This window comes from Peromyscus maniculatus, chromosome 1 (assembly GCF_049852395.1).
Source record: "Peromyscus maniculatus bairdii isolate BWxNUB_F1_BW_parent chromosome 1, HU_Pman_BW_mat_3.1, whole genome shotgun sequence".
NCBI lineage: Eukaryota > Metazoa > Chordata > Mammalia > Rodentia > Cricetidae > Peromyscus > Peromyscus maniculatus.
This window is the reverse complement of record NC_134852.1, coordinates 35476821-35532351: the sequence shown is the minus strand read 5'-3', so window position 1 is coordinate 35532351 and position 55531 is coordinate 35476821. Positions and strand designations below refer to the sequence as shown.

The window sequence follows — 55531 nt, the reverse complement described above, 5'->3', positions numbered from 1 at the left end:
CCATGGAGCACGTGGTTAGCCAGGCTCAGAGCCACAGCTGCTGCATGACCTGGGTCCCGTCGGGCAGCCTCAGCCTCCAACAGGGTCAGCTCCAGGAAGTAAGTGGCCAAGAGAATCACCTAAGGGGAGGTGTGGGAGACACTATACAAGCTCTACACGCTCACCACGCCCACTGGCTGGGCCACGCCCCTACCCTTGAGCACCTGGAGCAACAGCAGCCTAAGGCAGAGCAGCGGGTCCACTTGGCACAAGCCGTGCTCCGCACTACCCGAGAGCAGGAGCCGACTCAGCAGACAGCGAGGTGGACTGTGGATTGAAGAGAATGGGGTTGGGGAAGCCTTGGACACCCTGCTCTGAAGTGTTTGAGATGGATGAGTGTGGTCCAATTTCCAGACTTGAGTTTACTGGTCTGTAAAATGGGACCTATTGACTTAAGTCGTGGGTAAAACCTGCTTCAGCGTTCAAATGACCTGGTTTAGCACGACTGATTACTGTGTGTATGGCTATCATTTAAATGCTTTGCCTATTTTTCCTGCCCCTCTTCTTCCTCCACCTCTTCTTTTCTCTTCCTCATCTCTTGCCATTATGTAGGCAAGGATGGCCTTGAACTCCCAATCTTCTTGCCTGAGATTACAGGTGTGCCCCCACCATGCCCCCAGGGGTATGGGCACTGGGTCAGCCATTAAGAGTGCTTTCTGCTCTTCCAGCGGACCTGAGCTAGCTTCCCAGCACCTGATACTCCAGGGCTAGGGGACCTGCCTCTCTCTTCAGGCTTCTGAAGACAGCCCTCACCTCATACACATACATTTTTAAAAAAGAATCTTTTTTTAAAAACAGACACGGACTCCCTTATCTCCATGGAAACCACCATCCTACCCCAATTCTCTGCACTTATTCTCTCCTAAGCACTTTTTAAAAAGGCAGTGGCTCAGCAGGCATGGTGGCGCACACCTTTGATCCCAGCACCTGGGAGGCACAAGCTTGATCTACAAAGTGAGTTCCAGGACAGCCAGGGCTGTGTAGAGAGGCCCTGTCTCAGATAGATAGATAGATAGATAGATAGATAGATAGATAGATAGATAGATAGATAGATAGATAGATAGATAGATAGATAGATAGATAGATAGATAGATAGATAGATAGATAGATGATAGATAGACAGACAGACAGGCAGACAACAGAGCTAGCTAGCTTAATCTACAAAGTAAGTTCCAGGACATCCAGGACTGTGTAGGGAAGTCCTGTCTCCAATCAATCAATAATAATAAATAATAACAATCAATAAATAAAAGATGGGTGGTGAGCACACCTTTAACCCCAACACTCAGCAGGCAGAGGCAAAGCATATCCCTATGAGTTCAAGGCCAACCTGGGCACAAAGTAAATTCCAAGCCAGGCAGAGCTATACAGTGAGATCCTGTCTCAAAATAAAACATAACAAAAACAAGCAAAAAAAAATGGTAAAGGTAATAAAGAACTCAATTTTTATTGTTGTTTTTCCAGGCAGAATTTTTCTGTGTTGCCCAAGGCTGTCCTGGAACTTGCTCTGTAGACCAGGCTAGCCTCAAACTCCCTCCTGGGTGCTGGGATTAAAGGTGTGCACCACCACTGCCTGGCTTTAAAAGGTTTTTATGAGCACCAATGAGTGCAGGTATTTACTGTGCACCATGTGTGGACCTGGTGCCTGTGGAGGTCAGAAGGCAGCACCCAATCTCCTGGAACTGGAATATAGACAGTCGTGAGCTTCTGTGTGAGTGCTGAGAATAAAACCCAGGTACTCTGGAGGAGCAGGCATCTCAACTGCTGAGCTATCACTCCAGCCCCAGAATATTTTTTGAAAATTTGTATGTGTGCCTGCATGTGTTTGTGTGTATACCAGTATGTATTTATGTGCCTATGTGCGTTAATGTGAATATCACATGTGAAGGTACCAGCAAAGGGCAGATGCAGGAATTGGATCCCCTAGAACCGTGACAGGCAGTTGTGAGCCGCCCGGTGTGGTTACAGGAAACCAAACCTGGGCCCTTTGTAAGAGCGGTAAATACTCAGCCAAGCCCTCCCCAGTCCCTAGAGTACTTTGGTTTGGTTTGTTTTGAGACAGGGTTTCTCTGTGTAGCCCTGGCTGTCCTGGAACTCGCTCTGTAGACCAGGCTGGATTCGAATTCAGAGACCTGCCTGCCTCTGTCTCCTGAGTGCTGGAATTAAAGACGTCCACCACCACTGCCCAGCTCCTAGAAGACTTTCTAAAGGCATGATAAAGATTTGATAAACGTCTGTGGAAAAGAACAATGTGTCAACAGTAGCTTTCCTACCTTGGTGGTAGGACCTCAAGTAAGAGAATCTTCTTGTCTCTGGACAAATGCTGAAACATGGAGAACTGAACTGGCCAAGCAAGCGCTGAACACGGTAGGACAGGGTGCAGTTTGTCTCGTTCTACAATGCTGGGAACTGAACCCAGAGCCTTGCCCATCCTGGACAAGTCCTCTACCCCAGAGCCACACCCCACCTACATGGAGTTTTTACTTCAGGATTTAGGGAAAGCTGCATGCTATCCAATCCCCATCTTCCCGTGATGAACAGCTGGAGTGGCACACATATCCCAACAAGCACAGGTCTGTTATGAGCTAAACTGGCTGACTACATCTGGAATAAACTAGTGGCCAGATACTCCCGTAGGGATTTCTTTTCTTTTTTCTTTCTTCTTTCTTTCTTCTTTTTCTTTCTTCTTTCTTTCTTCTTTCTTTCTTCTTTCTTTCTTTCTTTCTTTCTTTCTTTCTTTCTTTCTTTCTTTCTTTCTTTCTTTCTTTCTTTCTTTCTTTCTTTCTTTCTTTCTTTCTTTCTTTCTTTCTTTCTGTGTGTTTGGTAAAACAGGATTTTTTTGTGTAGTCCTGGCTGTCCTGGAACTCTCTGTAGACCAGGCTAGCCTGGAACTCACAGAGATCCACCTGCCTCTGCCTCTCAAGTGCTAGGACTAAAGGCATGTGCCCCCCCCCACACACATACACACTTTATTTTTGGACAGGAATCTCAATGAACCTGGAACTTGCTAGGTTAGCTGGAACGTCTGGCCGGCAAGCCCCAAAGATCCCGTCTCCATCTCCCTGGCACAGCGATTACATGCACAGACCACTACTGCACCTCCATTTTAAAAGACTTTTATTTACGTGTGTGTCCCTGTATAGTGTCCATGAAGGCCAGTTGGGAGCTGCACAGCTTCGTTCTGGAAACCCAATCCCTGTTTTCTGCAAGCGCCCTTAGGCACTGAGCCCCACTGGGGCTGACTTCATCTTCACGCTTGCATGGCAAGTGCTTTACTATCTGGGCCCCTGTGCTGTAGGTTATTTCAATCAGGTCCATGAGAGGCTCTCTTCTAATCTCATTTTTCCCACCCGTCCTGGAATCATGTTACCTTCACTCCAACCCCATTTCTGAGATCTGAGAAGTTTCATTACGTAGCCCAGGCTGGCCTTAACCGTCATCCCTCCTGCTTTAGCCCGCCACGCCCCTGTGCCCCTGTACTGGGATTACAGGCATGACCCACCACTCCTGGCCAGTACCACTTCTGACAGTTTCCCTTCAGATCTGAAACCATTTAAACATTAAAAATTTAAACAAATGGATCATCACTATACTTTCTGGAATGCTAACTAGCACATCCTAAAATCATAGGATGTAGACCATAAATACCAAAGTACAAACACATCAAGACAGATCCTTATTTTTATTTTTTTTATTATAGCACTGATGATAGCAGGAAGAAAAAAAAAAAAAAAGGAACCAGAAACCCAAGTTCTTGGCAATGGAGGCCCACACCCATGCACACCCATGCAGCCTTGGGAAGCAGCTAGAGTACAGGCTGTCGTGTCTCCGACCTCTGAGAACGCATCAATGTGGTTCCAAGTCTCAATTCCCCGAGGACCCAGAGGCTGAGGACATCTGCACTATTCTGAAGGTATGGAGGTGAAGGGACACACCCCAGGCATGGCCTCAGCTGGAGGAATGGGAGATTTGCAAAAGGTAGGGCAAACATTCATGTCCAAGTCCACAGTGATATTCCTGGGGACCCTGGGCTTGTGGGGGCTCACTTCTTTCTGATGCTTTCATAAACACACAAAATGGGCAGAAAACAAAACCTTGTGAAATGATTCAAGTGGGCACTGTAAAGGATGATTCAACCACTCCCATTTCTTAAACCCCTTTCCTTCAAATTGAGCAGCACAGGCACATGTCCGGATGTATGCTCACTACAGGGGACAGCTGTCGGGGCCCTCACATGGAGCTGCTGAAAGCCTGAGGTAGACAGGAATGTATCCCACTGGGAGATGAGTCACACAATGTGACAGAAAAAACTGTTCCATCTGGAACTGAGGGTATGGGGCAGGGAATAAAAGGCATTTTTTTTTCCTGTGCTAGAGAGGGAACCTAGAGTCTACACTGAGCTGTAACACCCCAGCCAAGGCTTCACCTACCCATACTTAAGATGGTCCCACAGCCACTACATGTCTGCTCTGACGTTGGGACAATGTGTTAACTGGCCTCGGCTTTCCCACAGCCCTTTCAAGCCCAGATTTCCATGCCTGCCATGCCCCTGCTTCTAGTAAAATCTGGGTAAATTCATCTACACCAGACCCTCTGTGCAGCCTGCTCCCTGCACATGGGAAAGTGAGAAGCACCCCACTGAGCCCCAGACGGGGATCTTCATAAACGGGTGCTCAGTGGGGGGAGCCTGTGCAGCTGTTATCAAATGCTCGGGTCCCCGCTGGAGATGACCACAGTGTTGTTAAGACATAGATTTTATGATGGCATTTGGGGATGTTAAGGCTTCCTGGTTTCACACAGAAAAGTGTTGTTCTAGGGCTCAGAGGCCCCTTCTACACTACACACAGGCTTCCTGTTTGGAGCCACCTAGACACCAGCTGCCCCAAATCCGGCAGCTCCTAAGGGCCTGAACCCATCCCTTCCCGACCCAAACCACCCAGCCCCCTTTCCCCTCTCAATAGAGCCTCTCCCCTGCAGCCTGGACCCACCCCCCACTTCCCTACCTCCATCTCCACAGCTCCATGGGCCTCAGAACCGGGCAGGGCAGATGACGGGTGGTACCAGGTACACTGGTACTCCAGTACCGGAGTAGGGGGTGGCGGTTGCCTAAGAACTGTGGACCGGGCCCTGGTTTGAAATGAGTGTCTTTATTGCTTGTACCGTACAAATACGAGGAGTAAGGAAAGGCCAGTAGGGATGGGAGAGAACTGTCAGATACACACACACACATAAAAAGGAAACAACAGACGACCCCCATACCATCCCTGCTACCCCCACCCTACTGCCTTTTTGTGATCTGTCTAGTCTGAGGGGTGGGGTGGGAGAGTAAAACCAGGAAAACTCAATTCCAGACACCCAGAGATACTGAGGATGGGGAAACGTGGCCAGAACAGCAGGTGGATCCCCTCCACCTGCTGCAGCCCATGGGATCAAACGCTCAGGCTGGGGTTGAGGCCTGAGCACACTCACACGTGCTGAGACGCTCACTGCTAGAGCAGGGTGCACACCGGCACCCACAGCATCGACAGACTCACTCACACATTCACCTTAAGGCTCCACAACAGGGGCCTGGAGATGAGGTGGCCCCCACCCCAATGTGTACCAGAGACACCTGTCCCCATCTCTGTCCCCTCCCAGGCCCCAGTCAAGTCCAAGGGGCCCAATACTGTCTCGGTGTGAGATGTGTAACCGCCAAGGTTGGCTTCCCTCTGCCCCAGGCAGAAAATGGAGCCACCCAAAGGGACCGGGGCCCAGCAGGAGGCAAGGCTGGCTGCAAGGGAACCCTGGTAAGGCACGGGGCTGTGGACAGGAGGGCTGGCCCCCAATGTTCCTCCTGCTCTATCCAGAGTCAAGAGAACAGCCTGGGAGGAAGAGGCAGGTTTAGGAGGTAGCTCCTGGTCCTGGTTCCCCCACCAAGATCCCTCAGCTTCCAAAGGCCTCTGCCTGTCCCTGGACATTATTGCTTTCCTGCCCCAGGTGAGGTGGCAGCAGATAAGACTGACTGCCCAGATGATAGCACAGAAGGCATCTGGGGTGCTGGGGGGGGGGTCATCAAGACGTGGCCTCTGCTGGCTTGTGCCCAAGCCCAGGCGACCCCACGGCTCCCCACTTCACCCTCTTGGAGGCTGGTGGTGATTTATAACCTCTCTCCATCCTCCCAACAGCCCATCCTTGGGCAGGTTCCCAGCACTCATCTGGGAACAGCGGGGAGGCCAGGAGAGGGTTGCCAGGACCGCTAAGTCTGGATAAGAACTGAAGAAGAAACTGGACATTGGGGGGGGGGGGGCAGGGAACACAAACCAGAAGGCAAAATCAATTTTTTTAAAAAGCCACCCAGGCAGTGGATGGCGGCGGCCACGCTTGTGTCCTGCGGTGGCAGAGGTCTGCTCACTCTCGGATGCTGGCCGAGTAGGAGAACTGGGGGAAGTGCGTCTGCTGGTCCAGCTCCAGCGAGCCCAGGCTGTCATCTGTGGGGTTGGGTGGAGATGCCGTGGAGATGAGGGAACAGCAGTCTTGCCCACCTCCACCCCACTGGGAAAGGGCCACAGACAGGAGTGCGCTGGGCCTACAGAAGAGCCTGGGCCAGCAGTGGTGGCCCACAGCACTAGCATCGAAGGAAGCAACTTGCTTTTGGAGAGAGGACTAGCCATGACCTCCTCCCCAGGCTGGGTCTTCTGGATATTTTTCTCCCTCCCCTGGCCTGTTCCCACCCATACTTACCTGTGGTCAAGGGACTGTCGGTAGCCCTGGCACAATTCTGTCCCAGCACAGAACCCTTACACGGGTTCCCACGCCAAAGGTCTCCACTTTCCCAGGTGACCCCGAATCTCCTACTTTAACCCCATGTCCTCACCTCTTTCAGGCCCCGTCCGCCCACAGCCTGTCCCTTCACTCCAAGGTTCTCCCATGGTTGGTACCCACAGGCCACTTCTGCTAGGGATGCATCTTGGCCACCACACTGCCAGGCCAAGTATCTCCTCCGCCTTCTAGCCCTGGGACCCTAGGAAAGCTCTGAGGGCTCTGGGCTGTCCCAGGACTAGGAGCTCCCTGAGTGCTCAGCCTTGGGGTGGCTTCAGATCAAGAAGACAGTCAACAGAGTGCTCTAGCCCCAAGACTAGAGCAGGCAGTCCCTGAACCCTGGAACACACTATAGTTCCTGAGGACTCTTACAGCAACAGCAGGCCCTGTAAGCAGATCCCTAGGCAAAGTGGCCAGACCCAATAATGCCAGCCAACCAGGGTCCTCCTGGCAAGTGGGACCCAGGGCAGACCCCACCTCTCAGCCATCTAGCCAGGCCCAGGGGCAGTGGGGTCCCAGACACTCACAGCGGTCCGGGGGTGTGATTGTGATGGACTGGGCAGTGAACTCATCGTCGAAGTACCTTGTGTCCACTTCAGAAGTGACCTGAGGTTTGAAGGGTGGCAGGAGCTGTGGAGAGGAGGCTGGGGTCAGCACTGCCAGGTCACCTGTGTGCAGGGGGACCCCTGGGGCAGGCAAGGCTCACCTTTCTCTGTACCACATCCTGCCAGTTGATGCTGAGGAAGAACCTGTGCTCCATGACCTCCTTCGCATCACTGGGACCCCCGCCGAGCCTGGGCAGAGACAAACATCACCTACCACCCAGCACCCAGCCCCACAATGGCAGGTTCTGGGAGCCACATACTGGCCTCATCTCAACCCGCAAAGAGGTGACAGGGTAGCAGGACAGGCTTAGAGGGCAGATGGCCACACACCGGCTCAGCCATATACAGTCCTGTGACCTCAGGCCGGTCAAAGGAATGCTGTACTCCTGTGTCCCCACACAAGGGCAGGGAAGGGCAAGGCAGGCTGGTGTGTGGAAATGCCTACTGTGGGCCACTGGGGCTGTTCAGGGGACCACACACTGCCAGGCCACACCTCTGCTTAGGGTCCTTCTTCAGCAGTCCAGCCAGCAGGGACTTGGCCTCTGGCCCAAGTGTTCGTGGGAAGCGGATCTCCTCCATGAGGATGAGCTCGAAGAGGCGCTCATGATCCTGGTTGTAGAAGGGCAGGCGGCCGCACATCATCTCGTACATGACCACACCCAGCCCCCACCAGTCCACTGCACGTCCGTAGTCATTGTCCTCCAGCACCTGGAGGACAGAAGAGGCCAGGCAAGAGGAGCTAGAGTGGCTCCACCCTCAGGCTCCCTCCGCCCTTGGCCTGCACGCTCCCACGCCCCAGCCCCAGCCACCTCAGGTGCCAAGTACTCCGGGGTACCACAGAAGGTTTTCATGGTGGCCCCATCACTGATGCCCTCTTTGCACAAGCCAAAGTCAGTGATCTTGATATGGCCATCTTTGTCCAGCATGAGGTTTTCCAGCTGTTTAAAAAAAAAAAAAAAAAAAAGCCAATATATGAGGGTCAAATCCTCCCAGGGTTTTCCTCTAGGTCAGCGGTTCTCAACCTGTGGGGGTCGAATGACCTTTGCACAAGGGTCACCTAAGACCATCGGAAAACACAGATATTTACATTACAATTCATAACCATAGCAAAATTACAGTTATGAAATTGCAACGAAAATAATTTTATGGTCGGGGTCACTACAACATGAGGAACTGTATTAAAGGGTCGCAGCATCAGGAAGGGTGAGAACCATGACTGTAGAAGCAGTGGTTTGGGGTGGTAAACTATCACACTAGGGATTCCTAGGGGACAAGACAGCCATATAGCACATGCACTGTGGGTTTCAGTTTCTTTTCTTTTTGAAACAAGGTCTCCTGTGTAGCCCTGGCTGGCCTGGAACCCAAAGAGATCTAGCTGTCTCCACTAGAATTAAAGGCATGTGCCACCATGCCCGGCCTGGACTTTAGTTTCTTTCTTTTTTTTGGAGCTGAGGATCGAACCCAGGGCCTTGTACTTGCTAGGCAAGTGCTCTACCAATGAGCTAAATCCCCAACCCCATGGACTTTAGTTTCTTAAGGCTCAATGTGAAGGTTACTATGTTCTCAGAATTTGGTAAATTTTTGGAGACAGGATCCCTCTGTAGCTCAAGTTAGCTTTAACATAAAGCAATCCTCCTGCCTCAGCCTGTATTAAAATTACAGGCATAAGCCCAGATTTTTTTTTAAGTTATAAAACACATACCGGAAGAGAGTATGCATAGCATACATGACGCGTCAGTAAGGCCCTGCCATCCGCAGGTCCGGCTCCAGCAGAAGCCGGGAGCCCAGTAATGGACCACTCTTGTTACTTGCTCTTCTCAGGACGGCCTACTGTGCTGGTGTGTGCACTCCACACCCAGCAGACACTCTAGCACCAAGCTTCACCCCAAGTCCACTGCGAAAGGTCTGTCCATCTGCTCCGGCCCCTCCCCTCAGTGCTGGCCCATGGGATGCAGCCACAGCCACTGTGGAGCTTGCTCTCTACCTAGTTTACCTGGAAAAGGCCACAGCACATGGTGTCCATTTTCTGGCAGCAGGTGCTGTAGGCCGCATGAACAGTGTGCTCTGAGTGTGTGCACACCTTCCCAGGTAAAGACATTCCCTCTTTCTGGTGTGCAGAAGGCAAGGACAGATGGCTGGCAAGTAGTTTTGGTCTCACTACCAAGTCATGCTCAGGATGCTGCCAACCCACAACCCCATCAGCAGCCTGGAGTCTCACAGGTCTTCACTGTGGAAATGTCTGGAGTGTGTGCCATGGGCCAGCCTGGACCTTCTGTGCACTTCCACTCCCACCCCACCCGACACTTGTCCCTAGGCCATCTACTCACCTTGATGTCACGGTACACCACATCCCTTGAGTGCAAATACTCAAGAGCTGATACGATCTCTGCACCGTAAAATCGGGCCCGATCCTCCGTGAAAACTCGCTCCCGAGAGAGGTGGAAGAACAGCTGTGGAAGGAGGCGAGCGAGGCCTTAGCCCTGCCGCCCCACCCCCGGCATGTCCCAGAGGCGAGGCCTTAGCCCTGCCCCCCCCCCCCCCAGCATGCCCCAGAACACATGGGCTCCAGCAAGAAGGACCAAGTAAGAAAAGAACAAGAAAGAAAAGGATGAAGGATGTAAACCAGCACCGTGGGGCTCGCCCATAGCCTCAGCACTAGGAGGCTAAGCAGCAGAGTAGGAATTCAAGGCCATCCTTGGCCACAGGGTTTGTTTGAGACTAGCCTGGATTACACAAGACTCTAGATAGATAGATAGATAGATAGATAGATAGATAGATAGATAGATAGATAGATAGATAGATAGATAGATAGGCAGATATAGAGAGACAGAGAGATATAGATGATAGATAGATAGATAGATAGATAGATAGATAGATAGATAGATAGATAGATAGACAGATAGTTAGATAGATAGATGAGAGAGAGAGAGAGATGATAGATAGATAGATAGATAGATAGATAGATAGATAGATAGATAGATAGATAGATAGATAGATAGGATAGACAGACAGACAGACAGACAGACAGACAGACGGAGGGAGGGAGGTAGAAAGAGGAGCATCAAGAATTCAACATCAGGCTTAGCGACACAATGAGAATGAGTTTGAGACCAGCCTGAGCTGTCTGAATGAGATTTTGCCAGTAAATAAGCAAACAGGTCCATTAATTAATTCATTGGTGATTGCTAAGCAAGCGGGCAAGGGCTGAGGAGTGAGGAGTGACCAGTGAGTGACGACACCAGGGAAGGTGGAGACAGCACGAGGGACAAGTGGCGGAGAGTGTCAAAGGTGAGAAGCCACCACCCACAGTGAGTGACCTGCTGAGCGGGACAGCTGGGCAGTCCCCTGACATGGCACAGCCTCAGGTGGCTTTCCTGGCACTGGCAGTCTCCACCCACAGGCCTGCCCCTGGCTTTGAACACTGCCCAGCAACACAGCAGCGATGTCCCCTGGGTGAGCCTCTCACTGCACCTCCCAGCCTGCCCCATCTTCAAATGGCTCTCCTACCTCCTGCTGCACAGGGGAAGGGGAGAGCTTGCCTCTCTCCACAAGACGCATGCGCGCGCCCCCATCTCACCCACGTCTTCCTGCTTCCCTCACTACCACCGCACAGTGACCAGGCGGCACGGCTCACCTCGCCCCCGTTGGCGTACTCCATCACAAAGCACAGGCGGTCATGGGTCTGGAAGGCGTACTTCAGGGCCTGTGAAGGGAACCAGAACGCTGGCACAGAAGGAACCTGGACTGGCACACTCTGCCTGCCTGGGTCATAGGAGTTCAAATCCCAGACATGTCCAGAGGAGAAAACTACGCCCTGACCATGAGCTATCTCTCCTCAGCTCTCTCCTTGTCACACATGGGAGCTGTGTCTCTACCACAGGGACTCTTGTTCACTGTGGCTCAGAGTGACAATGGACCGGGCACCAACTCCAAAGGCAAGACAGACAAGCAAGCTGTCAGTACACAATGGCTCTCAGACTGTACTCTTAACGAGCCCTACCAAGGGTTCCTCACCAATCCCTGCCAGTCCCTCTGCTCACACAAACCATAAACTCCAAGGTTCTGTCATCAAATCTCGTGTGAACAAGTACCGTCCTTCACAGGGCAGCAGCCTCAACCCAGTCTACTGAACTGACAGGAACTTCACGGGAACCACGGCCTTAAAGCTGCTTTCCACATCTACTCAGCCAGGGTCAACAGGCACACGACGATAGCACGTTTGTGTTTACGGTATCTTCTTCCCACTTGGGCCAGCTGGGCTGGGCACCCCTCACTCCCAAACATGGCTGTCATGCAGCCACCACCCAGTGTCCTGATGCTCCAACAGTCTGGGAGCCCAGGGACGCTTTGCCTGGCCAACTGGCCCTACGCCTAAGCTGTGCTTATAGTAGCAAGGCTTTAGCTCTTTCCAAGGGTTGGCAGGGAGGGAACTCACAGTAAGGAAGGGATGCCTGGTGTTCTGCAGGACCCGGCTCTCGGTGACGGTGTGGGCGACCTCATCCTGCGGACAGACAGTGCAGATGAGCGGCAGGGGCAGAACAGGGCTCCTCAGGCCCTGACCAAAGGGCAGCCTAGACACCGGTGATCTCCAAGCAGCAACAAGATGAGCAGTTGATAAACAGACTTCACAATGTAAACACTGGGCGAGCAGCACCTGAACTCAGGCCACCGTTAACATCCACTGTAGCTTGACCCTTCAGTGACCCCAAAGGCCCGTGTGTGCTGGAGGCTTGGTTCCCACCTACTGTACTCTTGGGAAGTGCGAGACCATGGAGACATGGAGCCTAATGGGAGGAAACTAGGTCTGTGGACATGCCCTGGAAAGAGATATGGGAACCTAGACCTCTTCCTCTCTTACTTCCCAGCCCCTCTGCCATGGCTCCTATAATGATGTACAATGTCTCCGCAGGCCTAAAGCTACAGAATACTGCAGCCATAAACTGAAAGGTGTGAAGAGCCAGACCCTTCCGTCCTCACAGTCTACCTCAGCCTGTCGCAGTGATGCAGAACTGAAATGCACCCCAAACTGTCTACCTCAGCCTGCTGCAGGGACGCAGCACTGGAATGTACCCCAAACTGTCTACCTCAGCCTGCTGCAGGGACTCAGCACTGGAATGCACCCCAAACTGTCCACCTCAGCCTGCTGCAGGGACGCAGCACTGGAATGTACCCCAAACTGTCTACCTCAGCCTGCTGCAGGGACTCAGCACTGGAATGCACCCCAAACTGTCTACCTTAGCCTGCTGCAGTGACGCAGCACTAACATGTAGCCCAAAAGGGAGATGAAGCACACAGTACGTGATCTTGCTCCCACCCCCCAGGTACCACACCAGTGTGGGAAACCAGCTTTAGAGAAGGAACTGGTGAAGGCTCTAGATCTAAGAAGTACTCCTCAGGGTGAGGTCTGGCACCAGCAGCATCAACCTCCCAGGATACTGCATCACAAGCTTAAGTTTGGTGTGTGCCCAAGGGCAGGACTACAGGAAAGCTCCCAGATGCCTCCTTTTGCTACTTCAACAACCTGGGCAAGGGCATACACTCAGGAGATGCTGGAAATCTCAGATCATTTCTGATCATCACAAGTGGAGGTTGCTAGTAGCCTCTGCATGCACAGCTGGGGATATGCCGCTAAACCTCCTGCACAGTGCAGCCCCACTCTTCGGGATGACGTGGGCCACAACACTGCTGAAGCTGACAAGCCTGCCCTGGGTCAACGTTACTGAGAATCTGTAAGAGGTTTTGTTTCTTCTTGCAGAGGACCCAAGTTCAATTCCCAGCACCCATGTTAATCCACTCATAATAGCCTGCAACTCCAACTCCAGGGGACCTGCCACACTCTTCAGGCCTCCACAGTCAACTGCACTCATGTGCACACACTCTCCCCATGAACACATACAAGTAATCTTAAAAAAAAAAAAAAAAAAAAACTTAAAATATACACAGGTGAAATGGTGTGGCTAGAATATATCTGAAAATACTCTAGACTCAAAAAAGAAAAGATGATGATGATGATGATGATGATGATGATGATGATGGGCTGCAAAGATGGCTCAGTGGTTAAAAATGCTTGCTGCTCTTCCAGAGGACCCAAGTTCAATTCCCAGCACCCACATGGCTGCTCACAACTTAACTCTAGTTCCAGGAGATCCAATGCCCCTTTTAGCCTCCTTGGGTACTGCATATATAGTGCACAAACATACATGCAGGCAAAAACACCAATACAAATTTAAAAAACAAAAGGGAAGGAAACAAAAAGAAGTCTATAGAGGCACAAGGTCCATGCTACACCTATCTTACAGATAGCAACAGAGAAACCAGAGCTGTTAAGCACACAGGCTTGTCTCAATGGGAGGGATGTGAACACTTGTTTTCCATCCAGAAGGCTAGGAATGGATGTGTTAATAACCTGGTGAGCTTTGCTAATCTGTAAAGGCAGGCCTCCCCCAAACCCCTTATCCTGAGCATTGTTTCTCAGTCAATAGAACCAATCCATCCTTATGAAAGAGGCCCCATGTACTTTGCGAAAGTGTCTTGCTATTAAGTTTATCATGAACCCTTTCTCCCACTGGATGTGGTAGCTCACTCAGGAGGCTTGGACAGATAGATCCCTAACTTCAAGGTCAGCCTGGTCTACAGAGTAAGTTCCAGGACAGCCAGGGCTACACAGAGATGCTATATGAAACAAAACAAAACAAAAAAATCTCTCCTCCCTTAGACCCTTATCCTGAGCATTGTTTCTCAGCCAATAGAACACATTCTTTTGGAAAAGGTCAAAGGTATTTTGCAAAAGACATGTACTTTGCAAAGGAGTTTTGATATAGTCAGGCCTTAAGCTTTGTTGTGTTAACGGTCATGAGGAAACCTTTTCCAAAGTTGTACTGTGTTTAAGTATGTCAAAAACAAACCACCCGGAAGTTTGAACCAGCCAGGCTAAGTTGTGCTGAATCAGGTCTCCTTCTTGCCTCTCGTGGTTCGTTTCCCTGCTGGTCGTACCATGTGCAGGGATTGCAGCACATAAAATGAGGGCACAGCCAATGAAACAAGGCTCAGCACTGGTCACTGCTCAACAATCATAACCACAAAGATGCTCTATTTTTCTTCTTGAAAAGTTTCAGCCAAGCATGGTGGCTCATGCCTTTAACTCCAGCACACGGAAGGCAAAGGCGGATCTCTGAGTTCAAGGCCAGCCTGGTCTACAGAGTGAGTTCAGGACAGCCTGGGCTACCCAGAGAAACCCTGTCTCAGATGAAAAGCAACAGAGAACTGCCATGGCTGTGGTCAAACCCAGGCACCGCACTGGTCCAGCGAGCTCCCACCCCTGAGCTCCACCTCCCTACCACCCTTCCTGACGCAGCTTCTAAACAGCACCTGCTGAGGGCGGCCCAGGCCTCCAGGGGCTCAGGCCTTTCTCCTCAGCCATCCGGCCATCCTATGAGGTTGGGACAGGATGCAGGAGGAAAGTAAGTACACAGCATCGGATGGCAAGCTCCCAAGGACACTGGGGTATGGTTCAGGGCACAGAGCTTACAGGGCTCCATCCTCAGCATTCCTCCCCTCTCTTAAGGTGCAGACCCGGAATGGGGCCTTGCACATGTCCGTCAAGAGCCCTACTACTGAGCCCTTCCCATCACTACAGGCCACTGTGATGACCTGAGCACTAGGCCCCAGCAGAAGCAGCTTGATGGGCCAAGAAATTGGTTTTCCTGAGAACAGAAGGCTGCATGACAATAAACCTAATGTTACCCAATCGGCTCTCCCTCTGTGTTGGGCTTCCTTGCTGCTGTTGCCTTCTGAACGCTACTGCTCTGTCCCGGCCTGGTGGGAGCACTCTATTGAGAGCCTGGTGGGAGCACTCTGTTTAGAGCCTGGTAGGAGCACTCTGTCCTGGCCTGGTGGGAGCACTCTGTTTACATAACTAAGGCTGCCCCACCTCACAAACCACAACTAAAGCCAATCAGGTCTAACCTAAAGTTACTGCAATGTTATCTTTGGACACTCCCGATGAAGTCTCCCTGCCCCAGCCCTCAGTGGCCCACCTTGGCAATGATGACCTCCTTCCTCAGGATCTTCATGGCATAATAGCGGCCAGTGGCCTTCTCCCGCACTAAGATGACTTTGCCGAAGGTGCCCTTACCAAGGAGTTTGAGATAATCGAAGTCATTCATGGTCTGTGGGTAGAGAGAACACACAGCCTTTGGTGTTTGGCACTCAGCCCATGGGATGAAATTTTAATAAGGAAGAGGAAACCCAAAGGGCTTCGTGCGGGGCTGGGGCATGAGGGGTAGGTGGTAACTGCATGCTGGAGCTGCAGACAAGCAGGCCTATGCTCTCCCAGCATGAGCCTTCCAACTTCCCCAATAGATTCAGATCAGTTTGCCCTGGCACCGCCTCTCAGCCCATGGCACAGGGCAGCCCCCAACAGCATCCATAACCAGAAACGACCCCACAGTGGGAAGCCCTGAAGCCCTTGCTGGAGCCCTGCATACTGTGTGTGTGGAAACCCAGGCAGGCAGGGCTGCTGCAGCCCCAGCCCCTGGCCACCTGCCACCAGCACTTACCACTTTGGCCCGGGCCTTGTTGACAGCCACCTCCATCATCTCAGGTGTGGAAGAGTCACTGGGGGAGCCACACTTGTAGTCCATGGCATCCTCCCCTGGGCCCCGCTGCTTCAGGCTGTTGGCCACCATCTGGATAGCCCGCATCCACTCTTCCCTGTAGGAAACACATACAAGTCCTGAGAACCCCTCCCCGCCCGGCCACAGCACACTGCCCACAAAGGGTAAGCAGATGACCACACCCCTTTCAGCACTTGGTGAGATCCAAGGCGGGCAGAACTGATGCGTCTTGACTAAAGCTGCACAGGCTCAGGCTGCAGAGAGGGCATCAGTGGCATCAAGACAGATCTGCCACCTTCTGAGGTGTGCTGGCCTGGAGGAACCTTGAAGTCAGGTAGCACTGAGATGATCAAAGGAGGGAGAACACTTTGTCTGAGGCCCTTGGGACTAACAAAGTCATCCTGAGCCTTCGGGAGGGACAACCAGCACTACCTTCAAGTGCTTCAGAGCACGTGAAAAGCTCAGGCTTACAGGCTACTGATGCTCTGTGAAGAGGAAGCAGAAGGAAAAGGAAGCCAAAGGAAGCTAAAGGAGCCAAAGATCTTATGAGGCAAGAGCTGGCCAGTGGGACCCCAGGTGCCCAGCCCTCCAGGCACATTCAGGAGAAGCTGGTGGAAAAGAAGTCAGTCCCTCAGATGGGGGCTGGCTAGAGGACAGTAAGCTGGTGCTGGAATGCCTAAGTTAGGAGCTGCTGTCCTGATCTTTGCAACCATTCTTTTTGTGAGGTAGTACAAATGACCAGAGATTACATGCAGACACATCGCTGCATAATACTCAGTTGTCCACATCCTTCATTTCTGACCTAGCAACACAGCAATTTTAGGTGGCCTGAACCTCTGTGTACTTTGCTCATGTCTAGAAAAGGGCCTGTGAACAGTGGGATACCAAGCTCACTAAAACACGAGTGTTCACTGAGGGCAGGCAGCTCTGCCACAGCCAAGAATCCGGAAGAGGCTGAGAGCTTCATGACATCCTCCACAGCTATCCTGTAGAAGCCCTGTCACTCTGCTGTTCCATGGGTGCCAGGGAGAGCCACAGCTGTTCCCATGAGTCCCAGAGTGCACACTGATCCATGCTTGGACACAGGTCTTACAGCAAGCAACTTGTCTTGATCCAACTGGGCACTGTCATTTCTTGGTGTGATCTATAACAATAGCATATCTTCCAGAAGGTGGCATCTTAGCAACAAGAGCAAGTCAACAAGCAGGACTTCATACAGGGCATGAGCGTGTATGTGGTGAGACACTCTGCAGCTCAAAGACCGACCGACACAGGTCTGCACAGACTTGGGATGACCTAAACACCCTACAAGAAGAAAAACAGTAGCACACAGAAGCGTGGAGTTCTGTGCTCAGAGTTAGATACTGCTCTCCTCACACGAGGCTCAGAAGGCACAAACACTCCTGCAACAGATGGGGGAGGGGCGTGCCTCTGGAGCCCTGGCTGTCCCCAGGAAGGGGAACTGGGAAGCAGGGGACCAGGAGACAGTCTCTAATAAATGTAGAATACCTGCTTCCCTCCCCACATCACAGAAGAGAACACAGACTCAGGGAGTGTGGTTGAGAGGCAGAGTACTTGTCCAGCATGGCCAAGGCCTGGGCTCCTTCCTAGCACAGACAACAGGACCAGCACAAGAAAAACCCAGCAAGTTTGCTCTGAGCCTGGCCATTGCCCTGTGGCCTGCCTTCCCAGGGCTGCTGGACAAGGAAGTCCTGCTCAGCTCCAGTCTGCTGAAGCAAGCAGACACAGAGATTAGAGGTCCTGTCAGCGTCTGGAGGGATCTGCCTTCTCAAACTGGCCTGTTACCTGTGAGAGAGATGTGTGGACTGCACACCATGCTCTGTGAGACAGGTGCACGAACAAGAGTTGGCACATGGCTGCTCCCCACCCAAGAGACTGGAGGCCCCCGAACCCCACAAGGCAGAATCTGACACCTGCTCTTTTTTTTTGAGATGGAGTCTTGCGATGAAGCCTAGAACTCTTGTTTGTTTGTTTTCTGTTCGTTTTTTGAGACAGGGTTTCTCTGTGTAACAGTCCAGGCAGGCTGTCCTGGAACTCACTCTGTAGACCAGGCTGGCCTCGAACTCACAGAGATTCACCTGCCTCTGCCTCTGGAGTGTTGGGATTAAAGATGTGTGTTACCAACTGGCTGAGCCTAGAACTTCTGATCATCTGGCCTGAGCCCTTCAATACTGAGATAGACATGGACCACAATACACACCTTCTCCCACTTTCATGGGGCATGAGGCTGGTGTACACCCAGGCAGGGCAGCACTAGCCTCTTCCCTCTGAGTTGATGCCTCCAGTCAGCATTTCTCATTGGTTTTAACCTGTACCCGCCTTGGATAAGTCAGAGCCTAAAACCCAACCCCTATATTAATATTCTTGTTTTCCAAAACACAGAAGGGCGGGGGGGACACAGGACAATGACACATGCTGTGATCTGCTTTATATGACCATAGTTGTTTACTTATGTTTTAAAGTGCTGACTTTAAAACTAGCAAGATGGCTCAGTGGTAAAGGCTCCTGCTACCAGGCTGACTTCAAAGCAGGACTCACACAGTGGATGGAGAGAGCAGACTCCCATAAGCTGTCCTCTGATAGCCACACATGTATTACGGTGTGTGTTTGTAAATGGAATTTCTAAGAAGTAGGTCTATGTCAGGTGGTGGTGGCCCATGCCTTTAGTTCCAGCACTCAGGAGACAGAGGCACTCAGCTCTCTGTGAGTTCAAGACCTGGTCTACAGAGCAAGTTCCAGGACAGCCTGGGCTGTTACACAGAGAAACCCTGTCTCAAAAAAAATAAAATAAAATAAAATAAAAATAAAAATTCAGGTTTATTTTGTTTTGTTTTTGTTTGTTTGTGTTTTTTAGTTTTGGGGTTTTTTTTTTGTTGTTGTTGTTGGTGGTGGTGGTGGTGGTGGTGGTGGTGGTTTGTTTTTTGAGACAGGGTTTCTTTGTGTAGCTTTGGAGCCTGTTCTGGAACTTACTCTGTAGACCAGGCTGGCCTCGAACTCACAGAGATCCACCTGCCTCTGCCTCCTGAGTGCTGGGATTAAAGGTATGTGCCACCACTGCCCAGCCTTATTTTTTTATTTTTTCAAGACAGGGGTTTCTCCGTGTAGTTTTGGTGCCTTTCCTGGATATCACTCTGCAGACCAGGCTGGCCTTGAACTCACAGAGATCTGCCTGCCTCTATCTTCCGAGTGCTGGGATTAAAGGTGTGCACCACCATGCCTGGCTAAAATATTTTAAAACACTATTTAGTATTATGATAGTGGACTGAAAATCACAGATCTAAGAGGTATGAATATAAAAAAGTCTTCATACACAGAGACCTGAGACTCACATGGCAAACACAGGCTGCAGATTAGATACACAGTGAGATTCCTGCCCTCGTTGACAGGAAGAGAGCACCACTCAAAGGGCCGTCCCGTGTGAGACTGTGAGGACAGAGCAGAGCTACACCGGCAGGGTCAGCAGCTCTGCCGTCCATGTTCACTCCAGCCTCTTACTCCCCACCTACGGACAGAGCTGCTGAGCTGGCGGCTCCAGCCCAGAAGACACTAGCCTGCTTGAAGGTAATGAAGACACGGGGGAGGGGGCCTGAGCCAGACCATCCACCCGGCTAGAGCACCGGAGCATGTACCAGGAGGCAGCTGTGGTAACAGGCTCTCCCACCTCCTGACCAGCCACCAGTTGGCTTCCAACTGGACCAAAGTTGCAAGGTTGCAGCACTCAAGATTCTAGAGAAAAAGTGAGGGCCTTGGTCCAGGACACTCCTCAAGGTTTGCAACATGGTGTCTGGGGCAGAGGGAGCTTCCACCCAAAGCTGGCACTTTTCAGAGCCTTCCCTTTCCCAAAGAAGCCCCGGGGAGACCAAGGCCTTCCAGTCAAAGACAGCACTAGAAAAACAGCCGCCATCGATAGCTGTTCCAGTCACAAGCCACACCTGGCGGTGAGTGTCACACGGACACTCCTCCCTGTGCCAGGGACCCGAGTGTCGACCCAGACAGAGGCAATGACGGCCCAGGAGGATGAAAGAAGGATTATACTCCCTTAAGAATGTTCACAGACCAAGGGACATCGTTCTTGGAGTCCTGGGGTAAAGCAAAAGACACTTCCCCTGGGAAGCTGTGAATGAAGCAACTTTCCAGAAGACCTGCCCACTAAATACCACTACTGCCACCTCCCATTGTGGAGATATCCACGGTCACACTCGGTGTAAAGGAGCCCTTGGCTCCCATCAGCCTAGGTGTCTTATCTCTTACACATGAGAAGGCTGACATTTGCTCACTCACATGGCCAGCAAGCTGAGGGGACAACACAGAGACACAAACCAGACACTCCTGCCTTGCTCAGAAGCACATCTCCCATCTACAGTACCTTTCTGAATCTCTGCAGCATTCACCTGGGTTCCAGAGCCAGGGAAGGAACATCTGAGAAGCTATGCTTACTCAAGCGACACTGGACAGAGCTCAGGCCAGCACACTGCACTGGCTGGCGAGTTGGGAGCCAGGCTTGGGCCTCCATTCGGCTGCTTCCTAGCCATGTGGTCCTCAACAGGCCACCTCCTCCAGACATCTGTCTCCTTCAGATGTGATTGAGAACGGACTCAGGAATAAAGACCACACCAACCCAGTACACTGCTGAACATTTCCATCAAGACCAGGGCCAAACTCTGTGAAGGGGTAGGGAGTTCATTTTCAGGTTTTTCTAGCCATGTGCTTAATCCACTCTGCCGTGCGGGAGCAAGACTACCACCGCCGACTCACACACAGGTGACTGGCCTCGCTCCACTCGAACTGGATGTGGCATATCAGCAAGCAGGCTGTAGCTGTCAACCCTACTGAAGCCATGACTTCTGGCTTCTAGGATAGACAGAGACACAGGAGAACAAAGGAAGTAAGAAGAACACAAGGGGGTCAAACAAAGCACCCAGCTTGTCTTGTCAAGAATATCAGTGTCTTGAGGGGAAAAAAGAAAGACAAGAACTGGATTAGAGTAAGCCAGAGACACAGGATGTCCCTAGAGTGAGTCCAGCTTTAAAAACAGCATTGTCAGGGCTGAACAGATGGCTTGGCGGGTGAAGTACTTGCTCTGTAAGCACAAGACCTGAGTACAGATCCCCAGCACTGCCATAACAAGCCAGGCATCTGTAACCCAGGCCATGGGACAGAAGTGGGGAGCCCGGGGCTTGCTGGCCAGCCAGTCTAGCAGAAACAGCAAGCTCCAGGTTCAGTGAGAGACCTTGTCTTAGAAAGTGGAGGACAACAGAAGTGGGCACTCGATACCGGAGTGTGTATCTGTGCACATGCATGTACTGGAACACACACACACACACACACACACACACACACACACACAGAAGAAAACTCAGTTATGCACGGATATGAGGAGGGTTAATACATATATATTACAGGTTAAGTTCTGTGGAAGTTTAAATGTAATTGACCCCCATAAGCTCAGAGGGAGGCATCCTGCTGAAGGAAGTGTGTCAATGTGGGGGATGGGCTTTGAAGTCTCTTTTGCTTAAGCTTCATTCAGTGACAAAAACCATTTCTTGTTGCCTGCAAGATTTAGGACTCTCAGTCTACTTCCTGTTGCCTTCTGATCAAGATGTAGCCAGCAACATGCTCCCCGCCGTGACAACAATGGACTGAACCTCTGAACTGTAATTGAGACCCCAATTAAATGTTTTTCTTTTATGAGAGTTGCATCAGTCATGGAGTCTCTTCAAGTAGTAGAAACCGTAACTAAGACAGTATTCCTTACCCAAAACACTCGGGACCAGAATGCATCTATCTTGGAGCTCTTTGGATTCTGGAATGTTCGCACAGACATTACTGTCTGGTCAAGCACCTCCCATTGCAGTCAGCCACTGTCCTACTCTGTGTAAAGGAGCCCATTAGCCTCCCATCAGCCGGGGCAACTGAATCTTATTCTACACGTGGGGAGAATGAGAAACACAGAGGCTATTCCAAAATCTGCAACATTCTGAGCATCATGAGGACACAAAGTTCTGAATTGTGGAGCACTCTGGATTTCCGATTAGGGATGCTCATCCTGTACCATCCCCTCCAGCATGATGGTGGCATCCTGGATTTGGAAGAGAAGTACACGTACGTACGTACACACACACACACACACACACACGCACGCACACACACACACACACACACACACACACACACACACACACACACACACGAATGAAAAAAACAAAAAAAACAAAAAAAAAACAAAACCAGCCAGAAGTGTGCGGCAAGCAGGCAAAAGCTGAGCTGCAGAGTCTAGGTAAGGCCCCAGGTGTTCACTCTAAACTTCTCTGCATCAAAATAAGCCTGTGCTGGGCACGGTGGTGTCTGTCAGTCCAAAGGAAGCTCTGTTTCCTCAACTTACGAAGGGCAGAAGGGACAAACAGCTATTTGCAGTGTCTGTTAGCATACCCGAACACGCTGACCTCCAGGCTCCCTCAGTGCCACACGCACCTGTTACACATTTCACAGCCCATGCTGGCAGCCTAGCCCTCTCACCTCCTTCCTACTGGAAACGCCCTCCAGCTCAAGGGCTTCCTCACCCAGAACTCCTCAGTCTCCTAAACCCTGCTATTGTAGCTGCTCTCTAGCTCTCTCACTCTCTCCCCCCTCCACCTTGCTGTCCCTGTCTCTATGTGTGCCCCCCTCTCATGTGCATCCGTCATCACCCCTCCCCTGTTCTAGACTCTTCCAGATACCACTGGCTGTTCTCTCTCTAATATCTACAATAAAAACCTTCCCTTTTTATAGGTGGTGCACTCCTTTAATCCCAGCACTCAGGAGGCAGAGGCAGGTGGATCTCTGTGAGTTTAACTTGTTCTACATAGTGAGATCCTGTCTCCAGAGAGAGAGAGAGAGAAACAGAGACAGAAAGACAGAGAGAGAGAGAGAGAGACAGAGAGAAACAGAGACAGAATGAAACAGAGATAGAAAGACAGAGACAGAGAGACAGAGACAGAGACAGAGAGAGAAGGAAAAAGAAAAGAAAGGAAGGAAGAGAACAAAGGAAACTGGCAGAACTGGAAGAATGGCTGCTAGGTCCCAGCTGTCTGGGGCAGGCAGAGAAACACCCTGAAGCCCAGCAGTGGGACTCAGAACATCTAGGCAGCATCTACCCAGCACTGCTTCCTGTCTTCCTTCAGTCCCCACATGCACACTCAGGCCAGTCAGCAAGCTTGGGCCTATGTGAACCAGGCAGTGAGGACAGCATCAGCCCTCTCCAGAGTGGAGGAGCTGCCCTTTTGCTCTGTCTCTGTCTCTACCTCCCTTTGGAATCTAGAACTTGGTCTCCAGGGCAGGGCCAACCCAGAAGCCTTCTCTCCATCAGCAGAGGGTTCTAAGGAAATAAAGACTAAGAAGCCAACCTTCCTCCTGGCCTTAGCATGCCCTCATCTTAGCATAGGACTCTCGGCTACTGAGGACAAGCAGTCTTGTAAAAAGCAGAAAGACGATCTCACTGGCCAGTGGCTGATGCCCTCTCCCAGGCCTAGCCACTGGGTGCCAGGTACTGCTGCCCCAAGGCTTCCTGTTTATCATCCTCCGAATCTCTTAACAACCCTGTGACAAACCCCAGTTTATTAAGCTCCTGCCAAGCCCTGTAGGGATCTCCACTGAGGGCCAAAGCTCTGGCTGGGCTGCCAGCTTTGAGCGCCTCTACTTCCCCTCTTCCAAACAGGCAGGCAGTCCCTTGATTCTCTGTTGACACAGAACTCCTTGAGGTCCCTGGGACACATGAGCTGTTTAACCTCCAGGTCTCTGCATATTCTGGTCAGTCCATTTCCCTAGACTGTTCCCTTGCCTATCCCCAGAGCCACACTCATAAGCACCCTTCAAAACTCACCGAACACCCATGAACTGGCATCTGTTAGCCTAGGTCTGCTTTTGCTAGCTTCCATATTTGGTCCCCAGTTTTCAACTGAGTAACACCTCAGCTGGTCTGAGTTGATAAATCTGTTCCCTGTGGTGAGGCAAGTATATTTTTAACTTGGGGAGATATGCAACAATAATTACAGTATAGACTGTGGTAGCATCTTGTGATATTGTTTTACAAAGGCTCTAGAACAGCACTGTCCAAGAGGGCAGCTATTAGCTACACCCACAGCTACTAAAATCAATTGAAAGTTATTGAAGTCACCAGTTTTGCTGGTACACACCTGTAATCTAAACACTTGGGAGGCAGAGGCAGAAGAATCAAAAGTTGGTGACTAGTCTTGGTTACACATCAATTCAAGGCCAAGCTGGGCTACACAAGTTCCCATTTTAAAAAGAAAAAGAAAAGGTTAAAAAAAGCCAACATTCCATTTCTCCACTCCTACACCTGAAATGCTCAGTAGGCACCCACAGCTGGGCTCTCGCCCTGGGCTGTACATGAAGTGAGTGGTCAGGACAGCCTGCTCAGAGTTCCCACGGGTACAGCAGAAGCTCTGCCCCATGGAGCAGCCAGAGGAGCGCTCCTCAAAGCCAAGTCCGAGAGGACCGAGTGGAGGAGGAAGACTGACCACACAGGAGGAGCTGTCTACTGCAGACAGAAATGAGAACAGAAGGCCAGCTCCTCCAGGAGAGAAACCACTGAACACAGAGCTAACTCCTCAAGGGCAAACTCACCCCAGACAAAGAAAACCCTATCCTGCTCAGGCGGCTTGGAATCCAAGCGTTTGACAACACAAGGTTATGGGGACATTTTTAGACATCGCCTGACAGAAATGCGTGCTCCTGTAAGCCTCAGTCTTACCCCTAAGAACGCATCCTATGGACTGGAATTGAATCCATGTGAACAAAGAGACACACGTGATGTTTCACAGCACCACGGCCTGTAATGAGCTAAAGGCTGGAAACACACCACCCTAGAACTTTCTAAATAAACTCGGGGACACCCGTGTGTGGCTGCCACAAAAAAAAAAAAAAAAAAAAAAGAAGAAAGAAAGAACACAGTGGGAGCAAGAGCCACTCCAGACAGTTGGAAAGGCTCCCACGACATACAGTTCAGCCAAAGGAGTAAGTTCACAGTGGCGCGATGCAGCCTCTGGGCCACAGGGCGCACCGTCTCTACTTGCTCTTCAAGGCCACAAAGAAACCGCAAGCTGCAGGGTTGGGTGTCACACAGATAAGGTAGCCACCGTTACTCAGGCTGCCTGGATCTCATTCTCTGGCCTAGGGAGGCCTAGAGCTGCATTTCCCCTGCCTCAGTCTGCCAAGTACTGAGATTGTGAGCACACACCATTATACTTGGCTCAGTTTTCTTTTTTTAAGACAAGATCTCATGTATGCCATGCTGACCTTGAACTTCCTATGTAGCTAACAGTGGACCTCTTTGTCTCCATCTCCCCAGTAATGGGATTATAGGGATGGGCCGCCATGCCAAGTTTATGCAGTACTGGAGACTAGAAACCAAAAGCTCACGCTTCCCAGGCCATACTCTTAACAGAGCTACATCTCTGGCACTACTCTGGTCTTTGTAACTGACCTCTGCACCACTCCCTAGGATCAAGGAAAGCGCTTATGTAGAATGCAGCTGGCAAATCTCCAGGTCAGAGTCTGAAGATGCAGAGTGGGCTCTTGAGAGCAAGTAACCCAGCTCTTTTCAGCTCCAGCTGGGAAGACCCCATGCCAGAAGGGCTCCAGGTAATGGATTCTTTCACAGCATCCCCAAGGATTCTGTCCATGTACACCTCTTGCCTTCATACCTACCCACTCTCAGAGGACAGCCACACAGAGTTCGTGCAAACTCACCTCTCATCTGGAGAGTCTACATGGAAGGTCCTCTCGATGACCGTGGTCCACTGCAGGCAGCGTATGACAAAGGTGTTGGGTCGTGGCCTCTCAGTCTTCATCAGCTGGCACTCTGTAGGCACAGGCAGGAAAGAGTGAGGGATGGTCCTGCTGCCTAAAGACCAAATTCCCCAAGCCATCTTTTGTGTGCCAACCCCCATACCAGATGATGCCAGGGACTGAGACAGTCCTGAGCATGTCCTCTAAGGCACAGGATGTCAGTCTTCACTTGCTCTTCAAGGGCACAAAGAACCTTTGAGCTGCAGGAAGGACTGCATAGACGGGGCGTAAGTGACAGTGAGGTTTTCACCAAGCACCCCCTCTACAGTTTCTTTCTTTCTTGGTTTCACCACATTCCCATAGTTCCAAGGATGAAACTTGGGGCTTAATTACACCAGGCAAAGGCTCTGTCACTGAGCAAGGGCTCTAGCTTCTTTTTTCTTGAGAAACAGGGTCTTACACTAAGTTATTCAGGCTGGCTGTGAACTCATTCTATAGTCCAGAAAGGCATTTTTCCTTCCAAACACTGAAGTCCACCACGTTTTGAAGGCCAAACCACCAGCAACAACTGAGAAGTCAAGGCCAGATAGGGAAGGACACAGAAGGTGTCCGACCCAGCCTGGGGCCGTGGGGAGGACTTTCCTGAGGGTGGAGCATCTCTGAGCTGAGACCAGAAGGCAGGGGGGCCAAGTTAGTAAGACAGAGTGCAGTGCAAGGCAGGCCACAGGAGACAGAAGCCTCAGGTCTAGAGAGGCTGGTCAAGCTGGTCAGGCAGAGCCTTGGAAATCATAGTGAGGAATGCAGACTCTCTCTGGGGCCACAGGGAGCCATGAAAGGGATACTGACAAAGCGAGGCAGGTCCCTCTTGCTGAAGGCCAGCGCCAGCAACAGAGAGTTAATGGGCAGAATGGGTTAGGGTGGAATAGAGCAGGGCTGGGGAGGGAAGGACACTGGGCTGCAGGGCAGAGAGAACCAGACCCAGGCCACTGCCTGAGATCTAGAGCAAACAGATGAGATGAAGATGCAGAGAGGGAGAAAGAAGAGTGTGGGTGGAGGGACAGGAAGGTCAGCCTGGGATATGGCAAGGATGGAGCTCTAGAGGCCACCCACGAAAAAATTTTCAAGAAGCTGCTGGAGATGGGCTGGCAGCTCAAGTGAGAAGCTGGAGCTGCTAACAGATGTGCCAGGGCCATGGGCACAGGAAGAGAGTGCCAGAAAAAGGCTTTCTGCAAAGAGGTGGGCACTAGGCTGGGTTCCAGAGTCTGCAGAAGGGAGAGAGAGCTGGAGGGACAAGCAGAGGCTGTAGCAAGGCCCTCAGAGAGGATGGGTTCTGGGGTGATGGAGACAGGGCAGTCTGTGAAACATTCTCAGCAGGTATCCCAAAGACATAGTACTGGTCCACAGTGAAGGAAGCAGACAGGAGCACAATGGGATTCTTGGACTTGTCAAGCTGGTCAAGCTTAGCTGGGCAACACACGCCTTTAATCCCAGCAGAGGCAGAGGCAGGCGGATCTCTAAATTTGAGGCCAGCATGATCTACAGAGTGAGTTCCACAACAGCCAGGGCTACACAGAGAAACCTTGTCTTGAAAAACCAGGTTAGGTACCACAGGGGGAACTGGGGACATACAGTGAGCTCTGAGCAGAGAGGAGGGACAACTTTGTTAACGGAACAGACAGGACACCAGCTGGAACCACAGAGCCTGAGGAGGTGGGTGTGCAGAACCATCAGGACTTCTCACTGTCCCCAGAAAGGAAAAGGGCCACTGACAAGGAGCAACAGCAAGAAAGGGTAGAAGTAAGATCTGAAGATGAACAGGCCTAAGACAGGTTCTGGCTCGAGCAAAACCGTGTCCCATGTGTCCCAAACACCTGCCAGCAAAGCTGTGAACTGTGGAACTCCAGCCTCCTTGTGCTGAAACGCACCTGCTACAGAGAAATTGTTCAGAGGGGGTAAGGTCTGGTCAGGGGCCTCAGGCCTCTCCTTATACCCAATGAAAGAACCATCACTCTTCAGAAGGAAGTAACGGGGCCTCCAGGTCTTGATGTATTCACCTGAAATGAGGCAGAAGGAGAAAAGGTCAGGGCAAGGTTAAACAATGTCCCAGCAGGCAGGCAGTGCAAGATGACAGTGACTCACGGGGGCACCACATTGGGAGGAAGGTAGATGAGAGTCTCTCCCAAGGGAGCCTTGGAGATGGCACCTGCTGACGCAAGCTGGGGCACTGGGCTGGGCCCAAGTGATCCACAGGTCATGCCTGGCAGGAAGGCACCTGCAACAGTGTCCCAGGGCACCACTGCCTTAGCATATATGGCAGTAGCAAGCTATCCTTGCCAGCAAAGACTGCCCTAAGGGATGCCTGGCCTCCAAACACTCAGGTCCCCTAGGCTGGTATTTATCGCCATAGCCATGCAGGGGATCAGACGTCAAAACACTCTCCCACCCTCCAAGTACCCCTTGATCACTTCCATTTCTCCTGAGTGAATATTCAAGTCCCCTGATTATAGGTACACACATATACACACCCAATACTTCCCAAGGACCCACTCCTTAAAAGATTTCTGAGAGCTGGGCAGTGGTAGTCCACACCTTTAATCCCAGCACTCAGGAGGCAGAGGCAGGAGGACCTCTGAGTCCAAGGCCAGCCTGATCTACAGAGCGATTTCCAGGATAACCAGGGCTACACAGAAAAACCCTGTCTTGAAAAACTAAAAAATAAAATAGAAAAAAATATATGTGATTACACACACACAAAATGACATGGAAAAGCGCGCGCGCACACACACACACACACACACACACACACACACACACACACACACACACACACATCCACAGGAACACTACCCATACAGTCAAATAAGAGAAGTGGTCTGGGGAGATGCCTCCTCAGGGATAAGAGGTCTTGCCACTGCCGCAATGAGAACCAGAGTATCAATTCCCTACACTTGAATAAAAGTCAGGTATGGCTTCATGTTCCCAATAACCTGTAACCTAACACTGAGGAAGGATGGGAGGCAGAGGCAGGAGGATGGCTGGGGTATGTTGTTTGCTAGCTTCATCAAAACCTAGCAAGGTCCAGTTCAGTAAGAGACCTGTCCCAAAGGAGTAAGATGGAGAGTGACAGAGCAGAGGACACCCAGGGATGTCTCTGTACACACATACACTACACACACAAAGCAGAAAGAAACGGGGCCAGCAGGATGGCTCGGTGCATGCTGAGTACACAGTAAAGAGAACCAACTCCCACAGTGTTTTCTGACCTACACCAGGGCACCCATTTTGTGGGGGTTTTTATTTTATGTTTTTAATTTTTTAAATATTTTTACTTTATGTGTGAATGTTTTGCCTGTAGGGATGTATGTGTACCATGTGCATGCCTGGTACCTGCAGAGGCCAAAAGGTGTTGGATCTTTTGGAACTGGAGTTACGAATAGGTGTGGGCCTTCATGTGGGATCCAATCTGGTTCCTCTGCAAGAGCAGATGGTGCTCTCAACCATAGAGCCATCTCCCTAGACCAATGTGTGTTTTTTAAAAGTGGAAACAATCCAAATGCCCATCACAAACCTGCTGGACCCATATGCTGGGCTACTATTTGGTCAGAAAAAGAAATAACAGACTGCCGCTCCATTCTACAGAGAGGCTGAACCACCCCTTCTGCCTAAGGCAAAGAAGGCAATCAATCACAAAGCGCCACAAATCGAGGACCTTCAACTATGTGACAGTGTGAAAGGGACAGGCATTCTGGAGAAAGTGTATTTCACATTTTGGATATTAACCTTTTCCCAGAATACAGTGGGATTCTCTCACATGTGGGGCTCTCAGTCAGCCCTGCAATTTTAAGAGGACACAACCAAAACCATGCTATTCCGGTGTGGCTATGGTATGATGCTCAGGAAAGCTATGAGCGTCAGGTGTGTTCGCAGTGTGACGTTTCTAACTTACAACATGTTTTCCCAAGTTCAGGAGAATATATATGTATATATATCTCCATCCATCCGCTTATATAAAATGTCCAGAATAGCTAACTCTGTGAAGATGAAAGTGGATTAAAGGTTGCCTGGGACTGGGACAACAAGGAGTCTGGAGACGGGAATGTGAGAACCAATGTGAGAAAGGTTCTTTTTAGGGTAGTAAAAACTGTCTAAAACTGGAAGCCGGGTGTGATAACTCACACTTGTAATCCCAGCGGTTGGAAGGCTAAGGCAGGAAGATTTTGGAAAGTTCCAGGGCTATCCTGGGCTACACAGGGCAGCCTGGTCTAGAGTGAAACAGCGTCTTAAACCAAAACAAACCAAATAGTCTAAAACTGACTGTAATAAGAGCTGTACTGAGAAGACAGAGGCAAGACAGACTTGGGAATCTGAAGCCAACCTGTACATCACAGGACAGCTTGCTTCAGAAGAAAGGGAAACTACACTATGACCAAGTAAATATAAAGACAGTCCAGCCATTAGCCAGAGTTTCAATCTTCTAGTCATTTGCTGGAATGTCAAACAAAAGGAAAGAGAAAGACGAGAGGCACTAGTGTTTGTTCTCCAGGCCTCTCAGGAAATGCCGAGTTGCTCCCTTGGCCACATATATGGGAATATCCAAGAAGAGAGGCAGGGTAGACATCAAAGGGATGGAAGGACTCAAAAAGGAACACCCCATAAAAGTTACCATGGCAAAACTGGAAGAGTCTACAATGTCATCCAGCATGCTGTTGGCACGGCTACAAACAAGCAAGCTCTGGGCAGGACCGCTGCCAGGAGAATTAATGCGTGTAGTGAGCATATGATGCTCTCTAAGAGCCGACAGCTTCCTGAACCGGGTGCGGGAAAATGATCAGAGAAAGAAGGAAGCCAAAAAGAAAGGTTCCCAGGTTCAATGGACATGCCAGCCTACTTCCCCTAGAGATCTACAAATGGAAAGGAGCCCAAGCTGATGAACTCCCTATGAATTCAGTTTATTAGGAATAAAAATAAAAGGAAAGTAACTTCAGACTAGAAAAAAAATGGTTCAGGATATGAAAATCAATCAATGTGGTAAACAGCTCAGTCACGTTGATAGATACAGCACCAGGTGTCAGAGCGTTCACCACACAGGGTACACAAGGGAAGTCCCTCAGCACAACACAGGGCACAGAAGAAAAGCCCATGCTGCTGTCCAGACTGCCAAGTTCCCCACGGTCAGGAAAAGACCACGATGCCTGTTTTCACCAGTGCTAAGCAAACTTACTATTTGGTCATGATGAACTGCTGCTCCATTCTACAGAGCAGCTGAACCACCACTAGGTCGAAGGCAAAGAAGCCAACCACTGTTTTCTGACCCAAAAAGTAAGAGGTGTCCACACTGAAAGGAAAGTAGTAAAACTCTATTTATTTGCAGGAAACAAGATCCCACATAGTGAAAAGTCACAGAAGAATCCACAAAAGCTAGGATGTAGCTCAGCTGGTGTGTGTGTGTGTATACAGATATACATATATATTTATTTATCTTACATACACTATATATATGATATATATTTTTTAAGAGGGCTGCAGAGGTGACTCAGCAATCAAGATTACTAATTGATCACTGAACAATTAAGATCAATATGTATTATATGTAAACATATATTATATATATTAAAGGGGCTGGAGAGATGGCTCAGCAATTAAGATCACTGGCTGCTCTTCCAGAAAACCCAAGTTCAGTTCCCAGTACCCACATGGCATCTTATAATTGTCTAAAATTCTAATTCCAGGGAATCTGTGGGCACTGCATGTACATGGTACACAGATATGCATGCAGCCAAAATACACATAAAATGTAAATTAAAAAAATTTTTTTTTTTTTGTTTTCTGAGATGGGGTTTCTCTGTGTAGCCCTGTCTGTCCTGAAACTCACTTTATAGACTGGGCTAACCTCAAACTCAGCAATGCGCCAGCCTCTGACTTCCAACTGCTGAGAGTAAAGGTATGTGCTGCTATGCTTGGCTGAATAAAAATACTTTTTCAAAAAAGAAAAATTTTAAATTCTGTACTGGTTAGTTTTCTGTAAATGTGATACATCTGGGGTCATGTGGGGAAGATGGAATCTCAATTGAGAAATGCTTCCATCAAGTCTCTGGGTTATTTTCTCAACAACTGATGTGGGAGGGTCCGTTCCGGTGCAGGCTGTGCTCCCACTGGGCAGGGAGGCAGGCCGAGCAAGCCATGAGAAGAAGCAGGCGAGAAAGCAGCACTACTTCATGGCCTCACCTCAGTTCCTGCCCTGACTTCCTGTCACGATGGACTACAACTATAAGCTGAAATTTCCTTCCTAACTTGCTCATTTGTGGCCTTTATCACAGCAACAGAAAATAAACGAAGGGCTAGACACATGGCTCAGTAGTTAGGAGTACTTGCTGCTCTTCTGAAGGACCAGAATTCAGCTCCCAGCACCAATATCTGGTAGCTCACAACTGTCTGTAACTCCAGCTCCTGAGAAATGTGATGCTTCCAAGGGTACCTATACTCATGTGAACACCACCCCGTATAACTAAAAATAATAAAAAGTACATCTTAAAAAAACAGGATTTAAAGAAAGAAGGAAGGAAGGGAGGGAGGGAGGGAGGGAGGGAGGGAGGGAGGAAGGAAGGAAGGAAGGAAGGAAGGAAGGAAGGAAGGAAGGAAGGAAGGAAGGAAGGAAGGAAGGAAAACTAAGACAAATTCCATTAAATGGGGGCTGTGGAGCAGGCTCACCAGGTAAAGTGCTTGCCATACAACCATGGGGACCTGAGTGTGCAGCTCCAGCATGCACATAAAAGCCAGGCATGGCAGGGTATGCCTGGAATTCCTATAATCTGGGGGGCAGAGACAGAAGGATCTGAGAGAGCTTGCTGGCTAGCCAACTGCCCAGCCTAATTTTTATTTATTTGTATTTATTATTTCATGTATAAGCTTAGTATCCAAAATATATCAACAACTCTTATTATCAACAAGAGAGCGATGAGCCCACGGTTTAGAGAGGTCGAGGACCTGGGCAGCTATTGCACCAGAGATAGGTCAAGCAGAGCTGGCGGCGGCGGCACACGCCTTTAATCCCAGCACTCGGGAGGCAGAGGCAGGCGGATCTCTGTAAGTTCGAGGCCAGCCTGGTCTACAGAGTGAGTTCCAGGATAGCCAGGGATACACAGAGAAACCCTGTCTTGAAAAAACAAAAAGACAGGCTAAGTACATCAAGAATGTCACATCTTGGGCACTGAGAGAATGCAAACTGAAACTATGATAAAACAAACAAACAATGATTACGCCAATGATTACCACGTTTAAGTGAGCACAGGAGAATCAGGAGTTCCAGGTCATCCTAGCTAATGAGACTATCTCAAAAAAAAAAAAAAAAAGGATTGGAAGGAAACCAGGTATCCAAATATTATACCCTTTGTTCAGAGTGACACCAGCTCACAACTGCCAAGAGAAAGAAGTGATGCCAATGTAGATACAGTCAAAGGATGGAGTTTTAAATGTCCTATACCCACATATTTCTTTTATATTTATTATAAAAGGAGTTAGAGGTTGGGGAGATGGCACAGTGGTTAAAAAGTGCTTCCCACCCTTGCAGAGGACCCAGGTAGGGTTCCCAGCACCCACACGGGTCAGCGCCGTCTCCTGTAACTGCGGCTCTACAGGATCAGAGAGCCTCTTCTGGCCTCCATGGGTACCACAGACACATGCGTGCATACAGACAGACAAACAGATACACATAAAGAAAAAACAAAAAAGGAATGAAGCAGTGACACAAGGAATACCACAGATAAGCACTAAGTCGAGGAGAAGCCGCCGGTCACAAAGGCCATGGCATCTGATCCCAGCGCTGGGAAGTGGCTAGAGCAGATCAGTCCACAAAGATGGAAGCACTGTTGCTGGCAGGTGCTAGGAAGAAGAGGGGGAGACCCACTGCTTAGTGGGTTCAAGGTCTTCCTGTGGGTGATGAAGCATTTGGGACTTTAGAGAAGGACTGGTTACCTAACACCACGAATGGATAAAGGTCACTCGGTTATACAAGTTAGAAAGGCTTACTTCATATTATGGAAATTTTGCCGATTGAAAAGGGAAAACATGAGAAAAACTGAAGCTGGGAGTGTAGCTTAGAGCACTTGCTTAGCACGGAAAGGCCCTGGATCTGCAACACGCACTACTTAAACAACAAGCAAAAACGACCGGCAACGACAAAATACCCTAACGCAGCAGCTACTGCCCGGGTGGGACGTGGGGTGCTGGAGTCTGCCTTGCGCTTTCTTCATCTGGACACTGGCACAGGAGAGAAAATGACCCAGGGCACTTATCTGTGCTGTTTCACACTTTAGCAACAAGAAGCCTACAGGAAAAGTGAAGAAAAAAATCTCCTAGTCTAATCCTCACAGTCAAAAGAGAACACTGAGTCAGAGAGGCTCACTTTCATGGCAGGAATCACAGGACTGGCTCTCTGGGCGGCTGGTGCTGGAGTCAGAACACTCCCCGACCACTCTGCAGTCTGCCTCCACGCCAGCAGGGGAGACAGAGTGTCCTGCTAAGGTGGCGTGATGGCTAAAGCCCAGTCACAAACAGGATCTGGTGGTGGTCGTACCATCCAGTCAGTCAAACCCTCAGTCCCTACTGAGGAAGTAAACGGCAGCACACATGCAGGCCAGGCCTTGAGCCCAGTCAAGCTGAGCATCAGAGGGCCAGGGTCCCACTTAGCTCTCTGCCAAGGCCTGGGCAATCAATCACTTTTGCTGCTAGTCTGCCCTCAACAACACAGGCTTACCCGGGGCAGAGCCTGAGACCTGACAGACTGGGAGTAAACCAGTACAGTGATTATTTTAACCAGCAGGAGTGGGAATGGGTTAGCACAGATGCCCAGATATCAGGAGGCAGCAGGGCCCTGTTTCTGTCGGCCACTACTCGGATGACCAAGGGCTACACCTGTGTGCGTGCGCATTGTGTATTCAGCGCAGGTGAGCCAGACAAAAGACAAGGACAGGCCAGCAGCCAATTCAACTCAGCCCTTACCACACAAACACAGACGTGAAGCTCTAAAAGGAGCCAGAGCCAAGACTCATTTTGTCAGCCAAGTCTGGGCTAGAAACAAACCCCACCACCCTCACGGTTCTCTAGCCACCACTCTCCCCACTTCTAACACCTTAATCCAGTGAACCCAGGCAAACTCCAGCCAAGGGACAGCCTAACACACCCTAGCACAGTCGCCACCACACACAATCCCAATCCTTCACTCAGCAGTTGTTTGCTGAGCACCTACTATATGTCAAACATTTCTTGAGGCAATCAAGACAGTGTAGTAAATATACCACATGAAAATCTGGCCTAAAGGGGGTTGACATCAGGCGCTTAGATTGTTAACTCATCTTACAGACTCAGAACCAAGCATAGTAGCTCACACCTGTGATCCCAGTTCTAGGGAGGCTGAGGCAGGATTACTGCAATGCTGACATCAGCCTGGAATACCAGAAAACCAAAAGATCCAAGACAGGTGGCGCAGTTCACCCACTGTCACGTCAAAAGGAAGTGACAGGGCCAATGTCAGGATCTGTCAGGTGACAATGTTTGGATGGTTGCATCTGACAGTCTCAAACTCACTCAGGGCTCAGTCTGAGGCACTGGAGTGCCCTGAATGCCGCCTGCTGTGAGGAGGCAGGAAATGGGTTCCCTCTGCTGTTCTGCTGGCCCCGAGGAGCAGCCCATCCCATGTGGGCTGGCAGGACAGGTCCTCATCGGCCATCTGTTATTCAAATGTGCCCCTCTTGCTCCCCTCAGGATGCCGATTGTCCTGCTACCACGTGCCACTGCCTGTGAACCATGGGACTCTTGCTCCTCCAGGAAGCCACCCCAACCACCAGATGCAGCATGGCTCCCCGATGTAGGCCTCATACCCACCTTCCTCTCACTGCTTGATTTTACTTCATAACATAGGCCATCACTGGATAGCAAGGTCTGCCTGACACCTGACCTCCCCAGGATGTCACATGTTACCATGCAGACGGGACCCCTGACTGCGTCTCTGAGGTCCAGAGCAGCCCCCAGCACACAGGAGCCACGGCATGAGTTAAGCACTGAGGGAATGAAGTGTCTGTGGACCAGCTTCTTCAGCCCTGCCACCTTTCCCACCCAGGAGAAGGTCCCTGAAGGCCAGCAGCAACAAAGCCAGCTCTCGGCACATGCTGCTTCCTTATCTGCCTCCTAGTGTCACATGGCATCTGGTACAGGCACAGGGGAGCCTGGCCTTTCAAGGTCTAGTCTCCTCTCTATCCATGACCTCACCAGGGCCTCAGCTTCCTGTCACACACACAACTGGACTAGGTCCCGCCTGGCTCCCGGTATCCCAGGCTTCCTGTCCCCAGCAGAGGACTGGAGCTGTGGGGCGTGAGTCCGCCTGTTCAGCTTCCATCTCCCTCTGCTCCAGCTACAATATTCCTAGAAACACCAGGCACACGCAGCTCTCTGAGCCTTTGTCCTTTCTGACCCTCCCACGGGACACCTTTTCCAGGCGATTTTGGTGGCTCTGGTACCGGACACCTCTTTCTCCAGGCTCTGTTCATTGTCACCTCCTGAGAGTGCCTCCCCACAAGCCTGCCTCTGCCCAGCCCCTTGACCCCTCATTCACATGGCACTTCTTACCACCTAACACTGTATCTATTTACTTACTGTGTTACTACTCCGGGTGGAACATGGTCTCCACAAGGTCCCGGAACCTTACAACCAATGACTACTTGATAAATAAGCACTGAGCATCGCCTGGCTGTGTTACTTGAGTGCCACATGACTACCCCCTCTAAGCCTCAGTTTCTTCATCTGTAAGATGGAGGTATGAATGAGATCACTGACAAAGATGCCAAGCCTGAATCCTTATCTGGGCTCCTTCAGGGGTGCCCAGCTAGGGCCACAGGGTAATGGTACCTTGAGCTGGAGCACAGGTGCTAGAGGAGAACGGGATGCAAGAGGAGACACACAATCTGGGAGCAAAAGTGAGCCTTACCACGTTTGTGGAGCCAGCCTTCTTTGATGACAGAGACCTCATTCATGGTGGCAGCATTAACACGCTGTCACCTAGCTTGGGATGGCTCAGGGCAGCAGGACATGCAGGAGGCGCCTCGGATACAGTTCGGTCTACAAGAGACAAGAGAGGAGCTGTGAGGGTGGGAGCCCCAGCCTGGGCTCTGAGGCCCTTTGGCTCTGTGGCTGGCCGGGCATTTGGTATAGCCAGGGAGCCAGGGAGCCAGGGAGCCAGGGAGAGTTCTTCCCTTGGGGCCCAATCCTGAGGGAGAAACATGGGGTCCCAAAAGAGCTGAATGTGCACAGGCTCTGCACCAAAGCTCTTCCCTAAACCGGGGGGGTGTGGTGGTGGTGGTGGTGGTGCACGCCTTTAATCCCAGCACTCAGGAGGCAGAGGCAGGGGGATCTCTGATTTCGAGGCCAGTCTGATCTACAGAGTGAGATCCAGGACTACACGGAGAAACCCTGTCTCGAAAAAACAAACGAACAAACAAAAACCAAAGCTCTTCCCTTCACACCTAGGCTGGACAGGAAGACAGCAAGGTAGCTGCAGCCCCACCCCCTGCCTCACCCCAACGCCCCAGCACTGAGGTAACCCAGGATGAATCAGACAGCCCTGGGCACCCAGGGTGTGCTCAAAGCCACCAGCATCTGCCTGCCCCCAAGTCAGACAGACAGACTCATACACACACTCATTTCTTTCCAAATCAACCTGCCACCTTAAGCAAAATAAATACTGCTTCTCCCAAGTACAGGGAGGTCCCTGTCATCCCAGCTTCCGTTTCCTCCCTGTTCCCACCAAGAATGAGAAAAATGCAAGTCTCAGAAGCTCTGGCACCTGAGGGAACCCACTGCATACACACTCGTCTGGAGCCTAGAGGCCAGTCCTGGGGTTTGACCAAGGTCCTGGTCCCTTCTCCAAGACCTCTGCATCTGTCCTCAGGGACAAACAGCCAACAGACTAACGGACGCCGAAGCTGCTGTTAAGTCTCAGGTTCCCTGAGCAGAAGGGGGGAGGACAAATGTGGGCAGCCACCAGCTGGGCCCTTACCTGGAAGCCTGGGCCTGGACTGGGGCCATGGAGCCCAAAGTGCCTTGTGCCTGCCTCTCCCAACCCAGGGTTATTTGCGGACAGCAGGTCAGGAGCTACAGAGGCCCCTGGAGAAGTGGCAGCTGGCCCTAGGGACACCATGGGCATCAGCTTTCTCTCGTGCCCCAGGGGAGCTGGTGGGCTGGACACAGGACTGCCTGGCATGTGACAGTGGCAGGCTGCCCAGGCCCTGGCAGAAGGAGGGAGCTAAGCGGGAGGGAGTGAAGGGAGGGCGAGGTGGCCGAACACGGGGAGGACGGGCGGTGGGAGAGCACAAGCTGGACTCCAAGCCACAAAGGCAACGAGGGAGTGTGGGGCCGAGACAGCAACAAGAGCCTCCCCCACATGTAGACCCCAAACACACAGGAGCACAAAGGCTCTCGGCCCTAAACACCCCACCAAAGTCAACCTCCCACTTCCTCTCTACGCTGGCTGGCAGGATCCTATTCCACATTCGCCTGGAGGCTTACCCCCCTGTCCCAACTCAGCAGCCAAAGGACTCTCAAAAACGAGCCAGTCTTAAGCCAATCATGGTGGCGCACACCTCTGATCCCAGCACTTGGGAGGCAGAAGCAGGTGGATCTCTGTGAGTTGGAAGCCAGTCTGGTCTACAGAGTGAGCTCCAGGACAGCCAAACAAAGAGTCTGTCTTTCTTAGCTCAAAATCCCCTATGGTTCCCCATGTCCTCGTCAAAAAGGCCCAAGTCCTCAGTTTGGCACTCAAGGCTGACCCGTCTCACTGTCTCGTTCCAGCAGCTGTCTGCTCGCCCACCCTGCACACTTGCCCTGCTCAGTCCTCTCCCACTTTCCTCAGCCTTCCGTCTACATCTGACTTGTCCTTCCATGTCCAAAGCCTTCACAGCTTCCCAATGTGTTTCGAAAACAGAACAAAGTCCTCCCTGCTCCAAAGTGGCCACACGAGTGGTTCCTGAACCAAGAAAGCAAGGGTGCACTATCATGACAGGGCTGCTCAGGCCATCCAGCCTCCCTGCTGACACCTTCTGGATACTTTCCCTCCTTGGGGCTCAGTGGAACAGTGCACTCTCAGGTCTCAACGCAAAGCTGCACTGGGTGCAGCCAGAGACCCTTTGGGCAGCTCCCCCCCCACCCCCCACCCATTAACACCACTAGAGTGGGCCAGCCCAGCACTGACACTGCCAAGCAATGAATGAGCTGATTCTCACCGACAGGCTGAGCTGCAGGGACCTAACCAGGCCCATTGCACCAATCTTCTCGAGTGTCCTAGGCTCCAGACACTGGAGAACACCACCCAGACACAGTGGTTGGCCTCGCAAACTCACATTCTGAAGAGAGAAGACAGAAGCACACACACATACTCCGCAGAACAATGCCAGGGGTGAGAGGTACTCAGAAGAACACTAAGGAGGAAACAGCAGGGAATGGGGCTGCGTTGGGGGGCGCATGTGAGCAAAGCCTCAAGGAACCAACGGAGTGAGCAAAGGGCACATGGAAAGAATCGCAGGCAGGATAACGAAGTAGAAAGCTCTATGGCAGGACAGAGTGCAGAGACTGCCCAGGGCCTAGGGTCAAGGGCCCACACCAAAACACCGAACTGTCCCCAGCTATGGGTCAGTCGAGAACACGTCCTAGTGAGCTGGGGTAGAAAGCTAAGAGCCCAAAGCAATGTGGCCTCTTAAATCTCTGCAACCCAGGAGCAACAGCACTAACGCACCTAGTGTGCGCAGAGAGCCTGGCACCTACCAGACAGCCTCCCCACAGCTGCTGCTGTCAAAGCTACATAAAGCAGCCAGTTGGGCCAAGAATGGTCAAGGTTTCAGAGCCCGAGAGCCACTGCCAACCTGGTGGCCTCAGGGAGGGCACTGAGCTCTCAATGCCCTACCAGAGGGGCTATAATAGGCCCAAGTGAGGACAGAGGCTCAGCAAAGGGAAGCCGTTTACCTTGGGTCTCCCAGTTGAGTGGCAGGGGCCCTGGCCACAGCTCCACACGCCAGAGCCACTTTTTACAGTTTCAACTAAGAAGTCAGCAGCAGCTCAGGCAGGCAAGAGCAGGGGGAGGAATTGGAAGATCCCCTGCGTCCTGCCTGGCTCCAGCCGTCCTCCCACTAAGGGTGGCGCCTCCGCCGAGGTGTCTGTGACGCCGCAGTCCTGCGGTGATGAAATTCCAGGCATCATAGCCAAGGGGATGGCCTGCTCACTGAGGAGCTGCAGGCTGAGGACACTCATAGGGGCCAGAGGCCTGCCTGGGGAACTCAAGAGCACGTGGAGGGGGCCTGTCCTGCCTACCCTTCTGCATCACACACCAGCAGGGAGTCCTTGTATGGCCCCACCACCCACTAGCTGCTTCCCAGAATACCCACACTTGAGTGCGCTGAGGGCTGGGCTGGGGCTGCAGCTGGTGACTAAACACGAGCCACCTGGGAGGCCAGATGAAAAGAACAAGGATCCCTCACAGGAAGGATGCCCAAACAAGAAACACACAAATCTTAATAGCTATGAAGAGACAGAGATGAATTAATACCACCTTAAAAACTCACAATGACGCCGGGCGGTGGTGGCGCACGCCTTTAATCCCAGCACTCGGGAGGCAGAGGCAGGCGGATCTCTGTGAGTTCGAGGCCAGCCTGGGCTACCAAGTGAGCTCCAGGAAAGGCGCAAAGCTACACAGAGAAACCCTGTCTCGAAAAAAAAAAAAAAAAAAAAAAACTCACAATGCCAAGTGTGGCTACTGTAGCAGTACAAAATGGTGAGGCCATCATGAAAATGATCAGTAATAATCAAAACTCAAGGTATGGCTATTCGAAACCAGGAGTTTCTCAGGAAGCAGCTCTTCCTGCAGTATTCTGCAGCAGATGTTCCTTTGAGCACACAGACATTTTCTCCATCATCGACTTTGATCAAAATGCTCTTGTAAGAGTGGACCAGCAGACAGCAGTTCCTGAGAAAGGTTGCCCCAGTCCTGAATTCTCACAAGCAGATGCTGCCGTCAATGACAGGATCCTGTCTCCCGGTTTGCTTTCTGAACAGTCCCTCCTCTAAGAGGAAAGGCCTGGATCAGTGGTAGGTGACAGGCTTTGGGACAAAATGTGGTGGGGGCTTTCATTGCCACCGCCTCAGCAGGACTCTGCAGTGTCAGGAAGGGCTCCCACTCCTGACCAACGGCATTGGTCGGTGCAGATCCCCGCTGCCCTCCTGCCTCTTTGAGCCCATCTGTGGGTCTGGCAGGGAGACCAGCCACTGAGGGGTGAGAGGCCACCGCCAGTTGCAGAGGGATCGAGCTTGTCCGAGTTGTTTCTAGGCTTTGCTCTATATATGTTCACTTCATCGATTTTTTTTCTTTTCCTTCCAGAAATGGGGATTCAACCTAGGGTCTTGTGCATTCTAGGCAAACTCTCTACCACTGAGCCATACCCCAAAACCCTCTTTTTGACTCTTAAGAGGCATAGTCTCAAGTTGCCTATACTGGCCTACAACTTACTCTAAAGTCCAAAAGGATTTGAATTTGCAATCTGCTTGGCTCTGCCTCTTGAGCCCTGGGATTACAGGTCTGTGGGATCACAGCCATTCAGATTTTTATCAAGCACCCTTCGTTCGCCCAAGACGGCAAGGCTGTGGGGATCCAGTGATAACTGGGACAGGCAAGGGCCCCTGCTTTGCCCGTGCTGTGTGGTAAGGAATCTGGAAGGCTTCTCAAAGTGGTATGAGCAGGGCCTGGCCTATGCCCTGGGGCTTCCCTTCCCTTAAGGAACAGGTGTTTGGGGCCACTGAGGTGTTCTGGTGTGTCTCAGAAGCCAAGTGCCGCTGGAACAGAGGGCCTGAGGGGACGGCGCAGGCCTCCCAGGAGGGCTGGGCTCAGGGTGGAAGGGCTCTGGCGTCAGTGATCACGAATCTCCAAGTGGAGAAGGAATGTGGACAGTGCTGGCATCTATGTAGGTCTCACACCCGGCTAAGCCTAGGAACTCTGCTTTGCTGAGCTTCGCTTGTTCTCTAGGCTGCCCAGCTGGGACAACGTGGACCCTACTCTGCCCATGAACTGCCAGCTCAGGTCCTTGGTATTATGTAGTAATTACCTCTCGTATCTAACCCCAGAGCTGTGATAGTTGGCTTCTAAGGAAGGGGACCTCTGTTTGAACGCCATTCAGGATAGTACATAAGCTCAATAGATGGAAATACAGTGTTGTTAAAGACAATGGTGTGTGTGTGTGTGTGTGTGTGTGTGTGTGTGTGTGTGTGTGTGTGCATGTGTGTGTGTGTGGTTGTGTGCAGGCATACGTGCACAGTGTAAGTAGAGGCCAGAAGACAACCTTGGGTACAGTCTTCAGGCCCTGTCCATCTTTCCCTTCAGATAAGCCCCAAGGATCTGCCGGTCTCTAGCCCCCAAGCCAGGCTTTTTCACAGGTCAGGGGATTGACATCAGGTAGGTCCTTTTACCAACTGAAACATATGCCTAGCCCTCCAAGACAACTTAAAACGGTGTTACTGAGTGTCTGATATGTAAGACATACAATCTATGGTACCTATGCACTCTGCAGCATTTTGTTCTGTGTTTTTTGAAGCAGGGCTTTACATTGTAGCCCAGGCTGGGCTACAACTCAATGTGTAGTCAGTCTGGTCCCAAACCTCGGGACAGTTCTGCCTTAGCCTTCCAGATGTGGGATTACAGGTGTGTGTGACCGTGCCTGGCTCTTTTTTTTTTTTTTTTTTTAAATATTTATTTAATGTATATGAGTGGCCTGTCTTCAGGGACACCAGAAGAGGGAATCAGATCCCATTATAGATGGTTGTGAGCTACCATGTGGTCCCTAGGAATTGAATTCAGGTCCTCTGGAAGAGCAGCCAGTGCTCTTAACCACTGAGCCATCTCTCCAGCCCCTGTACTTGGCTCTTAAAGAGAATAAATCTCACCAGTTGTAGCCAGAGCCCCTTGGGGACCATCTCTAACCATCCCTCTCCCTGCCCAGAGCTGACCATACTTATGACTTCACTGCTATGGCCAAGCCATAGCAGAGCTGGGATCAGAACCTAGGTCCCAGGTTTGGAGTCCTCCTTCCTAGAGAGGAGGCTGAAACAAGCACCTTTCTGAGGACTGCAAGACTCCTGCTTTGGCAGCTCAGAGACCCAAGTTGGGCTCTTCCACGCCATCTCAACTCCCAAACCGGAGATCTTCTATACGGCAATTTCCTATGATAGAGCGTAGAGAAAGTCTCCTTCCCACAGTAACACCACAAAGGTAAAGCAGGGCCATGTGCTCACAAGGGAGCACTGTTGGTTCACATGCATCCTCCCACTCTGGTCCTCTCCAGTCCAGGCACTCCCGCCTCACAGTCCTTCCTTGATCTCACTGCAGTTGCTCAGGAGACAGAGGTCCCTATGCAGCCAGTGAAGCTGGCCTGCCTTGCTGGTTACCTCGTGTTTGGTTTCTCTCTCTGGTTCTGCTGTACTTGGTCTCCTGTGTTTTAGCACTGTGGCCCTTTGAATGTGAACACAGTTTGTTTATCCACCCTCTTGTGGGTGGGTGCCACAAAGGTACTAATTTCTTGGTTAAGATGGTTTAGGAGGTGAAGGCACTTACACCAAGCTAGACATCCTGAGTTCTATTCCCAGAACCATATGGTGGAGAAATGCAACTCCCAAAAGGTGTCTTCTGAATTCCACGTGCATGGCATGGCACATGTATGCATGCGAGCACACGTGCACACGTACACACACACACACACCACAACAATAACAAAAACAAAACAAACAAAAAACCAGAAATACTGTGGCAAAGCCCAGCCTGGTGACACAGGCTTATAATCCCAGATACTCATGAGGCTGAGGCCAGAAGATCACAAGTGCAGGACCTCCTGTGCTACAGGGAGTTCAAGGCCTGCCCTGAACTTAGTGAGACTCGGTCTCAAAATAAAAACTACCAGAGGGTTAAGGGAAGGCTCAGCGGTAGCATGCTCGCCTCAAATATGGGAGTGCTGGATTCCATCCCAGCACAAGTAAGGAAAGAGGAGGGAGAGAAAGGCTGCTACACCGAGTTTTCGCATTTTTTAAGACAAGGTCTGCGGATGTTAGACAGTCCAAACCGTCCTCAACACCTTCATCTAATGAAGGCGTTTTAGGAAAGTGGACGGAGGGTCAGCAGCATGGCTCTCCTGTCCGAGCGTCAGAGCCTGAGGAGGCAGGTGCTTACGTGTCACATGCACAGAAAGAGGAGTCAGAAGAGCTGTGCCCACAGTTCCAGGGGCAGGACCTAGGCAGCCTCAGGATGCAAACGCAACACTTCCCAAAGCAGCAGCTGCAGGGGTCAGCTGTTACTATAATTCCCTCTGGTGGGCGGAGACACCGGGTATTTCTGAACGTGTCAATTTTTACCTACTCCACCTCCTTGGTGAGATGGTGGCATTTAAAAGACTTAACTTTCTTCTTCACCACACATCCCCCACCCACCCATCTGTCTCCTGAAGCAGGTAGGATTGAAGTCAGGATGAAGATGTGGGCAGCTGCCAGAGCCTGGGACAAGAATAAGCCTGGAACAGATTTTCTTGTCTTCTCCACCACCTCCCCCAACACACACACCTTCCCCTCACTGCACCCCCAGAAATCATGTCAAGTATTCTGGTCTGCCTCGCCATGCTCTCCAAACAAACCAAGAACACCACTGTACTCAGTGGGCTTCTCCAAGCACAGCTGACAGTGTATGGGCCTTTTCCCGGGGGCACACATGGGACACACCCTAGGCCCTTACAGAGGCTGTCAAAGGCCACCTGCCTCAGCCCTTCCTCCGAACTGCAGCCTCGCAGACCAACACACATGATCCTCCCTTCCCTGGGTCTCCCCCAGGGCCTTTGCACATGCTGTTTTCCCAGGCCAGGATGCTGTCACCATGCTTTCTCAGCCCAATCCTCCATTCTTCATGGAAACGTTCCCTGAATGCCTCCTCCCAGGACAAGGGCTCTTGACACTCCTGGCTCAGCCTGCCTCTCCCCTCACAAAATGGACCTCTACTAGCCTCTGGCAATGTGGCCTCCTCTGTTGGCCCAGGAGCCACACAAGGCAGGGACAGAGCCTGCCCTGGTCCCCATCACAGCCCTAGAACTTAATTCCAGGAAGGCCAACAACTAGAACCACAGATTTTGTGTTCTAGACCCCCAAGTAAAGGTAAAACCAAATACTCCCCATTCACTGGATCCCTAAACACAGTGTCCACTGTGTCCGCACTGGCACCAAGGGTGCATCTGTGACCAGAACCCCTGCTATGGGAGGAGAGGGCAAAATAAGTCAGAAAAATTATACAGCATATTCCAAGTGTTCAGTATCAAGGAGAAAGGCAGTATACAGAAGACCACAGGTCACAGGAAGGCTTGTGGAGATGGTAACATCTGAGCAAAAATGGGAACCAGGCGAGCCCCATGGAAAGCTGGGAGAAGAGCATTCCTGGCAGGACTGAGGTTCTGCAGTGAGAAAAGAGCCATTGAGCCAGGCCTGGCATTTCTGAAGGCTTTGGTTCTCCCTGGGAAAGAGATGGAGACCCGTGGACCTGAAACAGGCAGGGTGAGGGGCTTCACGTGGACCCTTCTGCCTCTAGCGTAGCAGCCCAGGTCTTCGGTGAGACAGGATGTCTCACAGCCTTCCTTTCCACTGTCCCAACACTTAGACCATGGGCCTCACTTGGGGACCATAGGAACCATACCTGATAGAAAAGGAGGAGAGATGGGAAGTACTTAGCTAAGATACACACAGAGTCAAAGACTGCTGCCATCAGACCCTAAGCCTGCGACTCTGTCTGCCTTGGCTCCCAAGAGACAGAGCCATCAGGCTTCTCACATTGCTCTCTCCCATGCCCAGGCCAGGCCTCCTCATCTGACACCTGCAGACCGCAGCTGTCTCAAACACACATATGCATGCTGTGCACACACACACACACACACACTCACTGCAGGTCTCTAACTGGCTGACGGCTTCATCGTCATCACTAGCTGTACTCTGAAGCAGGGCCTGTGCTCGGAGGGTACCCAGGAGCAAACAGCCAGGGGCTCTCCCAAACTGCTGGCACAAGCTCAGATGAGTCCTGATGGATAACTGCTACCACCTTCCCCATTCTGCAGAGAAACAGGCTGAGGCCAGAGCCTAACCTGGGAACACAAACCACACCGGACAATGCACTAAACTAGTGCGGGAAACTTTCATCTGTCCCTAAAGTAGAGCAAACCAATCCAACTTTTGTATTGGCAGAACAGTGGACACTGAGCCCCTAACTACTGCTAGAGTACTGAAGAACCACGTTTCCCTACATTTTACTGTCATCACTTAAGAGTACAGACAGAGCGCATGACAAGCAGCCATTGGGCTGCAGGGCAGCTCCCTAGATACCTGTAATGTAACACCTGGAGCCTGACGAAGGAGGAGAGTGGGCAGTGTTCTCTGGCTGAGAGGGCATCATGGCACCCAGCTAGAAGTCCCATCCATGTCCATCCTACCCTGGAAATAGGCATGCTAGGTGGCAGGCCTCAGTGACCACCAGAATCCTGCTGCACCCCTTCCAGGGGGCTGCACATCTGGACATCTGCTCCCTTGTCTGGAAAACAGGATTAAGCACCGACAGGACTTACATTATGTGCTTATGTTAACTCAAAAGACAATTTTTTTAGGCATGGTATGGTAGCAGTCAGGAGATCAAAGCAGGTGCATCTCTGTGGGTTCAAGGCCAGCCTGGTCTATTCAAGGAGATTCAGGCTAGCCAGCACAGTGAGCCTCTGTCTTGAGAGAGACCGAGACAAAGACAAACAGAAGGTAATTTTTTACACCCCTGCAATGCACAGCAATCCACTGAGGTATGCTCAGGTTACAGCCAAGAGTATGACAACCCTGGGGGAAATGGCAGCCTTCACACAAAGGCAAACTCTGAGATCCAAGACCATCCAGAATCCGAGCTAGTAAAGGCCAGGAAGCAGCTTATTAACATGTGACTAGGGCTGGGATGGAATCATAAAGATGACCCACAGCATGCCTATATTAGGGTTTTGTTTTGTTTTGCTTTTGTTGTTTTGTTTTTCGAGACAGGATTTCTCTGTGTAGCCTTGACTGTTCAGGAACTTGCTCTATAGATCAGGCTAACCTCGAACTCACAGAGATCCACCTATCTCTGACGCCTCAGTGCTGGGATTAAAAGGTGTGTGTCACCACCACCTGGCTGAGTTTCTGAAAATAACATATAATCTAAATGAAAGTGCACAGGTGAAGAACAGAGACTCCCCAGGCTCCACTCCAAGGCCTCTGGACATCAGCTCGCAGAGCCAAGCTCTCAGAGAGCCCATCTACAGAGCGGACCATAGTTGGCTCTGTGCCCTTGTCTGCCCATCTCCAAGGCCACGACCCCGACCCAGCCTCCCCTCACACAGGCACCCTACCTGCTTCCTGGCCTTCCTCTGAGGGATGAAACCTTAACTCCTCACTCCCAAGTTCCTGCCATCTGTCCTCGAGGACTCGCTCAGCTCCAGCCACTCTAGCCAACTCCGTTGGGCTTAACCTCCCAACCTTGCCCAGCCCACCCCTCCCAGCCCACCCCTCCCTACCCACCCCTCCCAGCCCCCCCCAGCCTCCCCTCCCAGCCTGCCTGCTCTCTCCTCAGGAGCTTCCCAGGCCCCCCAGCACACCTGTTCCCTTCCTAGGCCACTCACATGGGCAAACAGGCTTTCCTTGCCCCTATGCTTCGACTGGGTGCTATCCCGGGCAACCCGAACCATACATGGCATAGAAAGGACTCAATAAAAATGTACTGACAGAGTGGGACATAAAAACGACCCAACCAGGCATCATGGCGCACATCTTTATCCCAGCACTCAGAAGGCAAAAGCAGGTGGGCCTCTGTGAATAAGAGCCTAGTCTATATAGTTCCAGGCTTTCCAGGGCTACATAACAAGATCCTGTCCCAAATAAATATAAAAGGAAAAGACAAACAAACAAATTGGCCTTCTTTTTATTGTTTCTGCCAGGTATGATGGCATACACTTGTAACAACAAAATTCAGAAGACACAAAGGGACAGGTCCATCAACAATAGCACATGACCAGCCAGGGCTATACAGAGAACTCTTGCCTCAAAACAAAACAAAAAACTCACAGAGCCAAGTATGATGGTATGCCTGTAATCTCAGCATTGGAGAGACTGAGGCGAGAGGATGGTGACCATTTTCAGGCCAGCCTGAGCTACACAGCAAGATCCTGTCTCCAAAGAGGGCCGAGAAGCTGGTCAGAGTGTGAAGGCACTGTCTCTGTAAGCACAGGGGCCCAAGTCTGAATCCCCAGCCACCACAGAAAAGCCAGGCAGAGGGGCTGGAGAGATGGCTCAGCAGTTAAGAGCATTAGCTGCTCTTGCAAAGGACCCAGGTTTGGTTCCCAGCAGCCACACAGCAGCTCACAACCATCTGTGACTCTAGTTCCAAGGCATCTGACCCTTTTTCTGGACTCCAAGGCACACATATGGTACGGAGACACACATGCAGGCAAAACACTCATATACGTAAAACTCTAAGCTCACAACATCAGCACTGGGGGGTAGAGACAAGAGGACCTCCAGAGCTCACTGACCAGCCAGCTTAGATGAAACAGCAAGCTCGGGTTCAGTGAGAGATCCTGTCTGAGGCAGTAAAGCAGCAAATTATAGAAGACCTGACATGGGCACGCTCCCCCATAAACTCAAATGAATACACCACATACAACCAAAATAAGCAAAAGATGTTAGGTATCACTGTGTGCCTCAGTGTCTCATCTACTAACTAACTGGAGGCTAGAGCCCTTCCCATGCCCCAGGATGCCATGCCTGGGTACAGTGCTAATGCACAGGGCACACACAGGAACTCAGTGTGAGTCGGCATCATAGCTCATCAGGCCCTATGCTCCCCAAACTCCCAAAACGCTGAACCCACTCTTCCAGCCCACAAGAACAGGCTGCCCACCCCAGATCTTCTCTCAGGTGCCATGAACCAAGGCAGCAACAGCTCCATCAATCAAGCACTTCTCAACAGGAGGGTGCTGTCTTCCACATTAGCTTCCTGAAGCCTCCTATAACCCTGCAGAAACATTTCCACATCGAACTGAACAAACTGCACCTCAGAGAATGAACCCAGGTGCAACCTCACATACTAAAAGCAGAGCTCTCCACCAGCCATCCAAGGTCCAATCAGCAGCGGAGAGTGAGGAGTCCAAGGGCAGGTCTGGGAAGAGAACAGCGGTGGCAGCAGCCCCACGCATTCAGGAAGGCCACGGAGGTGGCAAATGGGAGAAAAGCTTGGATTTCTGACCTCACCCTCAGAAAGACATCTGTAGATGAACTTGCCGAAGGGACCTCTGACATGGAGTCTCTCCTTGCACAGCCCACCCAGAGCACAGGCCCTGCTGTGGGTGCTGAGCTGGCAGTGGGTCCTGCCCCAAAGGACCAGGCTGAGATCTCACCCTGCCGTCCTCCCTCCCTCTTGGTCCTGTTCCTAGACTGTCTCCCCCAGCTGGGCCTCTCGCTGCTTGGCTGGCTGTCCAGAGAGTCTGTCTGCCACGGAACCACCCGTCCATGCAGCCTGGAGGCCTGGTGGCGGAGGAGGGCCTTCTGCAGAGCTCCAGGAAGCTAGTGAGGCCCACAGAAGGGTGCTTGAGGGTTCTCCAAAGGCCTGACTGAGATCGACCACAGACGATGCCTCTTCCCATCCCTAATCCCTGGGGTCTGTGTAGACCCCCAAGAGGTTCACTCTGCTCTTTCCAGATCAACCTTGGAAAACACACCCCAGGGCTCCTGCCTACAGCATCAAGCCTTAGGAATGAGGCTCATGGGCCGGACTAGAAGACATCCTCACGGGCCCACTAAGCACCTCTGTGCTGAGGGGACCCTGAAGCCAAACCATACAAACACAGCATCTGAGGGCTTCCACTTGAGGGCCTAATCCAGGCACAGGGCTTTCAGGGCCATTAAGGAACAGCCAGAGCCGACCCCTTCCACCTTTTCACTCGGAGCCTGCCACAACTCCACGGTGATGCTCTAGGCTAAAGCCACATGTCAATCTTATTAAGGAAGCCCCCACCACCACTTACTTACACCAAATAGTGCCATCCCTCTCCTTTCCAGACCTCCTTTATCTTGCACTCCTGACACCGACCTTAACCTGCTATGGGGCCACACTACCAGCCGGTCCTCATTTTCACTAGAAGGGAAGGCCCAAGACCTGCTCCTTCCAGCTTTGGAGGCCAGCAGGGAAGCAGTGGGCAGACCCGGCCAGGACCCTTCCTGTCGGTGTGACAGCCACTCTGTTACTCTGCCACAGCAGCTGGCTAGACCAGCTGGGGATGCGTGGACAAGTCAGCCCATTGAGTCCCCACCTCAATCCCTAAATGTGACAGCCATGACCCTGGGGAACACAGTGTGAAACCACAGAAAAGGGAGGCAACCAGTGGTCTCCACCAAAGCAGTTGTGAAGCAGTTATTCTCTCAAGGGGGAAGTGGGAGGCATGTGAAACAGCGCCCAGCCCCAGGCAGAAGCTTGAGAACCTCCAAGGCCAAAGTCACCACCCAACTGAGTAAATCCTCCGACTCCAAATTCCTTCCCAGGCTGAGGAAGCAGCACACACCCCATCCCCTAGCCACCCGAGCTCACCGACCATGCAGGCCTCTCTCCCTGTGGAGCATTCCTGCCCCTCACCAGGCTCAGGCCCCCACCACACCTCGGCACTACGGTCTCCCTGCTGCTCCAGGCTGTCCTCCTCTCACCCATGCTTGTCCGGCCTTACCCAGCTTAGAGCCCTCCCCTGCCTCGACATCTGAAGAAGCCGCCGAGGAAGCCCGTGGTCTCAGCCAAACCCACCACCCAGCAGCTACCCCACTCCTTGCTTACCTACCCCTTATTGGTCTCCTTCAGCTCCACAAAGGACTTTTGTTTTGTAGACAGGCTCTTTCAAAGCAGCCCTGGCTAGCCTGGCACATACTCTGTAGATGAGGCTGTCCTGGAACCCACAGCGATCCACCAGCATCTATCTATCTGCCTCCTGTGCGGCCCCACACCCGACAGAATAGGGACTTTGTCAGTACCCCAGTGTCTCCACCTATGAAACACCCTGCCTACTCCCGCCCTTCCCACCACGCCATGGCTGTGGTAGATGTTCAATAAAAGCACACCAAGGTAAGCACCCAACTTGGAACTCTGGGAAGGATCCAGAATCTGTGCCACAGAAGGCAGTAACTACATGAGCAGAGGCAGGGGGCTGCACTTCTTAGCATACTTGACTCTGCCACCGTGTCCCTGAATCTGGGAGAGAGGCTAATGCCAGCCTTGCCTTCCTGATGCCCTCTGACAAGCTTCTACAGACTGGCGAGGGCCCTCAGAGTTCTAGCAGCAGTAACATGAATACAGTTTGCTAGAGCACACTGAGCACACGCCTGTCCATCACTTGGGACTAGCCAGAGGAGGCAGCAGGATCTAGGTTCCCTGCTGCCATCTGAGGAGGGCACTATCCCCCCTGGATCACATGAAGAGGGGCATCAAGAAGGCGGAAGCATCCGCTCAAAGCCACACCACCAGCACCTGTGCTTAGAACTGCACAACAGCCTTTTTGAAAATTGGGTTTATTGTTGTGTGTACATGAGCATAATTGGGGGGTGCATACTATGACATGCGTGTGGAGCACAGATGACAACTCTGTGGAGTTGGTTCTCCCCTTCCACCTTTATTCGGGTTCTGAGGATTGAACTCAGGTTGCAAGTGCCTTTACTCACTGAGCCATCTTGCCAGCCCAACACAATTCTTTACAGAAGCTGGGGACCAGGACACTGAATGTCTGGGTGAAGACTGGACAGAGCTGGGTCCCTAGACACCTGACAGAATCAAAAGTAAGTGATGAACAGGGCAGGTGCCTCAGTCCCACGACAGGTTCTGGATGTCCAGAGACCACCATGGTTGGCACCATGGTAGCAGTTTTCTACCAGTTAACTCACTGACTCCGCACAGCAGCTGGACGTGGGTGCTTTCTGGAGCCCACTGCATGAAGGTGAACACTGTGGCCCCAATCACACAGCCAGAAGAGATCACCCTCCTCCTGCCTCTAACATGGGTCCCTAGCAGCTGCCACCATGTCCCCCCCTCCGCCCCACAGCTCTCCTGCTAGCTCCTACTGCCCCCAGCACACATGTGCCCAGGGTTGAAAGACATCTAACTCAGCTCTGTCTCCAGGTTTCTCCAGCAGGAGCAGAAATGCTGAAACTGCCAAGGGCAAGAACACTCACGTACCCCAGCATGGGGAGAAGGCAGGTGCCCACGGAGAGTCAGGAGGGGGAGACCCGCTACAGTCCAGGACCTCTTGAGCAAATACACCATGGTCCCAGACCCAAGTACTCTGTGTCTAAATCCCAGCCTGGCCTTGAAGGGGTCTGGTAAGACCTGGAGGCAGGCACCTCCTCCTTCAGGCCTCAATTTCTGACTTAGGAAAAAAAAGAAAAAAGAAAGAAAGAAAAGAAACAAACACCACATAAAGCCACAGGCCCAAGGCTGAAGACAGAGTATGTAGTCACAAGCAAAAGCCATCCTGGCTCAGTGCCTCAGTTACCTTCCCTATGACCTAGGCGTAACATTCCTACCTCACCCTTAGGTCTCTATAAAGTAGACAACTGTCAGTATGTTTTGAGACTTAAATGAAGCCATGTGCAAAAGGCCTATCACATATCTCGCATGGTGGGAACTCTCAATCACACACACTCTTCACTATCACTGTAAATGGTGGGTCCCTGTGGTTTCCTCAATTAAAAAGAAGAGCATGGGGGCTGGAGAGATGGCTCAGTGGTTAAGAGCACCAACTGCTCTTCCAGAGGACCCAGGTTCAATTCCCAGCACCCACATGGTGGCTCACAGCCATCTGTAATGAGATCTGGCATCCTCTTTCGTAGACATAATAAAGAAACATATCCTTAAAAAAAAAAAGGAGGGCATGACAACAGGGTCTGCTATTATAGAACACGAGGCATCCGATACAGTGTGTGGCACACTGACTGCACTGAGTGACAGTCAGCCATCAATTTCACAGTCATTACGTTTATTGCTCCTGTTAACTCTGCCAGGCAAAGCTTCAAAAGCTACCAGGAGAGGACCGGATAAGCACATCCCTAATGGACAAAAACCCTAGAGAGTACCCACTGCCTCAACCACACTTAGACTTTCTCTCTCGGAACCATGGCACATGAAAGCCAGTTAGCATAGACACCAATGCTATAGAGCAATGGCTACGGTCTGTTCCCTTGATCATATCACCAGCCTGGTCAGCTAGGTCAATCAGGGACTGCAGCCAATCCTCCAGGAAATCTAGACCTGGGGCAAAGGTCATGGGGCAAGCCAAGGTCACAGGCTAGCCTAAGGAGCAGGGACACTGACCACACACTTCTGGGGTTCCCTGCTTAGGAACCACAATGAGAAAGTAGATCTGTGGGGGAACGTAACAATCCCAAGCAACATAAAGTGGCCTTCCTCCCTAGGCAAGACTGAGCTGGGTGAAGTGTGCCCCCTCCAAGTCCCTTGGCCTCTGCAGAGAGGAACAGCTGGGAAAACAGCACTCAACCTCTCCACGACCAACTGTTATCACTCGGCTAGTAGGAGCGTCAACAGGACCTGAGGTTGAGCTGGTAATAAGGAGGCATGAGCAGCCACGTGGCCAGGGATGGAGAAACTTTGTGGACTGGACTGGTGTAGGCCTCTTCACATCCATGCCTACAACAGCAGGCAGTACCTGAACTCTGAACGGCTTCTCTGGGAAGCAAAGAGTAGACAAGCTGGAAATCAACCTAATCTGAACCCTATATTCTTCCAGCAGAGGCTGGTCACCAGGCCCCAAAAGAGAGAAATAGGGTCCCCAAATTCTGAGAATCAAGCCATCCCATTCGCCTTGCTCTGGAGAAGAGCTGTCCCTCAAAACACACCTTCCTCTCAAAAGGTGACAAGCAGGTCCAGAGGCACAGCTCCTTAAATCCAAGCCCAACAGCCCCTCCCTTTCCTAATAGGGAGCCAGACTAGAGATCAGAAAACTTCAGTGACTTCTAAGACAGATCTCCACCCACGGAAGGAAAGAACTTGCCAAAGGATGTCCCACACACCTTAAAGAGAAATAACCTGGGAGGGGTTCTGGCGTGGAGAGGGGACAGACAACCCGTGATAAAAAGCACCCCAGTAACGATCCCGTTCTCCCCAAAGTCATTAAGAAGTTCAATAAAGGGTGAGCTGAGTGTAAACGCCTACCCCCTGCACATTACAGGAAGCAGAAAACACTCCTCGCCCACTCGGCATCACACCCCCAAAAGTACGCTCCTTAACACTCATCCAGGCCTCCCGGCACCCTGTGCCTCAAATATGATAAACATCGCAGCCCTCCACCCAACCCTGCTCTCCTCCTGATACTAAGGACGGCTCTCTCATGTCTACGTGGTACTCCTCTGACGGCCCCATTGCGGCCACCCTGGTTCAGACTCCTCTCCAGACGCTCCCATCCCTCTAAGTGCACTATAGGAACGGTTCCCAAAGCACCCAAGCGGCACAGCCCTCTACACTAGACTCGGTGCGCTGCCTCACGCAGGACGGCCAGCCCAGCCCAGCAGGAGCTGGCTCCCGGACGGCCCCCGGGGCAGCCCCCAGCCCGTGCACACTGAGCGACTTCCCCCGCGCCACCGCAGTGGTATGGACCGCCGCCCCCACCCCCGTCCCTCTGGGCTGATCCCCGAGCCCCGGAGCAGCCGCCCCCACTCAGTTCCGGAAGGGGGGGGGGAGCCTCCAGGTCCGTGGTCCCCGCCCGGCGGGCACCGGTGGTACGGCCCAGCGCGGCCCCGCGGGGGGCCAGGACGCGACCATCGCGGAGGGGAGGGCACTTGGGGACACGCGCTGGCGCACTCACCTGTCACCGGCGGCCGCCCAGCCTCTCCGGCGGGGCTCTACCCCCGCCCATCGCCACGCTGCGCTCGCTCCCGCTCCTAATATTAACTGGCGGCAGCAACGGCGGCAGTGGCGGCGGCGGCGACGCCTTCTCCGAGTCAGGCCCAACGGCTCGCGCGGCGCGGCCCCCCCGCCCCCTCCCCCCAGCCCCTGCTCACCGCCCCCTCCCACTCGCTGGCCGGAAATACCGCCTTTTCCAGCCACAAACAGGAACTGACGTAAGAAGACCATGGGCATGGCCTCAGAAAACATCAGACCGCAAGCGCAGAGACCAGGAGGAGGCGGGCCCACAGCAGCGCGCCTGCGTACATCTTAAGTAACTCCCGTCGTGGGCTTTTTTTGAGCCTCGTTCTGGCGGTGGAGGGAGAGTGTTACGCACGCGCAATAGTATGCCAACGTTGGCTTTCCCCGAAGGCCCAAAGTGATTATTTCCCGGCAGTCCAAGGGCCTTATTTACATACGCTTTGATCTCGTTTTACTCTTGGGTTCCTAGTTCCTAGATCAGCGGTTCTCAACCTGTGGGTCACGACGAACCTTTCACAGAAGTCACCTAAGACCATGGGAAAACACAGCTCTTTACACTATGATTCCACAATTCGTAACAGTAGCAAAATTACAGTTACGAAGTAGCAACGAGAATAGTTTCATGGTTGGGGGGAACATAGGAACTG

The 55531-nt window shown here is 51.6% G+C and overlaps 1 protein-coding gene across 7 annotated transcripts; it reads right to left on the bottom strand.

Moving 5' to 3' along the window:
* Positions 1-5165: 5165 nt before the first annotated feature.
* Akt2 (AKT serine/threonine kinase 2) lies at positions 5166-55033 on the bottom strand. 7 transcript variants are annotated; one of them, XM_076574823.1, is made up of 15 exons: positions 39869-40034; positions 39133-39252; positions 36843-36973; positions 27790-27918; positions 25826-25937; positions 16001-16154; positions 15479-15610; positions 11878-11943; positions 11077-11145; positions 9770-9892; positions 8252-8380; positions 7936-8150; positions 7544-7631; positions 7365-7467; positions 5166-6506 (listed from the first exon to the last, which is right to left on the bottom strand). In XM_076574823.1, the coding sequence occupies exons 3-15, from the start codon at positions 36886-36888 to the stop codon at positions 6427-6429; spliced, it is 1446 nt and encodes a 481-aa protein (XP_076430938.1). In that variant the 5' UTR covers positions 36889-36973; positions 39133-39252; positions 39869-40034; the 3' UTR covers positions 5166-6426. The 7 variants fall into 7 exon arrangements, with proteins under 7 accessions (XP_076430938.1, XP_006995878.1, XP_006995879.1 ...); XM_006995816.4 differs by lacking the exons at positions 39133-39252; positions 39869-40034 and adding an exon at positions 54823-55033; XM_006995817.4 differs by lacking the exon at positions 39133-39252 and having other exon boundaries at positions 39869-40040.
* Between the last annotated feature and the right edge of the window lie 498 nt (positions 55034-55531).

Excerpts from the sequence above, each read along its gene's own strand:
- Akt2 (XM_006995816.4), bottom strand. The coding sequence starts at position 36,888 with ATGAATGAGGTCTCTGTCATCAAAGAAGGCTGGCTCCACAAACGTG. Across the intron at positions 27,919-36,842 it reads AGGCTGGCTCCACAAACGTG|GTGAATACATCAAGACCTGG; the intron begins GTAAGGCTCACT and ends GCCTCATTTCAG. Across the intron at positions 9,893-11,076 it reads AGTACGCCAACGGGGGCGAG|CTGTTCTTCCACCTCTCTCG; the intron begins GTGAGCCGTGCC and ends CTCCTTCCACAG.